Raw genomic sequence first — 70,667 nt, 5'->3', positions numbered from 1 at the left:
CTAATACTTCAACGATAAATCGATAATTGTGTAACTCCATTCAATTCGTTGGTGCGTTGGTTATATGATAGGTGATAGTTGCACAAGGAAAATTTTCCTAATAGTGTCTAAGTTGGCTCTAATACTTCAATGATAGTTGTGTAGCCCAATTCAACCAGTAGAAGGTGATTTTCAAAAGCTAAATAGAAGGTGATTAAAATGTCCCTAACCTTAAATCATTTATTCTCTTCAAGGAAGGAAACAGTGTTTAAGCGCTGCCACATGCACAAGCCATTAATTACGAAAAAGAAAATGCAACAATTGGAGCAACCGCAAAGAAAGAGCGAAAATTGCACAAGTTAAGGTTTAGCTTTAAAAGCAGAAAAAAAAAAAATTGTAAATTTATTCTCAAGGCAATGCAGCATTACTTGAACCGCCAGAAGGGGCATTAATTAAGCTTGCTCATTGAACTCAACGATATATATACACAGTGCATTTGGAAACAGATTGATAAAAAACCAACATTGAATCTGAAGCAAAGGGCCTGTTGGCTGTTGCTGGACACGTGGACCATCTGAAAATTAAACACTTAAGTCTCACAAGTTCCAATCCAAAAATTAGGAATATTTTTCTTTTAAACACAAGGCAGTTTTGAGTTTTCAGAAACACACAGGAATTTTATTTTATTTTGGCCGGGGAAACACACAGGACTTTAATCCTTCAATCATCCTTGGAAGTTGAAACAAAAATAAGTTGCTGGAAAAGAAGGGCAAATTTGAAAGCTTGTATGATTTCTTGGCTTGGGACAATCTTGGCGTAAAATCAACAGCCAAGATCTAATCAACCAGTCACACGATGCCACATTGATAAGTTGCGTCAACTACAAAGCAGATCCAAAACATGATTTTGATATGGCAGCTTAATTGCCATCGTTAAATTAAGAATCCTTCGGAGCCAACCAAGTGAGTTACATAAAGATGATTAGAAGTAAATAAAATTCACTAATTCACTATAAACAGCAAAAGTTTCTAGTGCTTTGACAAAAATTCTTTCTAAATCCAATTCAGGCACATCATACTAAAACAATAATATCACATTGGATCATTGTGAAACAATATTACACATCACCGAGCAGGGCAACAGCAGAGGAGGATCAACACTAGAACCGTCGGATATCTTTTGGGGGCCTGAAATTGAGAGGATGAGTTTCTGGAGTGGCATTTTCGTCTTGTTTCCACATTTTGATCGTCTTGTCAGCTTCACAACTAACAAGCCTTGTACCAGTGACATCATAGGAAAGGGCATAGATACCAGCTTCACTATCCAGTGAACCTGTAATTAAGCATCTCTATTGTTAGCCTCCCTCCTTGCTACAGAGCCAAGTCCCAAAGTAGGGAAAAGAAAAACACAAAAAAGATAAGGCTCAACAAATATACCAGGCTGTACAATTGTTTGTGATTGCTGAAAATTGTGACCGCTCTTCCAATCCCAAAACCACAAACTCCCATTGTCACCTTCAATAGGCAAGGGACAAAAGTTCAGAATTACCAAATTTCTATGAAAAGAAAAAAAAACAGTACTAATGTTGAGAGCTAATATGGTAATATGGTAAAAATTCATACCTCCAGTGGCCATAACTCCCTCCTCATTGACAGCCATCGCATTAATTATGGTTTTCTGCTGAGAGCTGCTCAAAAACAACAAATGATTTTGGAAATTATTAATAACAAAATTCACTAGAGAATTCATATAGTTTATTAATGGTATAACAAATAATGATATAAATAGGGAAAAAGAGCAAGTTGCAAATCCATAATTCCAGGAATCACATATCTAAAGATTCGGTTCATTCAAATACTCACAGCATGTTGTGCATAAATTCCCCTTTTGGAAGGTTGAATTTCTTAATGTTGTCAGCCGATGCAGATGCAAAACAATGCCTGGATAACAGAACACAATTAGAAACAATAGCAGAAAATATAATTTAAGGGAGCATAATAATCCAAACCAGAAGGATAAGTCATTATACATTACGTAACAAGTACATGTACTGGTACGTACTCTTTAGGATGTTGTGCCATTGCACGCACAGATTTCTTATGGTGTGTGAGAGTTGACATTGTTTTTCCTGCAAGGAGTGTAAATTGATATTTAAGGGAAAAGAAAGGAGATACCAACACCGAATTGAGATTCAATTGATTACAGAACAAAAATTACCATATCTAAGGTCCCAGAACTTGATGGTTGTATCATGAGAGCCAGTAACAACTTGTGGATCCTGGAAATATAAGAACGATGCCCATTTTAACCATAAAAAGCACATCCAGAAATAGATATCTAACTTTTAAAAAAAAAAATACACACACACATCCAGAAAAATGTAACCACCATGGTTGAATGTTTAGCATAAAAGTAGAAATTCAGAGTGCCAGTCAATTCAATTTTATGCTACTTGCATATTAGGTGTGCTATAGATAAGATATGAGATCCAAGGATAACTGGGTTCAAATTCTATAATAAATGATGCAAGACTGAAGGATGCCAGATGGGAGAAAGTAGAAATCCAGCCCAAAATTTTAAAAGGGAAAAAAATTGCCCTGAATCCAAATCATCTAACAATGACGTCAGAAGGAATATAAGTTACTACTATGAATTGTACGAACTTGTCTGCATGCATTCTCTGCACTAAAACCATAATACCATTAAGAAAACAGAACACACGACAGAAAAAGATGTTCATACCGTTGGTCGAGTAAAAACTGAGCAAACTGTGTTGTCATGCCCAGACAATGCATGAACTTGCATCTTGGTACGAATATCCCAAACCTGAAAATGTTATTACATCAAAACATAGGTATTACCACTCTGATGCAAATTACAAAAATCACTTTGCTCAGTCCCTAAGAGTACTTCATCCATATTATTGCAGGATGTGATTTCTACTAAACTGATAAATTACATACCCGGCATACAGAATCACGTCCCCCAGTAAGTAAAATATCAAGAGTGGGATGAAGAGCCAAGCAGTAAACACCACTTAGATGACCATGATATGAACGGATAACCTGCACAAGTTGTATGATCAAACAACCAGCATTACTTACAGGACTTAGGTAGAGCAATGATCTGAAACAGTTGATTTAATAGAAGTTCTAACCTTGTTCTGTTCAAGGTCCCAGCATTTAACTAGTTTGTCATCACCAGCAGAGAACATATAGGTATGCCTGCTGCTAACAGCAAGGCCTGCAAAAACCAAAGCACTTATTGTTACCAAAACAGTCATTAACCACGGAATGGTTAACCAAAAGCAAGCAATGCCACCAGCAATAATTCAAGAGAAACTAACCTCGTATTTGCTCAATATGTCCTGTCAGTGAAAGCTGTAGCGTCCCAGTTCCTACATCCCATATCTGATCAACCAAAATTTAAAACAATCACAACCCATTAAAAGACCAGAGAAAAAAAAATAACAAATGGGTCTAAGAAAAGTTCTTGAGAGAATAGAAAAATAAAACAGAAAAAGGGGGAAGGGGAAAACCTAAGTTTCTCCGACGACATAAAATCAACACATAAGGCAACTCAGACAAACCAACTTGGGCAAATGAAGCATAATGTTCAATACCTTGATTGTGCGATCTGCTGAGCCAGTACAAAACCATTTATTACTTGGATCAAAGGCAATAGATCGTACCCATCCCAAGTGGCCACTAATAACCTACACGATCAAATGGAACAATTTGATGATGGCATGTAAGCAACATTTAGCATAATAGTAAGTGCATGCAACTCAAGTTCATACAGCAAGAGGTGCAGGCCAGCCTTATCAACTTGTTAGACAAGAAACAACCAGACCACGACAATCAAAATAGAAACTAGGCCAGACAAGAAACAGCCAAACCAAGGACAATAAAAATGGAAACTAGCACTCGTGTAACATGAATTCCCATCTTGGTTCCCAAGCATTTCAATCTAATAAGAATTTCCAAGTTACTCAGACAATAAAACCCCACCCCACTTTCCCTACTGCACCTAATTGTCTAAAACAAACAACTACATTATTCTTACCCTGTAGATCTTCCATGGAGCATGCCAAACAGGACGAGGCCATCTGCTGGGAATTCTTTCCATAATAGCTGATGTTGATGAATTCCTATAGAAAGAAGAAGTAACAGATGAAGCGAAAATGGGACTATGTTTTCCTTGATAGTATTATCAAGATTTAAGAAAATGCAAGAATATGGTAGAGAGCTTCATGAAGTTTGTAATGTGTAGGATCTTCAATTGGCCTATAATATCTCAGCCAGATAAGCTAATAAAAACTTCAATCTTACAACACCTAGGAAGCACAGAATACAGTACCAAGACGAGTCTAACCCTACTCACTGTATAATGCATGCAGATGCCAGGCAATGCAATTAAAGTAAAATGATGGAAAAGTATTCAGCCAATTCAAAGGGATTGGAACCAATGAATTCAGATCAATGCCAAAACATCAAAATTACCACAGTAGCAAACACTGACTCTTCAATCATATCTAATGCTTTGATTTTTTTGGATTGGTGTTGTATATTGCTAACAAAAATTCCTAAGAAGATTTAAACCTGAACGTTATAGATATGCTTTTTTTCACAAAGAATATACAAACACTACTTATCCCAGGTGATGAAAGCTACTAAACATGAACTGTAGTCTGGAGTGAAAAATCCAACTGAAGAAAGCAAATCACTAGTTTAATTCATACATTATAAGGGCATAAAACAAATCAGAGGGCAAAGCTCAAACCTTTCAGATGACCCTGGAGCAGAAACAACTAAAGTGCCTCTCCCGGAAATTCCAATATCATTCCTGGCAATAAACAAGAACATGATTATCACAATTCACTCCAAATCAAAGATGTCCCCAGTACAATAAATCACAATAACCTATTTTCCATCCAGCAATGTTAGAACAAGGAGTCTTCCAAATTTCATAATTCCCTTATATAGTTCTCAAATATGATTCAAACCTTTAACCCAGCTGCTTTGATTCACATATATATGGGAAGCGGAACAAGTCAATATATGTACAAAAAAGATAAAATAAACACATGAGAAACCATTGCTGCCCCCATAGACCATCCACGAAGATAATAAAAGAATAGTAAACTGAGAAAGCAAGAAACTACTCACTGTGCCTTTGGGGCAGATGGACCGACAACCAAAGCATTTTGAGCTCCTTCCGTCTTTGAATCCCTAGAATCTTCATGACAAGGAAGATATTAGATGTATATCCAAGCAAACCTTTTTGGCATGTTACAATGTCAATAAAGAACACCCAAAATATATGTAATTTCTCCACAAGAATACACTGAATATTCCTACTTAAATTAGATTCAGAGTATATATTTACAGCCACAATAATAACAGAAAAACAAACAACAATAAAATCCAAATTTGCCGGAATCGTGAGAATCATAAAAAATTGTTGTTTCATCAAGTTATGCACAATTAACCGATGTCAATGCAATAGTAGTTTTCATAAAATGGATTATTATAGGGTTACAAGCAATACCTGGAAGGGCAAGGGCATTGGAAGGCCCGGAACCACGATTTGGTGCATCAGAATCATCCCGACGAGGGGGTTTTTGACTAGCCGTGGGTTCAATTCCTCCATACTCTACGCTTATCTAGGAATCCAATCAAAGTGTTCATTTTAATGCAATGTTTACTTCAATTTAATAATAATTTCACAGTTTATAAAAGAGCAAAAATAATAAAACAAAAATTCACTAACCTTGTGGCTCATGCGAATTCGTTTACTGCAAAATAAAAAATGAAATATAAATTAGCATATAAATTTTCAGGAGATTTTAAGAAAAATATAAATAAATCAATGGTGGTACCTCTCGGAGTCAGGAGGGGCGAGTTGGCCATGGACGGGAGAGAAGAGATCGAGAGTTCGCTTCAGGGATTTGAAACTGAGCTTTTTCAGTGACTGTGGCTCCACTGGCTCCATCTCTACGGTGGGCCCAGGCATCTTCTTCTTCTTCTTCTTCTTCTTCTTGTTGCTCTGAGAACGCAACGCTGCCTGGGTTTAAGGTCAGTAACGTCTCACTCCAAGCCCTAGTTGGAGGGTGAGCGAGAGAGAAGAGAGAGGGAGGATAAAATCATAGTCGAGGCAAGGGCCTAACTATTTGGGAATACGACGTCGTCTCTAGGACTAATAATGGCGCATTAATCCCACAAATACACTTAATGAATCATGATCGGTTCAACATTGATCTATGGCCCTCATGGCAAAAAAAAAAAAAAAAAAACTCTTATTTGCATACCTTTTTTTTTTGCACACTTTTTTTAAGAATAAAATTAAAAATTAAAAGAAAAAGTCCAACACACCCTTCCCTCCTTCCCTCACCCAACTCAGACCAACACACACCTCACCCTCCCTCACCTCGACCACTCCCCCCTTCACCTAACCCATCCAGCCCCTCCTCCCTTCACCCGACCCACCCAACCCACTTCTCACTCCACAAAATCACCAACTTTCAAAATACTAAATAAAAACAAACAATCTTATATGAGTTTTAAAGCCTATGAGGAAAGGAAGATAACCATACCAAAATTGTGGCCATTGGTGGCAGAAAACGACCGGAATTAGCGAAGAAAGCCGGTAGCAGCCGAAGCTTCTCGACTTCAATCCGGATTGTACGGCGTCTGGATGAAGGATTGGACCCCATTGGGAGGTCGGCGCCACCAAGACAAAGAGATCTCGATCGGTCTCGTGTTGAGAGGTGGCTAGACGGCGAAGATCTGGCTGGGTCGGGTCGCGGTTCGACTGGATTTGTGCGGGTTTGAAATTTGTTTGGAGTCTGATTGGGGTGTGTTAAGGAAGGAGGGGTGTGTTAGTCTTTTTTCATTGGTTTTTTTTTTTTTTTATTAAGAAGGGTGTGCAAAAAGAAAAAAAAAGGTGTGCAAATAGTAACCCTAAAAAAAAAACCATTGATCTATGGCTAATTACGTTATCATCATTAGTTTGGTCAAGTTTTATTTTGGTCACTATAGGTTTGACTGTGTTAATTATATTCTTATAATTTGAGGACACATATATAATTTTATCAATTTTGTCCGATAAAAATAATAGGTAAAACACGCCAAATAAGAGTATTTTAAGTTTTTGGGCTTTATTATTGCCATTAAAAATACCTTCAATCATGCATGAGTCATTAAATTGCAATTATTAGAAAACAAAAAAAATAAAATTGACATAATTGAAAATTACATAGATAAAATAAAACTTAACTCAAATTAGAAAGATCAATATTGGTATTCCTAGTATTAGTAAGAAACCTCCCCCAACTAGTATTAGTAAGAAACCCAATTTTACAGAAAGTAGAACTTTTTCCTCATTGAATTCCTTTGGTTCATTAACTTCCTTTTCTTGTTTTCAATACATTAATTCCCTAGTTTATTATAAAACAAAGAAACATATATAGAGAGGCTCTTTATTCAATAACTAGCTAGACGCTTTGTTTTAGTGATGGCCGAAGACGATTACATATTTGAATAATTGAATGCATATGAATTCCGCGGGATCTTTGGAATTAAAAAAGCGACAAATTAATCTCTAGTTTCTTGGAACGCCGCAGAGAGTGTGGCAATGCAGAGGCCTTGTACGGATATGGAGTAGGCGAATATTTCAATGAGACGACGAGGATTGAATCGGGACTCGAATGCTTGAAGAAAGCAGCCTTGAAAGGCCACATGGAAGCTAGCAACAAATGTTTATGGGGGCCTAGAGCTTCTGTCTTCTCTCAGAGGCTACATATCAAAAGGTTCAAGCATAAAACAATGCAGAGAGAGGATTAATAAGGACTATATAATGTGGGGCATCCGGGCATGTGGAATATGCAATAACTGTGGGAAATACACACAATAATTTCTTAGTTCAACCGGGGGTTCCAACACAATAACCACGATTATCGTGACAACTTTAGCTGTTGCAATTCTTGCAAGTCGCATCGGGAAATCATTTTATTTTGTGATACATTAGGAATAAATCGTTCTTATTAAATTGAGAAAAATCACTACATCCATAATTAATTTATATTATTAGGGATTTATATTCAGCTGTATTGATCACAATTTCCACCCTATTCTTTCAATTTTTTAATTTACTATCTAATGTTTTAACTTTAATACAATTTGGCATTGTTTACCTCATTGTTAATTAGACATTAAATGTTGACGTATTACATGCAGAGCCCACGTTTTGGCCAACCACAAATGTAAATATTATACACATGGCGTACATACCGGAAGTACAAGTTTCATTAGCAGGCTCTAGGATCTTATCAACTGAGGTAGCAACCCCACCACAAATTTCGTAGACCTCTCACATGCCCTAAACCTAAAGAGATGTTGGTCAACTTTACAAGTTGGCCTAAACATGGCCCCTATACATGATACGCAATATTTAACATTTGACTGACAATGATGCAAACGATAGTGCTAAATTGAAAAAAATGAAAAGATATGTTGCAAGTTATGAATCACCTCAAACCTGTGTAAGTTGTAATTTGCTCAATTTTTTATATTTGGCTTCCTTCTTACGGTATACATATGAGACTTACTTTTATATGATGGCACTCACATAGTGGCAATGTGTTTAATTTTAAATCTTTAATGGATGTTATTTTTCTAAATCTTGTTTTTGCACAACTAAAAGAGATTATTGTCACCAAGTATTTGAAATCTTTAATGGGTTTTGATGAGATTTGAGTCAGTTGACCGAAAGTCTGGTCATTCCAATTTGTGGCCATGGGCCCATGGCATTCATAACCTGGGTTTTAGTTTAGGCAAACTGAGATATATGTACATCTCTAACCATGGCTCTTTAGAGAAGAATAGATAGAAAAGTGGTTTCTGGGTTTAATTGATAAAGATTGGATTGATGTTCAGTTGTAACCATATCATAAATACTATACACATACAATCACATTATCAATTCTCTTCATTATGCTTTGTATACTAGCGTAGTAGACCAGTAGGTAGCTTTTTACAATATGCACTGTAAAATAATAATAAATACAATAATAAAAAGCGTGAACATTCTTCTTTGTTCTCACACCTGCCTGCTGGTTGATGAGGTGCTATAGGGGGATCCAGCCCTGTTTTAGTATGAAATTATAGGATAATTAGGACGAAATCCGTTCTAAGATTATAATGCAAGTGCTAAGCATAGTCGCGACTGTTTAATCTTTAACCCGGTTGGTTAAGTATGATTAATTTATGAACAAACTTTAGAACTAGACAAGTTTAATGTACACACCTTGATTAGGCCTGCCTCAGTACCACATAAGATAATGTCGTTGGCAGTTAGGAGGCTCGTAATTCTGCTTCCTGCTGAAATTCTGCCCACTTTCTGCTGTGTCCCTCTTAGCCATATCTGATTTCACAAAGTATATCCCAATTTTAATGGTATGTTTCTTTTTCATTTTCTTTCTTTTAATGTTAAAATGGTTGGAGAAATAAAAATGCATTTGAAAGATGTTGTAGTTTGTGTTCTCCAACAACAGTCTAACTATCTAAGTTAGTAAGTTACCTGAATGCTGTTTGTTGCTGAGCTGTAGTTGAGGTATATGAAGTCTTCCACTATTCCCATTGCCATCACATTTTCTCTTTTCCCAGTTCTTAGTGACATTTGGGGTTTGCCATGTCTTTTCCATTCCTGCATTTGCCCTTTAATCAGTGGAAGGCTCTCTCGTGCACATAGTGAGCTTCTAATTGTAATCCTTACCTTCAATTTTGAACCTTCCACTTTTGAACTTGCACTATAAAGCCAATCTTTATATGTGACAATCGCATTAATGGGCCTACGTTGCATCTTCCAAAATTTTGTTGCTGCTTTGATCTCTTGCACCCGATTGTTTGTTATAGAAAACTCCTAAAAACAGTGGAATGCTGTCACCTGCTATTGTTTTACTGAGTGCACAAGTTTCTTTAAGCAAGACCTATAAACTAACCTGTATGCTTGAATCCTTGCATCCTGCATAAACCTTCCCTTGAACCACTGCTATACACTTCACCTTTTTATTCTTGCAATTATCTTTTACCTTTCTTGATGCATCAAACACCTGGGAAAAGATAAGTCATTTCTAGCTGAACACTTATTTCAGTACTTAGTTGTCATGTGCTAAATTGTTAAAGTGTTTGTCCAAGGGACAACTGAAGCTTTTGACTTTCTCCATTGGAAGCTTCACTTCTAGAGTCTAGAAACTCTGCCTGTTTATGTATGCAATATGTGCATGTCCACAACAGATCAATGTTGAAACCATCAATTCAATATTGGAAGTAACATTATAATTACCTTAATCCCATGGCCATGGCTAGCTGCAAATATCGTTTGACCATTTGTATTTAGATGATGAATTGGTTCCTTGGTTGCTATTACTTCGATGCACTCCAGTTTCCTTTGAACCACTTGCCAGACCTGTAGAAAGAAGTTTCAGTTTGCAATTTAGTGTCTGTTTATCTATTACATATCCTGGTGAGGAAAGCGAAGTGTTCCTGCAGTAAAAGTTTACCATACCCTAATGGTTTTGTCCAGTGATCCACTTATAAGGCTGTCCCGTGGTTCAAAAAGCGAAAAGCATGTGACTGCCTTTTTGTGCTCCTTCATGTCCCATACAAGTGTGGCTGATTGCCCCTTGATGTTCCAGATCTATTGAAGCAAGAAACAAGAATATAGATACATTATTAAAGTACTTCAATAACCAAAAATAGTTACTTTGTGTCTGAAGCACATGATGATTAATCCCTTACCTTAATAGAACCATCTGAGTATCCACTGCAAAGAAATCCCTTGAAATAGATGAGGGCACATACAGCTCCACTGCAATTGATACCAACCTCAAGGATTTGGGTGTGAACACAAGAAATACGCTGCTTTACCATTAAGAAGAAATGAAAAATCACAGAAATGTGTTCTGTAGTAAATGAAAGGCATTTGCAATAGATAGATAGCTCTTGAGTAAATTCTGCAAAGTCAAGGTTGAGTTCTCACTGATCGGTTTGACAGAACATAATCAGCTACTTTATGTAATTCCTCTGCCATCCAGGTTACATTTGACAGGCGTCTTAGTGATTCTCGCACTCCTTCCGAGAAATGAACTAACTTTTTCATCCCTACATGAGTAACATGATGAAACGTACTGTTTAAGTTTGCATTGAATAGATTGAGTTCTCCACTGTTATGTTACTAATCTGAAAACTGGACATATGTTATTTGCTAAACGTTCACCTCACTATCTCACGGATTTTTATCTTGTTTTGTGTAAGTTTCAGTTACAATAAGGGCAATACCTTTACCAGAAGCATAGTTATATATGCATAGACATGCTAGAACTCTTTCTTCTAGCTCCAATCCCGGATGCAAAAATTGCTCAACTCCACTAAGTAAGATCTCGCAGGCCGAACATTTTATGCTATCCGGACTCCTTGCGATTTCAAATCCAAGCCATGCTATGGCTGTTAGACAGTCCCTAGAAACCCCCTTTATTGTGCTCTTTAGACCCTTCTCTAAAGCATGGAAGACAGGATTCCCCATGTTAATGATTCTCCTGGAAATTTTGCTGCACCATGAGTCTGTGCCAGCATCCTGTAAATTCGTGCAACATTCTTTGATTGGTACATTTTGCTAACACGCTCATAGATCGCAGTTCTATATATTACACCATATTTCATTAAATGCTCACCTCTAAGCAATCATCCAACCAAGAAATATTTTTTATCATATTCCGTTGATTTGCGGAAGTCAAACCTGCTTTTTTAACCAACCATGCTACTGTATATGGTTCCCCCGTCCAAGAATATGTTCCACCGAGATTTGATAAAATGAATGCAGATAAGAGCTGTGTAGCAGAACTTTCTTCAGATTCCACCAACTTGAGGAGGACCTGCATAGCTTCCTCTCTAAATACACTTCTACAAGAGGAGTTATCCTGCAGATATTCATTATGTATTTTAATAACAGCTTCTCCATGTTTGTCCAATGAATGGTTCATTCCTACCATAATTTCCAAAACTGAATACTTACTAGTGTATCTAAATGAAGCAACAAATTTGCTGCCAAAAGTTGGTATTGAGGCTGCAATTGTTGGACACAAACCATGAGTGTGTTCATAATATTGATGCTTCCTTCTTTTTGTAGCCTCTGCAACAAGGTAGTAGCTGATGACCTGACATAATGAGAATATGATGTTGGAGAGCCTCATAGGACTAGGATTACTGTGTAATAAGGCCCTAATTAACTGTACCATCTAATATTCCCATACAAAAGTGGATGCATAATAATATAATATGACCTAACTTTCTGAAAAAAGAATACAAAAGATTGATGCTGGGTCATTGATAAGATTATAGTTACATCTATAGGGTTAAACTATGTGTAGTTCTCATGTTATACTTGTGTAATCTCATGTGATATACTTTTAGTGACAATAAAACCTGAGATTTAAAATTTGCATGAAATAAGGAGTCCAACAGTATTTTGTCATCATAATTCATAAAAACTATCAAAATATTGGAATTTGAATCATTTTTCATACCGTGGCATGCAAAGAACTTCGTGAAAAAATTCCAGTGCTATGAACTTGGCATGCTTCTTTTTACTTTCTAGAAGACGAATAAATGGATCCATAGGAACTGATTTTGATATATATCTTCTGCAATGTCCATCATACTGTATGCATTTTACAAGAATAGTGGCCCAAGAGATCAATTCTTCAATGTTACTATCTCTTGCAATATCTAAGAGCCCGTGAAGAACACTGGGATAACTGATTTCAGCCAAGTGCATGTGATTTGTAGCATGGTCAAACGCAGTTACCAAAACTTCAATAATCATTAATGATGCTGTCAGAGGTGTTGGCAGTGATGATGACCTTCCCTTGTAACTGTTTCGAGTGCACACAATCCTCACCAGCGTCGGTAAAAGTTCTAAAGTCTTAACTTCTGTAGGAGATGGATTCAACAAAAAGAAAAGTATTGCTGCCTCATGCACATTTCTTTTTAGAGCACTTGCCAAATCAGACAACTGCAGACCTTTCTTCTTTATGTCTTCTATAACTGACTTATTTGCTGCAACAATAGTGGTTAGAATAGACACTGATGCCCTTATAACTGTGTCCTCCTTTGAAGTGGAAATACCTATTAGCAGGTGATCCAATATCATGTCTTTCAAGATAGCACATTTTTCTCCTTTTTTGTGGCCTAATATTTCATATATTGTTGTAACTTCTGCAGCATATTCGTCATCCCATTTTCCCAACCCTTCCAAGTAAAATAGTTTTGAAATTGCTTTTTCAGTGATACCCAGTAGTTCACTTTTGGAATCTTTTGTGGAATGTAGACAAACTTCAATAATGTTTTTTGGGCTATGCAAATTATGTTTTTTCCTCGCGACACTTCTTTGGCGATCCATATGGTCGATCCTACAGTTCCACTGAGATGCACACTCATTTTCTACATAACAATTCTGAAGGGTATTTGATTTTTTATCTCTATGTTCCAAGATAGTGGAACTGGTGAATCTGCTGGAAAGCAACATAGAGTTATTTACTTCAGGTGTTTCTTCAGGCATTGTATCCCGAAAGGCATGTGGAAAGCAAATTGCTTCACATTCTGAGTCTGATGTGGAGCTAGGAGCCTGCAGCTTCCTATACACTTAGTGCTTGTAAATTAGGATGATATATAAATTTCGGTTATTAATTTGTCTATAGTTGCAGATAAAAATTAAAAAAAGAAAGTTTTCTACAGTAGGTTTATGTCTACAAGAGAGAAAAAAAATTAAACAAAGGTATATAATTGTGACTGCAAAACCTACCTATCATAAACTTCTGACTTGGGAAAATCTGCACTTATTCTTGCAGTTCTAGTTGAGCAATCACCATCATCCATAACCTGCTTCACCAAGAGATGAGTGAACATTATGCAATTAGTTATTGAAACTAGAATTACTTGATTTATTTAAGATTAATATATCAAAAGGCAGAGAACCAGAAACTCAATAATTGGACTTGCATATCCTAGTCATTTTCGACAGCTAAATCCTTGTAAAGATAGTAATGTCTTTTGAAGAAACCTTCGACTCAATGTCATAATCAGAATAGTCAGAGCATGAATCCACAGAAGTTGGCATATCTGATTGGGAGTCATTCAGCATATCTTGGAGGTTTTTACTGCCAACATGAAGATTTGTTACTTGATTCAAATCTATTGTGCTTTTCCCATGTTCTTCAAATTCTGGGATGTAGATGGAAGTCTTCAGTGCATCTTTCATGCCACCAACCATATCTTCTTCAGGATCAAAAGGGTGCACTTTTTCATACTGCATCAAGTATCAAGCAAACAACTAAATGAAATATGGAAAAGGATTTTGTTAATGCAAACTATTTGTTAGACTAAAGGATGTGGATGACATATATATGTAACTTTGGAACTTATAGAAAAGTGCATAAGAGAAAATCTTCTTTTGAACTTAAATAGCAAATTGAAAATTTGAAATTGCACACTGGTATTAGAGGAGAAAATATAGGGCAAGGCTTACATTCCGGTGAGTGTGCAAGCTGTGCTTGTGCTCAATTGTATTTGAAGAGTTCGAGCTGGTGGATTTCCCTTGCCTGCTCACAAGAAGTGAATGATTTTCTGATATAGAAGTCAAATAACTATGCTTCCAAATTAATTCTTTGTGGGGTTTGTTAGCCTTGGCCTGGGGATTAAAGAATGCAATATGATTGGGTGATAGTTCTGTTCCTTAGAGTACACTCCCATAGCTTTACTATACAAAACATTTTCTTGGGTGGCTATTGCATAAAAATTGAATTTGCATGCTATCACCAAGTCTTTCATTCTTAAATTTTCTGCAGGGTAGGTGTTGAACTAAGTTTTTAGAATAATACATATACATGGGATTCATTTTAATATCATGTGAATATTATGACAGGCAGTATCTAAAAATACTTACATAGAATATTGTGACTCACTGTCGGGGGACAAAATTTCTCTGGTGTATCCACAGTGCCACTGATCAGGAGTCTCTCCATATAACATGACCTGATAATACATCAGCCAATCTCTATATACCCTTGCCATCTGCCTTATTGCTTCATCTTTGTCATCATATTTTGTGCATGATGGGAAAAGTGTTTGAGAAAGTTCTGGTGCAAATTCAGTTCGAACAAGTGTCGGGGAGACCAGAACTGCCTGCAGGAAATGCAGCGCAACCTGCCACTCATCCCCTTGAAGCTTCCTGACCACTGAGAGATAAAAGTATGAGCAGCACACCAAATACCAGTTCTGAATTCCTGCAGTGACTCCATGCTCATCGAGCAGCGCGGGAACCTGCAGCAGTTGCTCCGATTTCTTCAGCTTAGAGGCTTTCTCCTCCGGCCATTTCGCTTGAATTGCAGCCTCAATGCTGTCAATACCCCAGTAGAGATTTGATATGACAGACTGCTCCGAAAACTCGAAGAATTCTTGTTTTTGAGTACTAAGCTTGGAGGCACATCTCAGCCTTATGGAATTTCTAACTTTGGCATTTTCTATGAGTTTGAGAATGCACTGATTGACTGAAATGACAACTCCCCAAATGGATTTGATGTCTAATCTTTGAGAAGAAGAGGTAGCTTCCATTAAATCATCAACCATGTTGAATGTTTCATAAGGAAAAAGAGTGCTAATGATCTTGGAGATAAGAGAGAGAGAGATGGTGATGATGATGATAAGAGAGATTTATTAGTATTTGTAGTTTTACTAGTACTGCCTGTAGAGTCTTGGAGGTTTGGAGGTTTGGAGTGATTTCCCGTGACTGTGTCCAGCCATGGATGGACCCCTTTTGTTTGTTTGCTGCTACAGACAAAAAATTGACCGTTTGCCTCCATTGAAGGAGGGAAAATTAAAATGAGAAAGAAAATAACACATTCCAGTGCTCACCATCACATGCCTTTATCATAACACTTGTGTTCTTTCCTACATGTCATCACTTTCATCTTCATGTATCAAGAAATTTCTTACCATATATCTTGCACAAGCAAAGTACACATAATTTAGTATTGTTTGGTTACACATTATTTTGTGTCTCAAAAGAAAGGCATCACTTTTGACTTTTGAGTATAACTACATTCTAATCGCCGGTTGATTAGGTTTATAATTAGGCTGATTACTTGCAATTATTTCCTAGTTTTGTATGTTCGTATTATTTCTTTTTCAATCTAAAAATATTGAAGAATGATAGATTCGGACTTGATGGAGAATTTAAGTGTAGGGATAAAATTATTAACAGTTAAGAATTAAAAATACTTTCACCTAAATTTGTAGATTCAATCTTGGATAAATTCCTCCAAAATAAAAAGAAAACAAAAAAAACAGAGAAGAATCATTGTCTCGTTTTTTAACATAGTATTTACTTCTTCAAAAGCTATACTGTACTGTTTTTGAGCCTTTTATCTGGCACGTGACGTTGTGGTGACTAGCATGGATTAATACGATTGTTTTAATAATTATATTAGTACTTAGTTTTGGGGATTAATATCATTTTGCTCCCCAGACTATTACACTTGTATCAGTTTGCTCCTCAGACTTCTAATTTAGAAAATTAAGGACTCTGACTTTTTCAATTTTGCCAATTGAGATTTTTTTGTCAATTTACACATTTTTTATCCAAATCTTTGAGGGCAAAATGGTCCCTTCCAATTAGATCTTATCATTTTTTCCTCATGTATCATTTTTCCTCTTTTATTTCTTGCTAAATTTTGCTTGATGATCTCGACATTTTAGATGAAAAATGTATAAATTGACGGAATAACCTTAATTGGCAAAATTGAAAAAATCAGGGTCCTTAATTTTTCAAATTAGAAGTCTGAGGAACAAACTGATACATGTGTAATAATTTAGGATTTAGGAAACAAAATGACATTAATCCCCTTAGTTTTGGAAGATGGGAGTATTGGTACTTTGTGATAGCATGGTTTGACCTGCCAGAAGACAGAACAGGCCACGTCATATGAGCTGGACCATCTTTTTTGTTTTTTGGCCAAAGAGCTGGACCATCTGATTAAGTTATTAACAAACTTATTCATTTACCAGTGTACTAGATTTTCTGTAATGCTACAGATCGACTTGGATATTAATTTAAGATTGTTTTAGACCGTTAATCTTGGAAATTTTGAAGCTGTAGAAGGGTAAATTACTAAATTTGCGTGTATATATATAAATATGCAAATTAAAAACCCACAGAAGTTTGTGAGTTGTTAAATTAACATGCAACTGCATGCGTGGCAACCATGTTCGAGATGCATGTCGCCTACTATGTGGGTTATGACCAAATATTTCATCTTATTTTATTTTGTTTTGTGTGATGAAGGCCAGTGATGGTAGCATGCAAGCTGTCACGAAAGGGATAGGACTCAAAGCAGCTTCAGAGCCCCAACTATGAATCAGTGATAGTAGAACTAGAAGAACAAATAAAAAGTGACAGAGTAATGCTACATGCATGAATTGTATCTCTCACAAAGATTCGAAGATATATGATTAATAAAGCATCCGGATCCTCTGTTAATTCATTATATACTAATCTCATGCTAATCATTAAAACTAGGTCGTTTTGCCTCTTTTACATTAACTCTTTTTTAAGACAAATGGGTTTAACCTTTTTTTTTTTAACTAATGTCAATTGTTTTTTTGGTCAAAAGAAAATGGATGACCATGTCCTTAATTAACCTTCACCAATACATTTTTGGTCTTTTTTTGATCTTCCTGTTGAGAAACCCCACCAGATCAACTTGGAGCGATCATGCTTTGGCACTTCTGTGCACTTCCATTCTAAGCCCTTCATCTCATCTGGTTTGATAATGAGTAAAAAAGAACAACTAGCAACAAAACCAAAGAAAATACATGAATAGCAGATAATTTGAGATTGTTACGGCTAGCTCCGGCAGAGAAGCGCAACAAAGTCAAAGAAAATTACATGAATGGTTTGAACTTGACGTGTATTAATGAAATGATGGGAATATTGATGTTGAGTTGTTATTTTCTCACCTGATTTTTTTCTCTAGAAACTATAAGATAGTTTGAGATTGCTGCGGCAGAGAAAATATATATGGTTTCCAAAAAATTGACAACGGCCGGCTGAGAGAGACGATTGGAAGGGGGATTGAAAAAGAATAAACTCAAACCCTCTAGGCCTCTAGTTAAAAAAACAAAGTTAAACCATTTGTCTAAAAAAATTAATATAAAGGAGGCAAAATAACATAGTTTGATCGATGATTTAGTACACAATGGATTAGCAAAGAATCCGGATAAACGTTATAGACACGTGGCTCTCACATTTGTAAGAGATGTGATTAGATTAAAAAATGTGACAGTACAAATAGTATTATATATATAGAAACTTTGAATAATCTGTGTGTTTGGTGCATCACCTACAAACTTATATATGAATGTGAGTAGCATGAATTAGATCCTAAACAAAGATAATGAAGATTTAATTTGTCATGTGTCAGCCAAATACTGGACTAAAAATGAAGACCATGATTTATTTTCCTCTGGATAAAATATGAATCTGATTAATAAAATGGTGAAGAATCAAGATTGATATCTAGGGGAGGCCCCTAGTACAGATTGATTGGACCATTGTCTGTCACGGGCACAAAATTTTAGTTCCTAAAAAGTGTGTAGGTGTTTCAACGTTGAACGATCCAGAATCACATGCAATGCATTCCAACTTTAATTTATCTATAGAGAAGAAACAACATATAGGCATGTCACTACTCCATTCATAGTATAATGGCATCCATCTTTTTACAAAAATATAGGGATGTTAGCCAGGCTGGGAATCTGGGATGGGCTCTACCTTTTATTTGTTGGACCTTGACTGGACTATAATCATATTAGAATGACAGAATCCTCTGTGTTTACCATGGCCCACAAGAAAAAGTCGGTTGGGAGATGGGCCCATTGCTTTGCCACCCAAGTCCATTTTCACTTTTTCAGTCTCAAATGAGATTAACCAAGGTCATGTCAAGGGCCTGTTTGAGAGGAAAGAAAGCTACAGAGAGCCCACAAAGGGATTTCAGTTTTTGGGAAAATATTTTTTTATATTTCATTATGTCTAATTACAAGGCGACAAACCTAATTACTGTACATAAGAGATATTTATACAAGGCAACAAACCTAATTACTGTACATAAGAGATATTTATACAAGGCAACAAACCTAATTACTGTACATAAGATAAAAACAAATTACAATTGACGGCAATACTCTCTATTATTTACAATGTGGACCCACACGAACAGTCACATTGTGCTAATTTAATCAAAATCTCTGTGTCTTAAGCCTCCATGCTCAATTATACATAACCAGGCTAAAGGTTTTTCCATGTGCCAATGATCCCACTGTGTGCTTGGATCATCCATGCATGGGGTACTGGTAACTGGTAAGTGGTAGCACATGTTGTTTTTTTTTTGGTCAACGGTAGCACATGTTGTTAATTTCGATCAGTTTCATTAATTCCAAGGCTTCCAGGAATGATTGGAAGTTTGGAACCATTGTGGGACATGTGAGAGGGCATGTGCCTAAGGCCTTGTTTGGATCTTGATAGCAAGTGTGTGTCTGTCACTGTGTGGATATTAATTCAAAATGATCCCCGTCACAACTCTGCTTCTTGTTAATTTCGACTTTTGAGGGGCTTCCTGAACTAAATATATAGCTGCTGATGATGATCTTATAAACATATCATATACAAATTACAATACATGTGTGGTCATGGTGGGTGCTTAATCAATTATCAATATATGACATATGACATATATATATATATATATAAAGTGAGGCTATGCAGACCACCTTTAGTTGCTGAGTTGACCACTCTAATATATTGTTTTTAATTTTTTTCCTATTTTACCCTTTATTGCAAAAGCATGATGAAATCACTCAAATCCATTCGGTGGTCGTTTACCGAAACATCCACCAATGTTCGGCAGATAAGTGTCGAATAAATACAAATATTTCGACAGATAACTGTTATTCGCCTTTTTCATTTCCATTCGGTGGTTATTCACCGAATAATCCACCAATGTTCAGCAGATAACTGTCAAATAACCATAAATATTTCGGTAGATAACTGTCGAATGACCCGACGAACAAAATTGAAATTTTTTGTTTTAAGGGTAAAGTTAGAATTGTGAAATAGAGTGGTCAACTCAGCAATTTAAGGTGGTCGAAATAGAACTGGCCATATATATATATGGTCCTCTACTTCTCTTCTGTACGTTCTTGCTTGTTTTGAGGCCAACATGATCTTAACTGAGCAAAGGCAATGCACAGCAAGTATTATGGGCCCAATTTTAAGTTTCATAAGGCCATTTTTATGTTATACTTGGGCTATTTCCCATCTGGGCCTGAAAATCCAGTAGATCTTTTTGAGACCTTTGCAGCAAGGGTCCTCGTAGACTCGTAAATAAAGAGGCATTGTCATATAAGATGATACGTCCACAACTGTTCATGCCTTCTGCGCGACGCGTTAATAAGTTCAATATTCCACACACGGCTAGCCGTAAATGTAAACACTATTTTCACATTTATTGTGGTGGCAGTCTGTCAGATTCCCTTTCACATTTAAACAACATAATATATGCTCATTAGTCAGATATAATCTCTGACTAATGTTATCCCCATTTAAACTAGGACTAATTCAAAAGTTTAATTTAAATCATATTACAAGTTACACACCACCAGATAATTCTATCTTTGGAAATGCAATCCTTTAGTTTAAACTTTAATCTTTGAACGCATGTACATATTGTTACTTGTTTTTTTTTTTTAATTGCTTTTGATGAAAAGTTATTTGTTTGTTTCTTGCTTAAGATTGAAAGAATAGTGCTGAATTCAGGCACCGAGTTCGAGTCTTGATTCTTGGTGCCAGACAACAAGAAAAGTAAAATTTATTGTGAATCTCTTAAGTTCAGCGTGGATTACTTATCTTTGACACGCTAAAAAAATTAATCTGATATGTGAAAGTTAATACAGAATATTATAAGTTACAAAAAAAAAAAATTATTAGAATGAGCTAAATAGCACTTGGCCAACTAAAGTCAAAATGCAATTATTTGTGCTGTGAATTTTAGGCCACATAAAGCCTAAAAAAATCTCCCTTCAAATAATTGAAAGAAATGCATTTCTTTTGGAATAATTTTAAATGTATCAAATTTTTAATATCATGTTAGAAATTTAAGTGAGCTTCATTTGCATACGTGAACTTTAGTTTTATTAAAAATGTGGTATAAATAATTTGCATTTTTCATACATATACACGTAACTAGAACTATATAACAATAATACTATATAGACCAACTATTTTTTCAACTTTTAATTATCAATTTATGCGGCACTAGATCTTAAGAATGCAGACCCAAAGTCCTCTTAACATTTAAAAATAAAATTTAGTAGAAGCACACTCATGGAAAGCCCTTGGCCGGCTCTCTTTAGTAAATTTCCTCTCTTCTTTTTTTATTTTTCTAATAAAAGACAAACAGAAAAGCACCACTCCTTTTGAATTTTGATTGCTCCAGGCCTCCAGCAAACGCACAAATATAAATGTAAATAATTATAAACCCCCTACTTAGAGAAAAAATCTTTCATAACCTCCACCCAAAATCTACCTCTCCCATAACACCCAATCTTACACTTAATATTTTCCTAAACCCCCTAGTCAACTAATATCCAGCTAAGTTTGACTCCCTATCTTTTAATTTTCCAGTTTTACCCCTTTTATTTACTTTTAATTTTTATAAAATTTTAATTATGTTTTTTTGGTACCCGCTTCCTTCCCTTGCCCTTCACTTTCCACGAAACCCAACAACAGCAATAGCTTCCTCTGTCGGCGATCCAAGCTCCTCTGTCGGCGATCTCCATTTTTCGGTAGCGTCGCGGTCTAACTCTGGCACCAATAGCTTCCTCTCCTCGCGACGAACACGGTGGTGCCCACCGATCATCCAACCGACGCTCGACGGTGATGGAACGACGCCAAACAGCAGCGAAGCCTCCGCCGGCGATCTCCATTTTCCGGTAGCGTCGCGGTCTAACTCTGGCACCAATAGCTTCCTCTCCTCGCGACGAACACGGTGGTGCCCACCGATCATCCAACCGACCCTCGACGGCGATGGAACGACGCCAAACAGCAGCGAAGCCTCCGCCGGAGATCTCCATTTTCCGGTAGCGTCGCGGTCTAACTCTGGCACCAATAGCTTCCTCTCCTCGCGACGAACACGGTGGTGCCCACCGATCATCCAACCGACCCTAAAAGCTCAATTCGAGGTCCGAGAATATTTTTGGGTGAGTTCTGTAATTTTCTGTGTGTTGATTGGGGCTGGGCAGCCACCGTGTGTGGTGGTCACCGCCCGACTCGGCCGTTGAACGATCAATTTTATGAACCCTGTTTGATTTGTTGAACTGTCTGGTCTTAAACAGGTACCTCGGCGATTAAAAAGTGCAACTGAATTCAACAAATTCAGTTTCAGTTTCTAGCTTAATTAGTGTAACTGTGTAAATTCAGTTTCAGTTCTAGAAAATTTAGTTTCACTTTCTGAAAATTCAGTTTCACCCCAAATTCAGTTCTAGCTTAATTATGTTAATCGGATAGAAATGTGAGTTTTTTAATTGATTTATAAGTATATACAAATTTACTTAATTTATTGATTAAACAGTTTCAGTTCGTGAAACAGTTTCAGTTCTTGAAACAGTTTCAGTTCGTGAAACATGAGTTTTAAATGAAGTTTGAATGAAATTATGGTTCTGAAATATGATGAATCAAATTTGCAGGTAGAAACAGATCGAGGCAATGGCGACTGTCGTGTACTCGTCGCGTGTGAGGTGATCGGACGACGTTGTATTGTTGGCTACTCCTCTCATCTCAATGACTTGTTGTATTGTTGGTTTTTTTTTTTGATAAGGTTGCTGTGTTCTTTTTAGTGAAACGGAATTCAGTAAAGGTGTAACTGTTTTAGTGAAGTGTAATTGTTTTAGTAAAGGTGTAATTGTTTTTTAATTAAGGTGTAATTGCATTTTAGTCGAGGTGTAATTGTTTTATCACTTAATTCAGTTTCAGTAAGTGAATTCATAACTGAATTCTTCAATTTAGTGTATCTGAAATTCAGTTTCAGTGTAATTGAATTCTTGAAATTCAGTTTCAGTGTAACTGAATTTTTGAAATTCAGTTTCAGTGTAATTGAATTTTTGAAATTCAGTTTTAGTGTAATGAAATTCAATTTCAGTGTTTGATTTTAGTTTTAGTGAAATATTGAATTTTAGCAAAAACTTCAATTCAAAAAAAAAAAAAAAAACAGTTTCACCAAAATACAGTTACAGTGACGTCAGCATGCGTCAGCATGCGTCAGCGCGCGTCAGCATGCGTCAGAAGGGTAATTTAGGATTATAAGTTTTAGGGGGTTTTGAAAGAGTTTATAGATGGGTGGGGGTTTAGACAAATTTTTTTGGTGAGTAGGGTGTTTAAAATTAGGCACTACAAATATAAAACTCTCTTTATTTTTTTAACACTGGGGGTCACCCCAAATATCAAAACATATAATATACATCCCATCCAAATCGAAGTCGACTTTTACATCATCATCCCTCCAATTAATGCTTTAAAAAAAAAAAAAAAACTCTCTACCCTCAGCAGTCAGCAGAAAACGCGTCCCAAACACCTATTTAACTAAACACCACCACAAAGATCGTAGTCTTCACTTCACAAAAACTGTTGATACACATCACACACCCAAAATGTATCAAGAAAGACAAGGCGGCGGAGGGGGCGGCGGAAGTGCACCCCATGCGATCTTACTGGCGGTGGTGGTGGTCTTAGTGATCGTAGTCCCGTTCTTGCTCGGTGACCAAGGCGAGGCCATAACCGAGGCCATTTCCGAGCTTCTGAGCCCAGTGGGCCTCCTCCTCCTCCCCATCCTCCTCCTCCTCACGATTCAATTCCTGTCGTCCGATCGCGGCTCCTTCCTCTCCTCCCTGTTCTCCACCGGCGAGCCCGACACCATCCACCGGGTCAGCGGCTCCCCCGTCGGCGTTGCCTTGGTTCTCCTCCTCGTTCTCTTTCTTCTCTACAATCGGATATCGATCTTCGGCGGCGACGACGAGGGAGAATAACATGTAATTAAATGGTAACATCGATCTCACTCAACGATGTCACACTGTTAATTTCTGAATTCACTTAATTTAAAGCTCATTTATTTAGCAAAACGCGTATATCCCCGATCCAAAAATTTGAAATCTCTAGCCATTCGAGTTTCTATGATTGTGACTGTATTTTATAAATTTATAATTATACGGTACGTACTTCGTTTCATGGGGTTGGGGTGATTTGTAATTAGAGTACGTACTACAGGTGAGAAATGGCATTTTAGTTAAGGGTATTGTGGTAATTGAGACTGGTTAAGGGCATTAGTGTCATTTCTCTGTCGGTCATCTGAATTGGGATGGTAGATTGGTAGTGGAGTCGTTGACTGACTGGTGCCAATGTCGGTGACGGAGGCTTACTACCGCTTTGGCTCTTCAACTTTTCTCTTTTTGTCGTTTTCTGAGCTTCTCTTTGCGACTTGTCACTTACTTTGGTCTTTGAATCTTGATCCTTCAAGCACGCTTGCACGTGGAGGCTCCTTCTTCTTTAGTCTCTTTTAGTTTTAACCAATGATTTAAAAAATATGCAGGTATAAATTTATGGTTCGAAATTCGAATCATGTGCAAGGCGATATTTTTGTAATTTTTTTTATTTCTGCGATGAATATGAGATTTTGAGATACACCAAACAACAGAAATTCCACTATTAGCTCGATCTCAAGTTGTATGAGATGGGTGAGATGAGAGGATAGAGACTATAGGTTCAAGCAACGAGACCTCAAATATGCTTAAGTTTCATGGATTGGATTTGTATTATTTCATAGACATGATAGAAATAGGTTTACTTTCTGTAAATACAATAAACAACAACACCAACTACATAGTCTGATAAAAGAATTTGAAGAACATTAGGTAAAAACCTATTATTCATAAACAAATGCAATTGATACTAGTGCGTCTCCAAAAAATAATTTCGAAGAAGAAATGGGGTAGAAGACAAGACTTTAGGGTTGAGGTCCAAACACATCAATAAAAGTTCCAATATTTATTTTAGTGTGCGTTAATTTCAAAGTATTAACAAGCTAAAAATTTAACAAAAATTATTTTAACATACAAATTTAACTTGTAGGTAACCATTTAAAAGGCTCATGATAGGTGAGCCAACGAAAGGACAAAACACAGCACAACAAATATAACAAATACCAAGTGTGTCCCTACTGTACCACCTTCTTTAATTGCGAGTTGAGATAAAACAAATATCAAAATAAAAAGTTGAAACTAACACAATCCCAACCCACAAAAAATTTGCTTGAGCAAGCGCCAAACTAAAATTGTGTCAGAAAACTGAAACTATGACTGCATACATATTTGCACTACACTTTGGACAAGTATAAATTTTATATATCAAAAAAACTATAAGAATTTGAGAGAAGAAAATTCAAAATGAACAGAACTAAAAAAAATGAACTGAAACTAAATTAAATAAGTGAAGTGACCTATAAGTTACAAATATTAACGTATTGTTACATTTTAACAATAAATATACTAGAAGTTAAGTAGGATGGTTGTCATGCATCCTACACTAATTTATTCAAAAAAAATTGACATGCTTTAAAGGGGTTGGCGTCATTAAGTAGTTTATTGTGGAACAATATTTGGGTCACTCCCGATAAGTATTCCAAGGTCACCCCATCCCCCCAAATTTTGATTTCGGCAATGCCGGTGCATGATCGGAACCGTTCACTTTTTAGATAACTAATTAAAGATCATTTCTGTAAAAAATCAAATCAATCGGAAATCGTTTGGTTATATAACTGTTGTCAATTAAGTAGAAAAAATTGATAGTTTTCAATTAAAGAGTGATTTTTTTACCAAACTGTTGATTTTTTCTATTTAATCAGCAACATTTATATAACCAAACAATTTCCGATTGAGTTGATTTTTTTACAAAGATGATCTATAATAAGTGATCTAAAAAGTGAACAATTCTGATTATGCGCCGGCATTACCAAAATTACAATTTTGAAGAATGGGATGACCTTGCGTACCCCAAGAGTTGACCTAAGTAGTGTCCTTTATTGTGATTCCAAGTGATAATGATTCTCTTTACACAATATTGAGTAATTGGTAAAGTATTCAAACTGGTTGTGATTCCTTAGGGTGTTTAAGGCTTCTAAGATCAAGCTTATGCTTTATTTATTTCAAAGATTGAAAGGTCAATGACCAATTGGTTTAGTGAATGACACCAATCTCCTTTTTGTCAGGATAGTCCTAAGTTCAAATCTCTTTGTTTAATCTGAACTTATTCTTTTATATAAGAAATATTTGACATATTGACGTTAGTCTGAATTCAACACAATCACATATTCATGCAAAATGTACATTGGCCCCTCCAATAGAGTTAGATGATATTTGATTTAATTTACTAAGAATTCAAATTTAGAGAATCGAATAGAAGAGAAGACAAAATGTTTAAGTGATACATGTTCAACACATTGGTATACAAAGTAAATTGATATTTTTTAAAAGAGTTTGCAGGCCACGAGTCATGACCCCTCTTAGAATGAAATGAAATGGAAGCTCAAAGCTCCTAGAAAGAGTAAATCCAAGCACATAAAATGAATTGTACAAGGGGTTTTTCAGAGGAAGAAAAGGGGAGATTAACTCATAACACACATACACATACCAGCCAAGGGCCTTCATGTTTTCTTCCTAATAGACGACATTTAACAACATGGAGGCATATCGCCGTATTAGATGTCCAGTAAAACTACAATTTCAATCGACTAAACTAGATAAAGACGCTGTCCAGTAAAACTACATTTTCAATCGACTAAACTAGATAAAGACACGATTTGAAAAAGGGAGAGATACTTTGAAATTTACATGTGTTAGAGTGTGTTGGATTGATACAGAAATTATGGGAATGTAACAGGGAGATATAATAGACATACAGCAAAACTGCCCATGTTTACATATAGCAAAACTGCCCATGTTAAGTTGATAATTCAGCCAAAGCTGCCTTGAGACTAATCGAACATAAAGATGAGAATGAGGAAGAGAGAAGATATTTACAAGAGAAATTAAAAATTCAAATGCAAATAGGACAGTTTTCTCAAAAGATAAGTTATAATAAATATTTTTTTTTTTTTGGGTGCGATGGTCTACTGTTGGGGCGGCTTTTGGGGTTAGGGTTGGGGTTGGGGTTGGGGTCGAAACTCGAAAGCACATAAGAGTTCCAATATTTTTAGTTTTCACCAATATCTCAAAATATTTCCAAACAATCTCAATAATATCTAAAAATTAATTTTAAGACAAATATTTTGAGTATTGAAACAAATAGTATGAAATTGTTTTTGTGCACATTATATTAGCATGAATGATATGCCACATTCTGAGTGACAGTGTGACACTACACCCCAACACATATTCACAAGAATGTTGTGTATTTATTTAGATAACTACAATTAGAGTTTATTAATTATTGTCGGAATATTATGTTTTTACAAAACAATCAATAATAAAATCATAAACTTAAAGATAAATCTTAAGTCTCCTAATTATAAATTTTTTTTTTTTTTAGAATATATGACATAGTTTAGTTGATTAGATTAGAAGAATAAATTTTTGCATGGCCTAAGTTCATATAAATTAAGTTAAAATCACATCTGATTGTTACACACTTACACTTTAGTTACAATAATGAATTTTTAAATAGATTCACCTCTGTATTACTTTCTCACATATGTGGACACACAATTCACTTACTCGGAACTTATTCTTTTTTGTTAAGAAATATTTGACATTTTGACGTTAATCTGAATTTAACACAATCACATATTCATGCAAAATGTGCATTGGCCACTCCAAGAGTGGAGCCAAGAATTCGCTGTAGCAAGGGCCAAGCAAGCAGTAGAGTTAGATGGTATTTGATTTAATTTACTGAGAATTCCAATTTAAAGAATCTAGAAGAGAAGACAAACTGTTTAAGTGGCACATGCTCAACACATTGGTATACAAAGTAAATTGATATTTTTTAAAAGAGTTTGCAGGGCCATGGCCCCTCTCAGTCCCTTTTATGTTCCGCCGTTCCGCCCTTGAGAAAAAGGCAATCCTTAGTCACTTCCGAGGAACTCAGCTCCAACATTTACAATATCAGCCAGCTGTATTTTCGAGTCCAGGCTCCACATCGTAGTGGCATTAAAGCTACCTCAATTTCATAGCCCCTGTTTGATCAAAAAAATAAATTATAAATGTGGTTCAATTGATAATTTGAAACATCAACCCAACCAACAAAGAAACAGGGTACATGGCTTGGAATCAGTTCTTTTCTTTTTTGGTCAGGGGGCAGAGACATGCCCGTACTGTGAATCTTAAGCAAGACTGGGAAGCATCTAAATAAAATGAAAGCTCATAGCTCCCAGAAAGAGTAAATTCAAGCACAGAAAAAGGGAGATTAATTCATAACACCCACACACACACCAGCCAAGGGCCTTCATGTTTTCTTCCTAATAGACAACATTTAATAACATGGAGGCATACAACGTATTAACTGTCCAGTGAAACTACAATTTCAATCGACTAAACTAGATAAAAACACGGTTTGAAAAATGGAGAGATAGTTTGGAATTTACATGTGTTAGTGTGTGTTGGATTGATACAGGAATTATGTGGCTTGGATTGATACAGAAATTATGGGAATGTAAAAGGGAGATATAAGAGACATATAGCAAAACTGCCCATGTTAAGTTGATAATTCAACCAGTAGAACGACTTCACAAAAAGAGTTTTATGGCATGTAAAAACCTAGGTTATGACGGTGGAAGAAGAGTCCCTAATCAAGCACACAATGAACAGAAAGTGTTGGTACCATTACCACAGCCAAGACACCACACTTAACACCATAGATTTTTGTTCTTTTTTGAAAAATGAAATAACACAAACTTACCTTCATGCTACTCCGAGGGCATTCAACTTATTGCAGTGAGGAGTAGGAAGATTCCTACTCCATTGACGCCTCTGCAGCTCAACACGACAGTAGTGCATAAGCACATTTTTGTAATCCTTGATCACACTGTCCTCAATGTTAGCTCGAGCAGGACTTCCAAGTGGATAATTCTCATCAAACACTGGTGATTTAACATAAAATTCCACCCCGTGTTTCTCAGTCGTCTTGGGAATCTGGTAGTTGTAATTTTTGTGCAGAGAGTAGTTGGGCTCTGAAAAAGGCAGATATGCAAGCAATAAAATTACCAAGAATGGTAATATTTGAATAAGAAGCATTATATTAGGTCCCCCTCCCTGAAACTCCTCCCTCTGATGACCACCTGTTCCTCTAGCCCTATAAACATGACTTGACCGAAACATGTCCGATTGACCAAAGAATGCCCTGAATATCTCATCAGGGTCAAAATCATCATCAAACAAGTCATGCCCAGCTCTCCTCCGCCTTCTCCTCCTCACATTGTGCTGCTGGTTGTACTCAAATTCATCAACCAATCCAGTCTGATCATACTGCCTCCTCGAATCTTCATCACTCAAACACTTGAAAGCCTTGCTTACTACCTTAAATGCCTCTTCTGAACCAGGAGCCTTGTTCTTATCAGGATGGACTTTCAATGACAATTTCCTATAAGCCTTCCTAATGTCCTCAACTGAGCAAGTCTTTTCTACACCAAGAATGGCATAATAGTCTTTGTTTCTCTTAACCTGCCTAATCAATTGAACATGCTCTTCGGTATAACTCCGCTCCACATTCAAACCTTGGTCCAATTTCTCCCGACCAGGCTCGTTCTTAATCTCACTAACACCCTTTTCACCAATGGACGATGCAGGAGACCCCGAATCAAGCTCCTCACACGCAGCCAACAGTTCATTAACTTGCAAACTCTGATTAAGGCGTTGCGCTATTTTGATAAATTTCAGAGCACGCCCTTTGTTACCGGACGCAATTGCTTCTTCGGCAATGCGAACACATCTCAAAGCTTCATCCTTATTACTATCCATTATCAAGACCTACTTAATAATTCAACAAACCCAATTCCCAAAACTCAATTACAACAAGAAACGCTAGCATGGACAAACCAGTGATCGATTTGGGCAAGTACCAAACTCAATTACAACCACCAAATGAAAGTTTGAGGTTCCAATAATCCAATCCGTGAATTCAAAAGTCCTAAATCAAAGGAATGTGGATTAGATTTCGATGAATCAGTTCATGAATACATACCAAAACACACATATAAAATTCATATATATATGAATTAGCAAAGTAGAAATATTGTCGGTTGTATCTATATAAACTCAAACAAAATTAAGGTCTAAATTGTTGAAAAAGAACATGAATAAGAGAAGGTTACCTGAGAAATAGATCGAAACCCTCTAAACAGTGCGTGCTGTTGTGCGAAATAGAGAGACAAGGGTTTGGACACAAAGCACCGGACCCAACAGCAGAGAGTGGTGGGTAAAGGACTCAAGCACCATGAATCGTGATCCATCAAATTAGAGCCTGCCACGTCAACATGGTGTAAAGGACCAAAAATGCAATTTAACACGCAATCCAAAACTTGGAGGTCCTATTAGGCCCGTGAATAGTTTGGGTTCAGAATGCTCCATAACAAAGCCCGGCCCATTTACATAAGTGCCCAACTGCCCATGATATCTTGATATTTGGTTGTGGATAATGAACATGACAAAAACAAACAAACAAGGAACTGGAAGCAATACACAAGAAGGATCAGAGAGTAAAAGTTGATTGATTTACAGAACATGATTATGGGTTACATCACTTATTAGTAGGTACAGTCTGTTTACATTTACAATGAAGTATGAGGAAGACCAAAAAGAGTCTGCTCTCTGCTTGTGAGCCGTGAGCATCACTATGTCCATTGTGGGCATGGTAGTCATTCAGAACAAAAATTGCTTCTATAAAACTGTTATATCCTAGGAGATCGAGGTGCCTTGACTGAAAAACTAAACAAAAACAAAATCATGTAGAATGGTCAAAGCTCGATGAGAGAAATATAAACCAATTTCCCAACTGTAATACATGATAGCGAGAGGAAAAAACTTGTAACCTTTCAAAATGTTGCTAAAAAGAAAATTGGCAAGCTGCCTTATCTTTTCTGACTCATCAACAAGTGACAGAAGAAATCTAAGGAACAGAACTCCTCTCTACTTCACATAGTCCCTCTGAATATGACAATATAGTTTGAATATAGAATTAGTGATCTGCCTGGATTTTAATTATCAAAATAATTCAACTTTAATTCTTCATATTTTGTTTAAATATCAACGAGATTACTCAAATGTAGTTCACTTAAGGTAAAGTTTTACAGGTCTTACCAATCAACTAAAGCAGTACAGCGAACACAAAAATCTGCCATCACCAATACCAGATTGTTGCGAAGGGCTGCACAATCATTCTTCTCAAGTTCCTATAGAAATCTTGTAAGATTTGAAACTCAATCGGTATTTATACATGAGGCAAAAAATTTAAAGAATCAATTGAAAGATGCCAAGTGGATGATCGTTAAACAAAAAGAAGCACAAGTCGATGACCAAACCTGCACAAACAGAGGAATATAACTCTTTGCAATTTCTTCATCTGCAAGGCAAATCTTTCCCATAGTGTCAACCATGCTTGAATGTACAAAGAAGGGGCTGTCTGCTTTAGAGAGACTGTAGAGCCTGTTAATTTATTCACTTTTGGATCAGGATTCCCAGAAGTGATGATGGTGTATAGTAGTGGAATGACGGTGTTCATATCAGCAGATGGACAAATGATAACCGAAGACCCGATGGTATAAACTGCTGTGACTGCTTGTGACAATGAACTGGACATGACCATAGCTCTCTTGCTCTTTCTAGTCCCACTTCTAGGCGGCGTAAAGAAGCCTCCTTTTCTGTTTGCATCTGAATCCTCCGAAATATACTTCTCTAAAATCTGAGAAGCTTTTGAGATAAGCTTTTGTGCCGGAAAGGGCTTCGGCTTTTTTTTTTTTTGAAAGTGTTTCTTACTAAGACAACCATTGTGAGTTGAGTTTGTGCTCCAGGTGGTCGGAAAGTGAAGGACTAATCTTGGCATGGGAAGACGTTAACAGGGTGACTTTTTTTAAGTACAAGACAAGTGTCTAAAAGTATATATTGTCACAAATCTTTATTATTATAAAGTGAGAAGAAAGGTTTGGTGTTACAAGCTTCACCAAGAATGAAATTGTCTAAATTTTTCTTCATTCAACAACTAATCTCATAAAGAAAAACCTCATAAATGAGGGCATAATTGTAAAATACAACCATTAAAATAAATTTAAAAAAATAAAAATAAAAATAACCCACTACCTTACAATATGGAGATAGTTGTGAGTAGTTGTAAAACTAAGAACAAAATACAAAAAAAAAAAAAACACAGTAAAAATGTCAATTGACACGTGCAGAGCACATGCCAATAAGCTAGTATAAATAAATAGAATAGATGAGATTTGGGAGACTACACAAAGTATTACAAGGCAATTAGATACCAAAATCTCTAACTTTAGCTACACAATGCAAACCAATTAGAAACTTCAAACTTTAACTAAAACATCAGTTAGATGAAGAACAACCAGGTGAAAAAATTTACCACTGAAAGAGCTGAAATTGCCATTTTACGTATGCTAACAAGTGGATCAGAACAAGCCACGCCCATAGTCTTGACCAAGGCTCCATCAAAGCCACTGCCTAAAATGGCTATCAGCTTGGTAACCAAAAGAAGTGCAGCCTTCCTCACAGCGCGCTGCCTTCTCATCCATTACCTTTTCCTCAAAATTTCATTCATCCAACCCTCCGACCTTTGATCACTTGCATTGCCAAACCCCATAACTTCTTTCAACACAGCCTGGCTTGTATCATCACCCGACAAGAATCCCAAGTGAAGCAATCCAGGTTGACAATAGAGAAAGAAAGGATGATTGAATTCTTGCCTGCCAAAACAATCGATTCTTGTAAAGCCATTAGCGTAAAGTTCATCAGTAAGACTAATAGCAATTAATTCTGGGAACCATTGCATTGCAGCCTCCGAATCAACCACTACCACGCCATCGCCAAGGACATTCCAGTAAATGCCGCTGTAATTGAAATTGGCGAACGCATTAATTTCAAACATATTGCCATAGATATTGACGAAAGATTCAACTTCCAACATATCACCGCTGTGTATATTGCTGAGTAGCAAATATAATTTGAAAACGAATGGATTTGGATAGGACGGAGACTTAATGATGGTGCATAAAGAGAGCTCGTCGTCTTTTCAAGAAAGGGGGTTTAAAAGAAAGAAAAAGGTGCGGTTCATCTTTAATGCTGCCGTTTAGAGGATCTCTTTGTTGTCTATGGAAGTTTTGCAAGCAAATTGCGTTTAATTGAAGAGAAAAAGATCCTCTAAATGGCAGCGTTAAAATGAACCGCACCATTTTCTTTCTTTTAAACCCCCTTTCTTGAAAAGACGATGACCATCTCACAACTCTCTTCCTATGCCATTTTAAGTCTCCACCGTATCCAAATCCATTCATTTTCAAATTATATTTGCTACTCAGCAATATAGACAACAGTGTTATGCTGGAAGTTGAATCTTTTGATAATATGTTTGAAATTAACGCATTCGCCAATATCGATGACAGCGGCATTTACTGGAATGCCCTAGGCGATGGCGTGGTAGTGGTTGATTCAGAGCCTGCAATGCAATGGTTCCCATAATTAATTGATATTAGTCTTACTAATGAACTTTACGCTAATGGCTTTTCAAGAATCGATCGTTTTGGCAGGCAAGAATCTAGTCATCCTTTCTTTCTCCGCCATTTACTCGGATTGCTGCCCAATTGGGGTACCTAGAGGCGGAGATGGTTCCGGGTGCCTCCACCCGAACAGTAGACCATTGCAGCATCGCACCATGAAAAAAGATTATTTATTATAACTTATTTGAGAAAATTGTCCATCTGCGTTTGGATTTTTAAATTCTTTTGAAATATCTTCTCTTTTTCTCATTCTCATCTTTCTGTTCGATTAGTCTCAAGGCAGCTATGTTCCCTTCGATAATCAAGATAGTTCCTTCAAGGTAATCAATCGAGTTCTTCATCCATTATTTACAAAAATCACTTTTTGTTTCTCTGTGGATTTCAACAATTGGTTTCCTGCTATGCTAACATTTGTTAGAGTGATAAAGATCACGGCCTGTTTCATTGAGAATGTATGATGCAATGGCATGTTTCATTGAGAATGCATGATGCAATGTTCTGTCTACATGCCTCACTTCCATGACTAAATTCATGGAATTTAAGTTTTTTTTTTCTTTTGATATATTTATTTATATTTTATCATGCAAATAAAAAGTGTAAATTAACAAGTCTATTTTATTTTTTTATTTTGCATAAATTAATAAGTATTATTGTGCATTGTACTTACTTAACTATATAAATTATTATATATGAATGCACCTAAGATCTTAAACTTTTTTTAAGCAAAATAATAGATAATTGATTAAGTAAATATCCTTTCATGCAAAAGTCAAAATAACAGTATTTGCCACCACACATTATATTTATATTATATTACATATCAATTATGTAATTAGTTTATTCAATATTTTTTGTTAATGTAGTAGATAATTGATTAAATAAATATTTTCAAAAATTTTATTCAAAATTAATTTCCTTATTTCACTGTTTTTGTGTAATATTTACCGATTTTGGTATTTCATCAAAAAAATTAGGTATAAATTCAATTTAGACACATAATTATATATGCTATTTCAACGGGGTCCATAAACTTTCAAATATTTCAAATATACACCTGATTTATTATGTAAATTGAAAAATGAAATTCTGTCCATCAATTTATTGAGAGATCAGTTAAATATCAGCTTAACTTTTGCTAACGAGGATTAATTGGCGACGTGGCACCAACTCAGCATACATTTCCCGCCAAATGAGCAACACATGTCCACTTGACACGGGCCCACACATCCATCACCTCCTTCTCGCTCGTCGAACGCTCTCCTGACCATTTAGTCTCCAAAAAATATCACGTTTTCCCTCAAATTCGAATATAAATCTCTCACTTGTGTTCAACGAGCGAGAAAAAGATAATGAGTTTGTGGACCCGTGTCAGGGGTTAGGTGGACCTGTGTCACTCATTTGGCGGGAAATGAGCGACACGAGTCCACCTAACCCCTGACACGGGCCCACAAACTCTTACTTTCTCTATTATTATTAAATTGTGGGCCCGTGTCGCTCATTCGGCGGAAAATGTTTGCTGAGATAGCACCACGTCGTCAAGTAATCCCGGTCAGCAAAATCCAAGCTGTCATTTAACTGATCTCTCAACGAATCAATGGACAAAAATTCATTTTTCAATTTAGATAATAGATCGAGTGTATATTTGAAATATTTTAAAGTTCATGGAGCCCGTTGAAATAGCTTATATAGTTATGTGTCTAAATTAAATTTATGCCAAAAAATTATCGAAATCTCCATATTTGTGGACCATCAAAAATTTTCGTCAAAACTACAATTTAGGTCCTTGTTAGGCTTCATTATTGGGCCAGGCCATCTCATCTTTAAATAATGGGCTTGGGCTGGGCTTAATAGGCTTTTTGACATTTTTGGGCGGGGTTGATCTTGGGCACAACACACAAACCCAAGCCCACTCAATCCCGTCCTAGGAGGCCAGGCCTTATGACCTTAGCTGGTCAGGCTGGAAAAATTTCTGAATGTTATATATTTTATTATAGGATTATTTTCACTTTACAATTTAATAAAAAATTTGAATTAATGTAACATCTGAATTTAAAAAAATTTGCAATCTACAACCTCTGTTAACAATAGAACTAACATGAAAACACTAAAATGCCCTCATTTTTAATGAAAAAACTAACAGAATGTAACAGAGATTGTACATTGCAAATTTTTTTAAATTGAAATGTCATATTGATTCAATTTTTTTTAAGTGATGCAATGAAAAATGGGTTAAAATTTAAGTGAGTAAAATATATTAAGCAAACAGGGCTTTAAAGTGAATTTTTAAATACTCCAAAAATGCCCTCCCACTCAAGCTTAGCTCAATGCAATAGCGGGCCGGGCTAGGCTGGCTAGCTCACCCGATGACTTGTGCCGGAAAGGACTTTGGCTTTTTATTTTTTTTGGTAGAAGTCACCTTTACCCTTTAATAAATATAAATAAAAAATAAGTAAAGAAAACAGTAGAAATAAAACGGCCGGCCTCCAGAATCCAGATCGGAGCAGTATGAAATTTCACAGCACATGAGGTGGATTCAATGGGTAATTATATACTTTTACGATAGCTTAATTTCATGATTTACTTTCTGTTTTAATTGTATTGGGATTCCTAGTTGTATTGGGTTTCCTAGATAGTTAATGTCAGCTACTTGATTGACCTTACCTATTCAACTATTATATATACTTTTGCTCGTTTGGGGCAATTAAGAAGCCTAGTTTAGTTTAGTTTCAGGAACTCGATCATATTGGTCTGCAAGCCCGCCATGACAGGTAGTGCTACATTTGGAGCACCGGCCTCTCATATTCATCGATACTTTACACGGTCAAAAAGACATATTCATGAGTGCTGTAAAAGATCAAAAACATAATCGAAATCCAAGACTAACATTAATGATCTCCCTGAGACTCTATTGGTTGAAATCCTTTGTCGACTCCCTTGCAACAAATTGGTTTTTCAATGCAAGTGCGTGTCCAAGCGTTGGGGTACTCTCCTCTCTGAACCTTATTTTATTGGCCGCTTTCTACGTCTCCAGAGTGAGAAGCAATCCTCGATGCTACGCACTCACATAGACAAAAAAGCAAAGAAATTCCCTCCACCAGCATCAATGTCATCCGATGCAACATTAAGCTTCTCTCTGAGTTTCCTCCCTTTGAAAGAAGAGCCAATTGTGTTAGCCACATATAATGACTTACTTTTGTGCTGTGCAAGCAAGTTTTATCAACGTGATTACTATATATGCAACCCATACACCAAGCAATGGCTTGCTCTTCCTCCTGCTCCTCAATGCCACAGGAGAGTAGTTCCAGTGGGATTCATCTGCGATCCCTACTATAAGGACGAAGACGGTGATGATCATCAAAAAGTGGATAAACAACAGATTCGTATTAATGCTGACTATAGGTGCAGGGTTGTGAGGATTCTTCGTCCTGATAAAGTTGTAGGAGATGATTGGAAACGTTATCATATCAACTTCAAATTCAACGTGGAGATCTTCTCTTCTGAGACTGGTGAATGGAGAGAGTGTGTTGTATCAACCCCACGAGGCTTTTCTTGTCATTTTGATTGTTATGGGAGCTTTGCTTACAATGGAATGCTGTATTGGGAAAATCAGCTTAACTTTTTTATTGGGTTGGATCCGTTCATGATCACCAACAATGACACAACTACTAGTAGTAGTAGTACTAGTACCAACGGCGATGATGTTATTGATCATAATTATAAATGTCGTTTCATTGAATTTGATGAGCCAAGAAACTACCAATTTGCCCTTCAGTGCATGGGTGTGTGCCAGGGGCGTCTGCGGATGTGCCACTTCAACAGTACTTGCATGACTCTGTATGTATGGGATTTGAAAGAAGAACAAGATCAGATGGTCGTGGATGGAGCTGATGGCACGTTGAGTTTGAAACACTGGAAGGAGTATCGACTAGACAAAGTGCCGGTTCACGGTGATCCTTTGAGAGTTGATCTGCTAGCTCTTGACCCAAATAATGAGGATATCTTGTATCTAATTATGGGTGATGACATTGTCATGTGCCACATTCGTTCATTATGGTGGTCAAAGATATCTGGAAAGACTTTGACTAATGGCCATTTATTGTTCCCATTGGTTCTTCCATGGTGGCCAACGCCAGTTCCTAGGCTTCCACATGCACATGGTGGAGGAACTAGCACTAGTTATTAAATACTTGTATCTTTTTCTTTTTCTGAGGAATGGTGATTATATTGTTTTGTATGTGATGATCCTCTGTATATATTGACATGGGTTAAATGCCAAAGTATATTTGCATTATTCTCTCCTTTCTTTGCTCCTCCTATATTTGGTTGGGAGAATGAGAAACATTTTCCACTCCTTGTGCTCTTAAGCACAATACATATTGAGAAGGGAGTCCATTTTTGCTCACCACACAAAGCTGGTGGTAATGCTCACTGTAGTGAGCAAAAATGAATCCTTAAAAAGGTGTCAAAAGTTCGACTCCTCCCCTCCCAAACATTTTCCACCGACATTGTTTCGCCAATGGTTTCAGAAAGATAGTTGCTCGAGAATTCGAGATGGCATAGGTAGACCGACTCCAAAAATAAAATGTAAAACTAAATAATCACATAACGTCACAAGTCTCATGACTTGGAGTTGCTCCAAGACATGAATGGGCAGCAGGGAAAGTAACGGAGAGTGTTTTGCGGCATCCTTTCATACCATACTGATCAAGCACATAAAATTTGAATCAAGCAAAAAAAAAAAAAAAGTTGCATTCAGTGTTAGCATATTGTTAAGATTTAATTTAACAATTAACCAGTACTTTTTGCACAATCTGCCATCATTCAACTGTTTTTCAAATGCAACAACATCTGGGCCACCCTCTAGATCTTTCAACCTCTCATAGAGCATTTTTGCTTCATCAAGGCTCCTCACTTTATCAGGGATGTCAGGACTATGTGATTCAGTGCTTCAACTCTGATAGTTTCTGCAAATCCATTGATTAATGAACCATACACAAATTCGTTTGGTTTTGCTCCTGATTTTACTAGGTCTGTAAAATTTGATATTTTATCAAATAATTAACTCTGGAAAAAAATGGAGCTATTTGCAATACACCCTTCCACCCTTACAACACTATGGGAATTAAGGAGCGTGAAATGAATGATACTCAAAAGACAAACCTACTCTAACACCAGTCAAATTACCATCGGTTAACAACTATTTATTATCAACTGTTTACTCAAGTAGTGAGGGTTGAGTGGGGTAATGAGTTAGAATTAGAATAAGTTAAATAAGACTACACATTTAGATTTGGGTTGGGTAGGGTAATAATGAGTTTTCATTAAAATACATCTGGGATTTGATTTCCTCTTATGTAACCGAACTATAAGACATAACATATGAATGAAATATATATGTTCTAACACTATGTTGTAGTTGAAACATTCAAACCAAAACCATTTACTGTAAACTTTAATTAACTTCATCATCATTGGTGTGCAGTAGCAAGATGTTGCTACACTATAATCGTTTTGACACAAAATGACCAAGCAAATTGAATTTTTGCCATGCTTTATGAGTGACCTTGCCATTTGGCAGTTCAATCTCCTGAAAAATTCGTGAAGATGTATAACACTTACAGAATGGAATAGATTACATTTGAATATGTAGAAAACCAAGTTGGTAAGGCATCACAGATACCAGGGAAAAATGTTTCACTATCAATAATATTTGGGGACAAACAATTGGGTTGGCTCATTTATGCAGCACTGACACCATTGCACGAGTTAAAATAATAACAGAATGACCACAAAAGTATCGAACACCAAAAGCGGGCTCTTCACGTCCAACACTTTTTGTAGCTGATCTCATTGAGAAGTCTCTGTAAGAGCTTGGGATGTGAGTATTGGTGGTGTTAGTTTGGAACCTTGGACCATCATCTGCAGCCAGTGTACAACAAATGTATCTTCTTGGTTCCAGCAGTCACAACTAGTGCACCCTCATCTTTGATAATCTAATCATTAGGTCTTCTTTCACAATTCAGTCATTACTAGATCCGCTGCCACGAGGCTCTCTCCTTATCATGTCTAAATGTCTAATAGGTCCTGAACAACTTCAGACATCGGTGGCCTAAACTTTGGCTCTGGCTTTAAAATCCACTTGGGTGTTAGGAATATGGTTGCGAGGTAGAGTGAGTAAATAAAAATCAAACATAATCATGTAACATTAATATGGCAAATCAAACTTATGTTTTTTGGCATTTGAAGCATTGTATGATTTGTATCTTGACCAGACAGTGCTAGAGGCTAGGTTTACAGGCCCAAATGGTGCCCTTTTTTGAATATCATGTCACAAACTATAAAAAATAAAGTCTTAGTTAATTCAAAAATGGCATTGCTTACCTGAACACATCGAGATATAATGTCAGCAAAGTGTGATAAGGTTTTGTAGGATATTCTCCGTTTAGAGAAGGATCGACCATCCTTGATAAAGCATCAATGTCATGAAGCTGGTGAATGGCCCATCTAACCAGGAATTGCTCCCCTCGAACCCGTGTCCTATAAATTCAAATTTTAAATGTGGGTTGGGAGGGGGTCCTAGTTCAGTTCTCTTCATCAACGTCAAAATTTTGTCTTCTCCTCACGGATTCCAACACTTCTAAGCGAAGATCACCCCGAGAGCTACATCCTCCTTGGCATGTCTTGAGCTTAGGCGACCTCAAAGCGCTAAGAGGTGGTGTCTGTTTACCCTTGTTCACTTCCTTGAGCACTGACCGCGCTGTGGCTTCTGCAGCTGCATCTGCCATTGCTGAAGCCAATGGTGCGTCACCTTGCAATATGCTACTGGACTTGTTCTGGGCATGTCTTCCACTGGCAATGTTAGAAACGCCGGGGGAGTTAAAGATAATTGTTTTTTTGTTGTTGGCAACAGCCTCAGCGGCTGTTGATTTAACCTTTGCTGTTTCATACTTCTGTATATCATATATTAACTCTTTCTGGAGCTGCTTATCAGCGACCAATATGTCTTCGATCTCATTTTTGTAATCTTTAAGGATGATCCGGAGGCACTCCATGAGGGAGCCTATGAGGGGGCTGTTTTTGCTTTCCAATAGCCGTTTCAGCTCAATAAAAATGGGTACTGTGTTTTGGATGAGGCCCTTTCTGACTGCTTGAGTTATGGCCCTTCCCTTAGCAGATGCTCCACCATTATCACTACCTTCTTCATCGATGTCTCCAGTGTCAGAAGATGATCCGCGACCGGATGGGATTCGGATCTCTTTGCAGGCAAGAATTTGAAAAACATCCTGCTCCAGATATTTAGAAAGCATTTTTTTTTATGAAGGCAAGTAGCAAACCCAAACACATTAATAACTAGGCATTTTTAAAAGGGAGATAAATCAGAGAATCCAGAAACATTTTTACTATGGAACTCAGTAACAAGGCTGAAAAGAGATGAAAGGTATAGATATCTTAAAATAAGTTCAATTGGGTAAACAAATATTTCAATAAGTTATATATGTGAACATCATGAGGCAAATACCTGCAGAACAGATTGCCTGGTAATATCATCCATATTGAGCATACCATCAGATGCTGCAGCAAGAATCTCTGCACATAACTTTGCAAAGGTAGCCAATAAGTGCTCTGGAGCCATTTGTTTTAGCAAAGAAACGTAGATGTGCATTCTTTTGGACCTCGACCTTTCATCATTTCCCCTGGAAACAATAACATAAAGTAGATATAAAAGCTAATCTCATTTGCAAAACTATTGTACCTTTTGGTTGATTATGGACACACCTACCTGATGGAAAAGAGTCGGCTCTCTGCTCGTGAGCCATGAGCATCACTATGTCCATTGTGGGCATGGCAGTCATTCAGAACAAAAATTGCTTCTATAAAACTGTTATATCCTAGGAGAGGTGCCTTGACTGAAAAATAAACAAAAACGAAATCATGCAGAGTGGTCAAAGCTCAATGACAAAAATATAAACCAATTTCACAACTGCAATATGACAGCGAGAGGAAAACTGGTAACCTTTCAAGATGTTGCTAAAAAGAAAATTGGCAAGCTGCCTTATCTTTTCTGACTCATCAACAAGTGACAGAAGAAATCTAAGGAACAGAACTCCTCTCCACTTCACATAGTCCCTCTGAATATGACAATATAGTTTGAATATAGATTAGTTATCTGCCTGGGTTTTAATCATCAAAATGGAAATGTAAGGCATAACACCAACATATACCTGCAACAATCTTGAGAGCAGTATAAATGTCTGTCTTCTTACAAGTTCGCATGGATCCCGCAAACACTTTGTGATCCTTGGTATATAACTGTTGACTTCAAGAAAAACTATTTAGAAACTTAGAAAGCAAAAACAATAATTCATCTTTAATTCTTCATATTTTGTTTAAATATCAAAGAGATTATTTTAAATGTAGTTCATTTAAGGTAAAGTTTTACAGGTCTTACCAATCAACTAAAGCAGTATAGCGAACACAAAAATCTGCTATCACCACAACCAGATTGTTGCGAAGGGCTGCACAATCACTCTTCTCAAGTTCCTATAGAAATCTTGTAAGATTTGGAACTCAATAGGTATTTATACACGAGGAAATCAATTGAAAGATGCCAAGTGGATGATTGTTAAACAAAAAGATGCACAAGTCGATGACCAAACCTGCACAAACAGAGGAATATAACTCTTTGCAATTTTTCCATCTGCAAGGCAAATCTTCCCCATAGTCAACCATGCTTGAATATACAAAGAAGGGGCTGTCTGCTTTAGAGAGACTGTAGAGCCTGTTAATTTATTCACTTTTGGATCAGGATTCCCAGAAGTGATGATGGTGTATAGTAGTGGAATGACGGTGTTCATATCAGCAGATGGACAAATGATAACCAAAGACCCGATGGTATAAACTGCTGTGACTGCTTGTGACAATGACCTGGACATGGCCATAGCTCTCTTGCCCTTTCTAGTCCCACTTCTAGGCGGCGTAAAGAAGCCTCCTTTTCTGTTTGCATCTGAATCCTCCGAAATATACTTCTCTAAAATCTGAGAAGCTTTTGAGATAAGCTGGTGTACCCATTTCATAACAAGTGTATCGGCCTCCTTTGAATTTGAAGCCTTCCGCTTGCATAAAGTTCTGAGTGCTTTTACATGAGCATTAACCTGTCATCAAGAAAAGCAACTAATTAAAAAAGCACGTGTTAAATAAAAGAGAAAAGCACCCCTAGATTTTAACCAGTTGGAACTGACTATGCATGTGTCTCCACACACAGCTAATTTTATGGCCACAGTCTCATGGCTCATTGCACATCTCCCCACATATTGTCCCTAGTAGGCTCATAAAAGCAGCACTCAGTCTAAGCATAGGACAGTTCCATTTATCTCAATTATTTGTTCAACATTTTCACCAAAATTGTTTCCCAAGTGACTCTTCTGATACAATTCCTAAAGCGAAATGAAATTCTTATGAGAGACTATCTAATGGAGGCAATCTACTCGTTATTCTCTCTTCTTAATCACGCAAACAGGATGAACAGGAACAACTTTGCCTGGAGTGAAAAGCATGTTGTTTCCAGCTTCATTAAAAAAACAATCAAAGTTTGAAGAATTCAGTTCATTCAGCTGGAAATCAATCAATAAATGTAACAGGAACATCATGAGCAAGTTCAGTCTCTCTGTCCAGATAAGTCAAGCTTAAACAATGCAACTTGAATAAGTGCACTGGCATACTCCAGCCCTTAAGGCATACTAAAGGCAAAATAATGCACCAACCCATGAAGCATTGAAGAGGAGAAAATAAGAAAAAAAATTATAGGAACAGATATGTTGTGATATGAACTGATGAGTACCTCTGTTGAATGCATGTTGAACTTTTCAATTCTTTTAAGCAAGTTATGAGCTAAATCTGCTGCAAGTTCAGCGGGCAGCTCAACAGATACATTAGAGATTGTTTGTAAGAGAAAAACACGATCCCCAGCCCAAGCAACAGAATTGGATTCTATACCCTCTTCCTCTTCATGTGAACGTCCTTTCGCAAGTGGGCTCTGAGTCTCCCCTCCCACTCCATACTTGTCAAAGAGCTGCCAATGATGATGGAGAAACTCCCAGTCCACTGCTTTTGCAAGGTATGCTGATACCTCTGATAGAAGAAACCAAGAACCAGGCGGGGCTGTCCATTTCTCTATTGGCATGGATTGATTCAGCCAGAGAGACTCAGATGTCCGTATGATATTCTGAAGTGCAATAGCAAAACTGTGCTTCAGCCGTTTCTTCTTTCCCAGGTTTGTGCAAATCTTCTTCACCCAAGGTGTCACCTCTCCATTGCAAATCTCTTTCAAAAGACTCAAAACACCTTCAGGAAGCACTGAGTCAACATCCATTTCTGAACCTTTTGCTTTGAGATTTGTATTATGAAGCAAACTAACAGATCCAACTGTAGATACCCGTTCCAATACCAGTTCAAGAAACAAGTTCTCACATTCTTCTTGAATGCTAGACTCATTATCAGCTATTAAACGTGGAACAGAATGTAGCCACTCCGTAGCCACGCTTTCATCCAGGAATGTTCTAAAGGCCTACAAAGTCAGTGCAGATAACACATAAGATCGGGAATGGAACAAAGATAAATCCATACAGGCAAGCCAAAAGGAAAAAGAAAATTGATGAGGAGCAGAAACACCAACTCTACTGCAGGCATCCATATGGTAAATTAAAATAAAATAACTTTTCATTATATGGAAGCCCATATGTGGGAAAAAACTTGATCAAGTTTAAATTTTTTTTTGGTGATCCATCAAGTTTAAATTAGATTATATATATTGTTAAAACCAATAATATCTCAAAGTTTAGCCTAGTATGCTATCTTTCCATCAGCCAAAAGTATCAATACTAAAATTGATCCAAATTGTCAGCAAGTGCAGATGTACTTATACGCAATGTGGTGGACGGAAATGTATTTGAGATTTTTCTATAAAACATTATCAGTTTTCTGAAAGTGTTTCTTACTACGACAACCATTGTGAGTTGGGATTTTGTGCTCCAGGTGGTTGGAAAGTAAAGGGCTATTCTTGGCATGGGAAGACGTTAACAGGGCGACTTTTTTTAAGTACAAGATAAGTGTCTAAAAGTATATATTGTCACAAATATAAATAAATAGAATAGATGAGACTTGGGAGGCTACACAAAGTATTACAAGCCAATTAGATACCAAAATCTCTAACTTTAGCTACACAATGCAAACCAATTAGAAACTTCAAACTTTAACTAAAACATCAGTTAGATGAAGAATAACCAGATGGAACACAAGAAAATTTACCACTGAAAGAGCTGAAATTGCCGTTTTTCGTATGCTAACAAGTGGATCAGAACAAGCCACGCCCATAGTCTTGACCAAGGCTCCATCAAAGCCACTGCCTAAAATGGCTATCAGCTTGGTAACCAAAAGAAGTGCAGCCTTCCTCACAGCTGCCTTCTCATCCATGCACCTTTTCCTCAAAATTTCATTCATCCAACCCTCCGGCCTTTGATCACTTGCATTGCCAAACCCCATAACTTCTTTCAACACAGCCTGGCTCCTATCATTACCTGACAAGAAGCCCACCAGCTGTGACAAGTTTGACAAAGCACGGGCTCGAATTCCGGCAGTTGCATCCGAACAGCGCTGAATCAAAGCCTCCAAGCACTTCACACCCAATGAATTCTTCACTTCACTTTCTGAATTCAACCCCATTGTCTCTTTCAACGATGTCACTAGCACCAGAATAAGGTCAACAGCCAAGAGCCTCAAGCTAGCCTTCCCCTGCGTCATCTTCACTACATAATCCACAAACCCAATTTGGTCCCCAAATTCCATAACGCTTACAATCTCCATGATCGACTCCACAGCCAAAGCTCGAGGCTCAGACTTCTCCGGAGCCTTTTGGACCAAGTACCTCGGAAAATTCACCACTGCTTTCTTGACCCCATCAAGTTTCTTACTCACACTCATCATCCGACTTCTCACAAACCCCAACGCAAAAGTCCGAACTTGAGATTTATGCTGGAGAATCATTGGGGTCAATGACCTCAACACCTCGGCTGCAGTGCTTGCTTGGTCACCATGCTCGGGTAAAAACACTTTAAGCAAAATCCGCGAGCACAAATCAGTTAGTTTGTTATAACTACCTGAATTACCACATACCTCAACCGCCATTACTGGAATTTCAGCCACAGTTTGAACCAAAGACTTCAAGCTATCTGGAAATCGGTCCAAATGAATCAAACCCATTACAAGTTCCAACCTTTCAAGAACATGGAACAAGACCCTCACATCAAATTCACTCTCTTCGCCATCACAGTCCTCATTGTAAGAACTCTGGGCACAATTCCTCGAACCCTTCTTGGCGCGGCCCTTCCTCTTCCTATTAGCGGCAATGTGGGACCTCTGGCTGGGTCCCCCAGGACCCGATTCGCCTGACCGACGGCGCTTGAGGGACCGGCGAATGGACTGGAGGAGAGAGAGAAAAGCCACGGGAGTGAAGAGAGTGCAAACTGGGGAATTTGGGGAGAGAAGGAGAGAGAGGTAGACTTTGGAGGCTGAGAGGAAGAAGTGGGTAGGACCCAAATCCATGGCGGAGGCGATTGGATTGACGAGATAGGAAAGCGAGAGGGACTTGGAGGAGAGCTCGTCGCAGAGGCGGTCCATGAATTCGGGGTCATTGGCGCTGAAGGAGTCGTCTAAGAGGGTTTGGAGGTCGGAGAGGGTGGAATCGGAGATGGGTTGGGTTTGGGGGTTTTCGAAGTGGCGGAGTTCTTCGAGCTCTGTGACTATTCGGGTTATGGCTTCTTCCATGGCTGAATAACTTTGAGGTCACCGGTCACTGTGAATATGGATGGCTGCAGGAAAGCCTCTCTCTCTGCCCTTGGCCACTGCTTTCAAAAATTTTGTTTTCCCGCTTAACTGGATTTTATTATTTTCGAGGAAAAAAAATTTAAAAAAAAAGTTCCACTTTATTTTCACAATCTTTCCGAAATTTTTCATGAATAATACGAAGATGATGATGTTTAAGCCTTTGGAGTTTGGACTAACTCAAATGGAATGGTGAGAATTAGTGGAATAAGGGGTTAAAAATTATGATAGGTTCATGATTTGTTTCCCTTCAATGTCATAAAAAAATTTAGAAAAGATGTTTAAATGTGCATATTTATATTTCGTATTAATTTTACATTTTTTGTTCCGCATTTGTCGTAGTCTCGTAGATAAAGAACCAAAAATTTTCCCTAATGACCACGCCTCCTAAATTGTCAAGGTATTATTAGAAATTTACGGATTTGAAGCTTCATAATGGATATGAGATTTTATTCCTCTATCTAATAAACACATTTTTATAGTGTAATTATTTATTCTCATACGTGAAGTGAGTATGGTTATGACATTCCCATGAAATTCATTTGTGAACTAAACGTGACCTCATGGCAATCTACAATCTTTTACTACTTGCAAATTTATCTTTTATGTAATTTTAAAAGAGTTGTAATAGTCTTTTCAAAAAAGGATGGGAAAAAATAAGGACAATACTTAGGTTCATGGGTGCACCTCCAACTACACTCAAACCAATTATATACATACACCTGTATTTTTTAACCCACATAAAGGGTGAGTATTATAGATCTTGAAGAGACGAAGAGAATGAGACCAACCTTGTCTTAAATAGCAGCCAGAGTTGGCTGGAAAATGCAAAAATTCATCGGAAATAATAACTTTGGAGGCATGATTTGCCATGTATAGTGGTTATTTTGAAAAATGGTTGGCACATGGCTGTTGAGGGAAGAGAAGCAAAGAGATTGGTGGTGGTCTTGACCGGAGCCTTGCCGGTGGCATACCAGCAGAGGGAGGTGGTGGAGAGAGGACCTTCGGGAGGAAGATGGTCATTTGATGCATTGTTTGATAGTGCCACCCAAAAATAAATTCAATGAAATGTTCACATTGCCCAGACTAAGTAAATAAAATTCACAGTTAGCTCATATATGAACTAATAAAATATTGTCAAAATTTTAAGAGTTAGAACAATAATTGGTACCTTCTAGCACTCTTTCCTTACCATCATCCACGTTTGAGAGAGTTCATTAAGTAAAGCAGCAATAATCAAATCAATATACATCAGGTGCACTTGAAAAGTTGGCTAAAAGAAAAAAGATGCACTTGAAAAGTTGTTGAATTAGGATTAACAAGGCGATTATATTTCAACTCGGAAATCCAGATTCAAGAACAAGAAGATATTAAAGATTATTAAAGAACAAACTACAGAAGAAATGTTATTTTTCTTTCAAAAATTATAAACTTCAACCGGACCTTAAGAAAAAGAAGATTCAAAGGTTTCTTGCATATAATTTTGTCATTATTTGGGATGGGGAGGATTTGTCCATTTAATCAGCCTTGTAGTTATAGATTTAAAAGGTTAGTCACCAAATCGCAGTTTTTATCAACTATTTGATGACTATGGCTTAGCAGTTTAAAAGAAACTAGAAGTCAGTTCATTAGATTGTTCACTTGTGCTCCAATGCCAACAAGCTGGTAAAACTTGTAGAAGAAAGAATTCAGCTTTGGAGCCAAATGGCCCCAAGGGACCAGACCTAAGAATTCCTAAAGTATCGACTCTCTCGATGAAAGTCAAACCTTAGTCGTGGATATGAGAATAAGTGCTCTACATTTGAAAGCCCCACTTCAAGACTTGTATCATATTGGCAACAGATGCGAAACTTAAAATGTTTTTCATCCTTATAAAGAATTTCCATAAAACAAATGTCTTCCATACCAGATAATATCACATAACCAGCCACAGTTTAGGGCGGAAAATAAGCAACTAGGACAATAATGTGTATTTTTGCAGTTATGGTTTCTCATCAATGAATTTATGCTTCTCATAAAAAGAGCCATTTTACCTGCTGCATAGTTATTGAAGGGTAGAACGAAAACTCATATTTATGCCTCTGTAACAGACATTTCAGCCTGCTAATCATTTCTGCTGCTACCAGCATAGTCATGCATCCCCCGGAAAATTGAACCAAGGTCTTCTGGAAATAGTTGGAGACGTTCGCCCACAATTCCTTGCTGGACATGGTGATTAGCACAAGTTGTGGCTTCTGACAGGTTAGGGTTGACCAAGTTCACAGGCACTGAAAAGGAGTTCCCAGTCTGTTCAAGCCGTGGTGTCACGGGCTCACTTTTTACGCAGCGGAATTTGCCCGTGCGGCGCCAAGATTCCTCTGAATCAAGGCCAGTCATCCTTCCTCTATACTCTTTTCAAGATTTCGACCCATTCATGGCCTCCTTGAGGTTTGCCAACAAGAACTACTCATCTCGAGTCTCGCTCATAGCGACTATACGATTGCTTCCTTGTGTCAAGGTTCTCAGCCTAGACACTCGCCCGATCGATAGGTTCTTATGACGCTGGCATTCCATTCTCCCATGTTGGGTCTTACTTCATTCCCACATCTCATTTGTCCTGGCACTAAGGGCTAGCTCGCGCCAATAGTCCTTTCCTCAAGTTGAACATGCAAGCCAACTTGCATGCATGCCACCCGAGTGAGCAACTCTTCTCCGATGCCCCACTTTAGCTTTCTCTCTTTGGCACGGGGTCGCCCCTCCCGTGCCTGCAAGCATCATCTATTGTGCATGGCCGAACCCAAGTCGATGCCCTCGTTGAGTACTACATGGCCAATGTGCACCATGAAGTCTCCGGGAGTTCACATCTAGTTGGCATGATGTGTATACGGCGCGGCATAAGGAAATTCCCCTTGTAGCCTCGTGTGCGCGCGCCCAGCGCAATACAAGCACTCCCGCTCGCTTGTACTGTCCGTGGGACCTCCTGTCCCACGGAGACACATGACCGCCCTCCGGAAGTCATGTGCCCGCCCCCTAGGTCCCCTCCGGTTCCTAGAGTAGCTCGCTTAACGCTCCATGGGTGTGGGCGTCGGGGGTGGTGGAGAGCTTGACACCATGTCTCCCCCTAAAGAGCATTTTATGCTTTTCTTCACAAAACAGGAGGAAACATCAACATGCGCGAGGAGTCATAATTGGCCATAATTAATTCATCCGAACTCCGAATGACGAACCGTCAGTTGCGTTGGACTCGTTTCGACCTCCTGGATTTACCGGTATTTTTAGATTTCCAAAATTCCAACCGGAAGACCCCGAAACAGCCAAATTACGAAATTACCCTTCCACGCGCGCAACCCGGCCACACTTCGCCAAACGGATGCCATTCTCTTGGCATTTGGCCCTCCATACTTCATATTAATGTCACGGAAGCACAACTCTAAGTGCGGACCGTGACACGTGGTGCTGTGTGCTCTGCTGGAGTTAAGCCCCTCAATCTATTTGCACTCCTCATGCCAGACAGCATGGGAGGATACACCACTGCTGAAGGAGAATTGGCTGGTGGCTGCATCGATTGGAAGCTTTGAAGAAAAGGATCATTGCTTCCTTGATGAGCCAAACCAAATGGGGATTCAATAGTGGTTTGGGCAGGTACCCTACAAACAAGAGGTGCATGTAAGATATTTAAGATGCAATGTAAAATGTAAAACTAAGAAATATGAGGGACAATGAACAGAATGCAGGTTTGAAAAATGACATGGGAGAGATTTTAACAGCATAATGTATGTCTCATGACATTATCAAAGTACAACTAACCCCAACTCATCAGTGTTTCTCAGGTTTATTTAAAAAGTTAACTTATAATTATGAAGCCAATAACTAAAAGCACGAGCCATTACTTTCATGTATAGAAAGAGTTAATGTTAGATGGCATTAAGTAACCTTGGTGGAGATCCGCATTATCAATTCAATTAACTCAAGGGCAGTCACCATTAAACAACAAATGGGTAATGAGTATTGAGTTCATCAAAGCTTACCCATGATGATCAAGAAGTCGATTACCAAATTCGTCATTTATCAGCATGCCATTAGAACCAGTCCTAGCAATTCTCAAGTCATTTGATATACCATTAGAATCAGCCCTAGGAATTCTGAAGTCATTTGGTAAACCATTAGATTCAGCCCAAGGAGTTCTGAAGTCATTTGGTAGACCATTGGAATTAGCCCTAGTGTCAATTCTCAAGTTTGCAGATGGAACCAAAGCCCAATTAGCACCACCAGTATGGTCACTCGTTGTGAGATTAACGCAATGCTCGCAGGTTCCAAAGTAAGGATCAATGCTCCGGAGAACCTGGGAAGCAGATATCTCACTGGGTGTATGAGGGCCATTCCAATGACGATTGGTATTAGGATTATCAGCAAAGAGGGCATGGAGATCAATGACATTCCCATCTGCATAATCAAAATATTGTTGCAAGTCTGTTTCGAAACAAGCTTTCCATTAATTGTTCAGTTTAATTTAAAGTGCGTGCAAAAGAAAATGAACTTACTGCCCAGTGATGCCAACTCCCTTTCCCTGCAAGTTTCAAAACACCCACATGTAAGATAAAGACCAAACAACATAGCCATGAATTAAGTCTTTTCTAATTATTATCTCCAACCCTAAGTTACAGTATGCAGAAAATTTAATTGTCCTAGGTTTTCAAGAATCATGAAATTCACAACATTCAAAGATCAACAAGAAAAATATCTTTCTTTGTAGTCCTACACCCTGGAACCCTAATCTCTAGAGAAGAATCAGAATCTCATCAATCTAATTATTTCTTTTTCAGATAACAGCTATTAGTAATCTACATAATCACGTCAATGATTGGAATCAGTAGCAATTAAAAATGACTTAACAACACATTAAATTAACATTGAATTTGTTTCTTGTGATTTTACTCATATTTCCATAATTTTAGGGATAAAACTTCCATATGGAACATTAAGCAACTAAATGCACCAGAGCAATTCAACTTCTCTCTGTTATAGGAGCAATCTATTGCTAGAAATAATCAAGGACATTAAATAGTGATATCCTTGAGCCTCAAACTTACTTTTGGTATAGGCAGTCAGAAAACTGATGCAAATGAACAATATAGATTGGACAAAAGGAGAAGAAAAATGAGGGTTCATGCAGCAGGCAAAAATTATTCTGGACTAAAAAAGAAAATCCCAGCTAACTAATATGTAAGTTAAAATAATATAGAACAATTTCTATACGTCAATGATATATGAAATTGTAAAACACAAAATTTAACGTAAGAAGAAGGAAAATGAGCTTGCAAAGCAGAAATAATGCTTACCATCCAGGAAGATGACGCGAATAAGTTCCAAGTGGTTCCTGAAGCATCCACAAACGTATTAATACGTTTACATATTTACAGCCCATTCTCATTAATTATTGCATTTGGTTATGCAGGTGTGTGTATGTTGTATTGTTCGCATATCTTGGCCCATAATCATGCTTCACTAAAAAGTCTAAAATAATGGTATTTTATCATACTGAAGGAACGTGCAGGTTAGTTAAGTGTATATAAATGAAAACAAGTTTGTCATGCTAGCTAACAACTTTGGTTCACCGACTTTTGATGTTAGTTTGTCCTACTAACAGAATTTCTATTAGCAAAACAATCAGATATTGAGTTCAGCAACTTTATTTGTATCCATTCTGTTAGATATTTTGCTTCAGATAACCTAACTACAAATGTTGATACCAAAACGAACAATGATTTAAATATTTACAGTTCATAACATAATAACATAAGTGAATAACTTATACTGAAAAAAAAAACGCATAAGATTAATTCAAAAGTTACATTCGTAACTAGACTCTGTAACGACCAATAAATTTGCGTCCAATAGTTATTCTATGTTTTAGTGCCTCAGCCAGGTGATTGTTAGTTGTCACTTGCTCTCTTAATTGGCCTACATATGATACAGTCTCCCTGAGTGGATATTCCTACCAGTTTAGGAATAGCATTAACTCAATGAAAATCTCTATGCTCTTAAAAGTGTTCTCACATGTCTAGCACTGATCATTCCACTTTACAATTCCTGATACGCTCATCTAGGAAAGTAGGAATTAAAACTTATTAGCCCTCTATCTTAATGCTTTCACCACCTTCCTAATCAGACTCAACTAATAAATTGCTTAACAAGAAAAAGCATAGGAAAGTAAATTAGCTTGCCACGTCAAGGAGAGTTATTAGTCAAAAAACAACATATGGTGAGATGAAAAACAATGTATAACGAGATGACAAGACAAAAGAAAACAGGCTCAAATAACATACATGACTCTTGTATGCATCCATTATGATTCCCTAGGTGGGAATGATAATCAAATTATATATGCAGTCCTTTACCAATACAATACTTATACTCCTGAGCTCCAATGAATGCTACACATTACCCAATATGTTAAACATTCTCAAAAATTTGAAATACAGATATTTTCATATCATAATTAATTGTATCAGACCAAAAAAGAGATTGTATTAATCTATAATACACCTATCAGTAGCAACAAAGGGTAATTTTATAAACAAAAAATACTATATATAAGATTATATTTTTGTTCAGCTTCACAAACTTGTTTGAGCATTTCTATGCTCAAAAAAATCAGAAGTCGATTACGCCAGAAGCATGAAATGCCAAACATCAAGTTTTTGTACATTTAATCCTGAGACCACCCAAATTGGACTAATTCTATACTCAACAGCACTTGAACGCTCATAGAGAACCCTCTCTAATTTATGATTCTTCTTTTGGTTGACATGTTAAAGAGTGCCCTTATCCTCCACCCTAATATTTTTGACAGACAAGATACCATTTGGCCCAAAGGTTCAAATGATTTCATCACTCTATAAGTCTGCGTAATTAACACATATACAAATACCTACTTTCCTCCACAGGAAAAAAGTATTGTCCTCATGTTCTAAACCCATAAGTTTTCTATGTATGACATGGACCCTTTACTTCTCCCTGGCACTCCTGTCAATACGACATGATATTGGTAGGGTATAGCAACTGGACACTCCAAATACATGGGAAAAAAATCAGAAGTCGATTACGCCAGAAGCATGAAATTCCAAACATCAAGTTTTTGTACATTTAATCCCGAGACCACCCAAATTGGACTAATTCTATTCTCAACAGCACTTGAGTGCTCATAGCGAACCCTCTTTAATTTATTATTCTTCTTTTGGCTGACATGTTAAAGAGTGCCCTTATCCTCCACCCTAAGATTATTGACAGACACGATACCATTTGGCCCAAAGGTTCAAATTATTTCATCACTCTATAAGTCTGTGTAATTATCACATATACAAATACCTACTTTCCTTCACAGGAAAAAGGTATTGTCCTCATGTTCTAAACCCATAAGTTTTCTATGTATTTCATGGACCCTTTACTTCTCCCTGACACTCCTGTCAATACGACATGATATTGGTAGGGTACAGCAACTGGACACTCCAACTACATGGAAAATCCAACATATGAAAAGGTTCCCACATCCGACACCCACACCCAAGTCCCTGTAACATATTTTGTTCTTGAGTTTTAATACTATGATATAAGATATCATTTAGATGATATTCTTCCCTATTATTCTTATTCTGCTCCTAATGCCTATTAATTACCCCATTACTTGACTTGGCATAAATGTCTTATAGTCAAAAACACAAAAAGAAAATGTATGAATGGTAACAATGAAGAGTTTTATTGAATTAAACACCCAAGATACTATCTTGTTGGATTTATAGCAAAGAAAAGAAGCCTTTACTGAGCATAAATGGATCACTATCCTACCCATTGAACTAAATCAGGATTGTTAGAGGTTACTGATATTTTTTAGGAAGCAGAAACTCAAGGGCATTCATATCCTCTTAGATTCTTAAACTGAAAGGAAACTATTTAAGCCAATACCATAATTATCTTTTAACCTATAATATAATACAAACTAAGAAAACTATCACAGAATTATATGAGTAATCACTCGCTACTGTCATGTTATTGAATATGCATCAACCAACTCATATGACAAATCAAGCAATGCTTTAATTAAACCAAGCAAACTTACATTGAACTGTATACCAAATGTTGGATTGGAGTCATGTATAGATTATATAATATTAATTTACTAGAGGTTAGGTTGTAAATTGTAATAAAGTAGTGTCAAGTAAACATTTCATGACTAATATACACATTCCCTCTATAAAAGGGAAAATGAAAGTTAGAAACTAGACTTATAGCACTTAGAAACTAGACTTATAGATCACAAACATAATGGATTGGAACAAAAATATACATGTTTTGAGCAATCCCACATCACAAGCCCCTAAGGTTTTGCGCGTAAAGCTTGTTAAACAGGGACTAAGTTCAACTCATGAACCTTGGAAATTATCTAGTTTGTAGTAAGTTACGCTATTACATGCTTGGATACTGCATACACATGCATACTTAGATAATCCTATTAAAGCTGTTCCACGTGCACAGCCCTTGCATATTTTCTATTACATTTAGTGCTTCGTGGTGATTCAGGTTAATCTGAGACATACAGTTGGCATACATACCAATGGATGTGAGGAACTCTCATCTAGGTCCTAATGAGACAATCCAGATCAATGCATTGCGTAAAACTTAAAAAGCATAAAAAAAACATGTTGCAAAGATGATACTCTGTGTGTGTGTGTTTATGATGGAAAGTACAAATTTCTAGTGATGCAAAAGAATTAAGGAATATCAAACTGCATATAATCCACTTGAAGGAACAAAATCTGCAACCCATCACACACTTGATCATCCTTCGAGGAATAATCAAAATTAATAGCGTAAAATGACACTTAAGTGTCCTCAATTGGTTTTACAAATGATTCCCTTAACCAGTTCTGCTAACTCATTCCTCCCACTAAAGCATGTCAAAATGAGAAAGAAAATGAGAGTTTACAAACTCGATGAAACTGAAGTATTAATTGGTACAAAACATAAATTAAATTTTATAAATCCTGTGAAAAACTTGTTTAATTAGATAAAAAAATAATAGATAAATGTAATCCTTGCTTTTACCATGTCAATATACTCTACAGTCTCCTCATAATCCGTCCCCTCAAATAAGTCCTCTTCAGGGCTACCATTCTCAAAGCACCTCCACACGCCATTCTCAATATTGCGGCAGTTAGGGCATTCCATGACACCCTTTACATTGAATGCAGAACCAATGCAATCTGAAGAGAAAGGAAAGTGCAGGACATCAGACAAATATTAAAATTCCTTGAACAAACAAAATTAAGTAATATTTCATGATTTAAGAGGTTAATATTTTATATCAATTACTAGAGCTTATGCCCAAGGGTAGGCAGGGTTCCGCAGACTTATGCAGTCAAAAGAATTATGAGCTGAAAATCTACCAAACCTAGGAAATGCAAGACCTTCTACTATCATTCATGGATGTTTTTTTTGGACCTTTAGTCATGCCTTAATGCTTAGAAGCCATATATTAGCACCCGAAAGATAAGAATAAATTAACCAAACGATAATATTTTTTGAACTTCATTAGGAATTTCCATAGCTCATCCACATAGAAAAATAATGCCAATTATTATGTCCTAGCTCTAGTGTGTGTGTGTGTGTATAGACCATGATAGAAGTGTTCTTAAATGATAAATCCAATAAATATTATTTAAACACCCTTAAGTTATGATTTATATCCAAACTTTTCAAACCGCCAATTCATCGAACAGCTTAGGAACAAGAGTCACAAAACAAATTTTTGATAACCGGATTTCCCAAATATCCTCTTAACGTTTTCCTGATTCCCCATCACACAGCACATAGATTTTTCCCCTTTTTTCTTTTTGATGAATCACAACACATGGAATATTGAACTCATATAGTCACAATAAACCCATCAAAAACACCTTCAGGAGATAATAAAATAATAATAATAATCACAACAACAGCAATAATTATAATCATTCCTATAAACACATAAAAACTAAAAACACCTTGTAATCACCATTATAATAATTGTGGACAAACATTACTTCCATACTTATAAATATATATATAAACGAATATATATATATATATATATATACACACATATCAATCTATGTGTATGTAGATATAGAACAGCTACGTGCATATAGCAAATAACCATCTAGTAAATAAATAACAAAAAAAGTCGGCGAAGTCGCTGTGATTTACTCACCGATATGAAACTGGTGAGAGCATTGAAGCTTGACGACGGTACGGCCACAGCCATCGGACACGTCATCCATGCAGATGGAGCAGCACTCAGTTGACGAAGACGAAACGGCAGCCATTTTCGCCCAAACAAAAGCCACAGAGAGTCACTGAATGAAAGAGCAAAAGCAGAGAAGGAAGCAAGGAAAGCGAGGCGGACACATTTATAACGCCAGAGAATCATTTCTCCTCTCTCTCTCTCTCTCTCTTTTCTCTCAGAGTCTCAGGAAGAACCAAAATTGGTTGTCAGCAGCCACTTAGATGGTAACTTGTTTATGAGTCTGGCAATGTATATCTCAGCAAAGCAAATCAGGAGGGTGGGTTTTTCGTGCGGTCGAGTCCATCGAAGTGATTTCCAGTGGTGCTTGTACCGTAGACACGTGGAGGATTTTCCAAAATTGGTTGGTGATTGGACTGTTGATGTGTGGATGTGAGGCTTGGTTGTAGCCTGTAGGTTGTAATTTTTGGATATAATTCAAAATATTTTGGTTGCCTTTTGGGTGTGTGGGCTAGGAAAGAGCCGACGGTTAAGATTGAATCTTCGATACGTTATTTCGAATATATACTTTCTTAATATGTGGGTTATGCATGAGTTAATGGTTATGATTTAATCTTTCAAATGTTCAATGGTGTGTGAGCTAGGATAGAGCCAACAGTGAGGATTGAATCTTCGACACCTTATTTTGAATACCTTATTAATATGTGGGCTAAGGATGAATCAATGATTATGATTGAATATATAATATGTTCAACGGTGTGTGGGCAAAAGAAAAACCAAAGGTTAACATTGAATTTTCGATACATTATTCTGAATACCTTTTAGAATGTTACTATTCACACCCACCAATTTTATTTCCCCACCCATTTTTTGAAAAAAAAAAAAAAAATTAACTAAATTTAACTCTTAAGAAAAAAAAAAAAACAAAACAAAACTCAAGGTTTCATGGGATAGTCCATCTTCCATGGCAATTGATCAGCTCGGCACGGTACATTGATAAATCATCCACCTTATAGGAGCATTGGATTTAAGAATAATTATATTTTTAATGTTTTTTTTTTTAATTTGGTCGAAATCATATTTCTAATGTAATCATAATAAATCCCTTAATAAAAAATAATAGTCATGAAGATCCTTCTGTAGATCCGCAAGTGCAAATACATCAATTGTAGTCTGTAGAGGAGCTGCTGTAATTGCAGCAGCCATGGTTGGTTTCTTTCATTTTTCCTTTTCAATAGAGTGTGGGAGAAGGGGAAAGATGATGTGGAAGGGAAAAAGATAAGATAATTTCGGAAAAAAAAGGGGTGAAATAATTAGATTAATATTTTTTGAAAATTCATAAGGGGGTAGAAAATATGAATGGGGGTGGAAATATCACCGCTCTACCTTTTAAATTTTTAATATGTGGGTTAAGGATGAGTCAATTATTATGATTGCATCTTTAATACGTTCAATAGTGTGTGGATCAAACAAAAACCAACAATTAGGATTGAATCTTGGATACGTTTAAGGTATTGACTGTATTGTGTTTATTATTAATTTAACTTAAGATCCAGTATTTCATTATGTATCCAACACAATTATTATTACAATCCAACATATTACACTGTGTATATTGAACTGACAGTTGGCGTTAGGGTAATTAAAAAAACTTGAGTTATCCTCCTAGTATACGAATCAAAGATAAATCAACGGTTAAGATTAAATATTTGATGTGCTTAACATAATGTTCATCTTACATAATTAAATGAGATACTTTATTATTAGCCAAAAAAAATGAGATACTTTATTTCATGATGTATCTTATATAAGTTTTATATAAATTCAACGTATGAAGCGAATTATATTGATATTGAGAAGATGAGGATGAAATTTAACCTCTTAGTAAAATAGACATATATATATATATTTTTTTCAAATTTGTAATATTTTTTTGTTTTTTGTTTTTGGGAGGGGGACCAAACTTGAGTATAGAGGGGTAATTACATCGTCATTCCAATTGGACTACCCACTAACTGTTGTTTTATTTATTATATTGTAGTGTGGGCAATTTTAGATTTTAAATTTTTTTGACTAAACTCAAAGGTTTCGACAACTATAAATAAAAAATAAACAAATCGATTCAGTCCAGTCCAACAGTCCAATTAACCTATTAACCAGCCCAAACAAAATATGGGCCATAAATCGAGGCAAGAAGCCGTGGTTTTTTTCTTATGGACCGACTCAAACTAGCCCACCAAATTCACTGGGCCTCACTAGGCCGAAATCAGCACAAGTCTAGAGACTCTAGACCCAACAAAACTAGAACTTGACCGACCCGACTACCCGTTCATCAACCTTGTTTTATCATGATTCGGAAAGAAAAATCTGAAGGGCCTTTTGGGCATTTAGAGGAAAAACAGGTCCTTTCCCGTAATTATAGAGTTGTGTAGCTCCTTCGTGTTCTCGGCCAAACCCTCGCCTATAAATTCCAGTTGTCGAAGCCTCCCCCAAACCATCTCTCGCTCTCTCGTCGCTGCGTCGCTCTCTCCCTTACTCAAATCCCTAATAACCTTCTTGGGGCGATCCGAGGGACAGTCTCTGCTGCAAACATGCTGGTTTACCAAGACCTCCTCAGTGGTAAATTTCCCCAATCTTATTTGACCATCTGCTTGAATTAGGGTTGTTTTGCAGTAGTAGTTTTTAGGGAAATTACGAAGCTAGATCTTTGTTTATCTTCCAAATTTTAGGTTAGGGTGGGGATCTGGCGCCCGAATTTCTATCGTATTGTGTTTGTTTTTGATAGTTCTCAGGTTCTTTGATCTATTTATGCTCTATTTATTTCGTTTTTGTTGTTGGTGATTATGTGCATGTTTGATCTATCTATCTACTTTTATATAATTTGATACTGAATAATTTTTCATGATATGTATATTTCCTGCAGATACTGAACTATTAAGCTAGACTTGTTAAGAAAAAAAAACAGAATTCATAGTTTTAATCAGATTTTGATGTCTTTGTTGGTGATTATATGCATGTTTGAAGATATGAATATGTGAAGCTACTGAACTCTTAATTAAACAGAATTTGTAGTTTTAATCGGTTTTTAATATCTTGGTAACTCTGTTTGTTGTTATAGGCTGGCATAGTCATGTGATTGGTACAATTGTTTTTTATTTAATGTTGTGTACTTAATTTATTCCTTTTAACAAGGACGCAACTTTGAAACTTGCGATGTTGACCATTGAATTTAGCTACTCTTGTAAATCTGCTGTGAATTTTTTTTTTGGATTTGATTGTTTCTTGAGCTTATATTAGCTGTATTACTCTGTATAAGTTGTTGACCGAATTCATGCAATTATACTAGGTGATGAGCTTCTCTCGGACTCATTTCCATACCAGGAAATCCATAATGGAGTGTTGTGGGAAGTTGATGGAAAGGTAGGTTGGTCACTTTAAATTTTTTTTTTCCCACTGATTGAAATCTTTTATAGTATTTATTGAGCTAACTGCTCTTTATCACAAAGTTTTCAATTTATTTACAAAGTTAAAATCTTCTAGTAGAAAATAAAGTAGAAAGAATGATGTGTGTTTCTTCTGGGCGCCTCAAGTTCGTTGTTATTGAGCTTGTGGTTGTATGTTCTTTGTGCTGCTAGGTCATTTGGATAATAATGAAAGTCATTTGAATGATTTTGTTTGCAGTGGGTTGTTCAAGGAGCAGTTGATGTAGACATTGGTGCAAATCCTTCTGCTGAAGGTGGTGGGGATGATGAGGGTGTTGATGATCAAACTGTTAAGGTGGTTGACATTGTCGACACATTTAGGCTTCAGGTATGTGCCCACTGTATTGTTGGTTATAAATTTTTTTAAATATTCCGTGTAGGAATTGATTATCATCACCTGATGCTTGCAGGAGCAACCTCCGTTTGAAAAGAAGCAGTTTGTCACATGGGTGAAGAGGTACATCAAATTGTTGACACCTAAACTGGAGGGGGAAAACCAAGATGTATTTAAGAAGAACATTGAGGGGGCAACCAAGTTTCTGCTTTCAAAGCTTAGTGACCTCCAATTGTAAGTTGTGTTGATTTATTTATCCATAGTAATTTATCATATTAGTCATTCCCACAATAGATGCTTTGCTACCGTGGTGAATGTTTTACATCAATGGAATATTTAATGTCTGTTGCTTAAAGATATAAGCATTGATTCACATGTTCTTTTGCAGCTTTGTGGGGGAGAGCATGCATGATGATGGAGGTCTGGTTTTTGCTTACTACAAGGATGGTGCCACAGACCCAACATTTATCTACTTTGCACATGGTTTGAGGGAGGTCAAGTGCTAAGAATTGGCATGGCTGGCTTCAAGCAGATTGCTTGTTGTAATCCTAGTCTTAAATTATTGCTTTTTTTTTTTTGTTTGGTCTTTGTTGGGGCCAGGAGTCTATATTATTGGCTTGTTTTATTTAGAAGTTTCTGCATTGGGTGACTTGGGGCTTATGCCTTTACCGACTTGGTTTTAATGACATTTTCTAATTTCTACTTTTACATTTCTAATTTATTTGGTTCTATATTTTTGATTTGAGAAATAAAAGATTGTTCTGGATTTTGGCAGCTTGGAATCAATTTCTGATCCCATCTTTGTAGTGGTCATCTTTGTCCTTTAGAATGGTCTAGGTGGGAAAATATCGTGTCCATTATTATGATTTGAGTAAGTTAGCAAATGTCTGGTTTAGTAAGAAATTTAAATAACCATCTGGTTAGACTGCATTACATTGAGGACAACAACTTTACCTGATGGATTATACTCCCTCTGTTTTGTTACAACCAACCTTAACTAGGCTATAGAATTTATTAGAAAATAACTCAGGTAAAAGAAAAACTTTATAGATAAAAACAAGAAAGGGGCATTCTATATATATCCTACAATTTTTTTTTTACCCAACTAAAAATGTGAACATGAACTGACCATTTTATCCCATCATGAATTGACCATTTTGCCTCCGTGCCCAGCTCTTCTCTCTCTTCCCTTCTCTCTGACCCACCATGTGCCCAGCACCACCATCTTCTTTGCACACCACACCAACAGCACCACCACCTTCTCTCTCTCTTTCCACTTCGCACGCCACCAGTCACCTCAGACCTCCACGAGCAACACCTCTCTCTCTCTCTCTCTCTCTCTCTCTCTCTCTCTCTCTCTCTCTCTCTTCTCTCTCACATTCCCTTCTGATCGAGCCACCCCGTCACCTCCGACCTCCAACAATACTACCATTCTCTCTCTCTCTCTCATCCGAACACCACCCTCTCTCTCCCTCCTTCCCCTCCGACCCACCTTGTGCCCAGATTCTTTCTCTTTTTTTCCCTCCGATCGAACACGCACTTAAAAAAAAAAAAAACAAGTTCGGTGGATTAGTGCCGAACCTGAATTCTTTGTTCGGCAGGTATTTGCTAGAGAAAATATTCAAGTTCGGCACTAGTTCACCGAACTTGCACATTTTTTAAGTTGGTTTTTGGAGGTGGGTCGGAGGGGCTTGTTCGGTGGGCATCTGCCGAATAGAAGAAGCTTGTTCGGTGGGTAGCGGTCGAAAAAAACATTTAGGTTTGGCACTAATCTGCTGAACCTGCATTTTTTTTAAGTGCACGTTCTATCGGAGGGGAACACTACAAGAAAAAAGGGTTTGGGAGAGGAACGAAATTCGTCGCCCAAAGTAGAGTTTCGTCGCCCAAACGTTTGGGCGACGAAATGCGTTCGTCGAGCGTTTGGACGCCCAAAATGTGACGCCCAAGAGTTTGGGCGACGAACTTCTAAATTTCGTCGCCCAAAGACACCTGGGGCAACGGATTTTTTTCGTCTCCTAACACATAAAATTCGTCGCCCAAAGCATGTTTAGGCGACAGACAAATTTCGTCGCCCAAAGAGGGTTTGGGCGACGAACACATTTATTCCTCGCCCAAAGAATGTTTGGGCGACGAAATTATTCGTCGCCTAAACAAGATTTGGGAGAGGAATAACTAATTTCCTCGCTGGAACGTGCTTTGGGCGACGGAATTTTTCGTCGCCCCAAGAGGGTTTGGGCGACGAATAGCTTTTTTCGTCGCCCAAACACCCTTTGGGCGACGAAAAATTCTGTCGCCCAAACATTTTTTTTTTTAAAAAAAAATTGTTTTTTTTTATTTAAATTATATATTTAAATTTAATATTTAAAAAAAATTCTTTATTCAAAAACTATATAAAACAAAATTCATAAATTTATATATCAAAATATCCATACAAAGTAGTAATTAACCCTAATATATATAGTCAATCTATTCTAAACTAGTAGCATCATCATCATTCATATCTGACGGAGGTTGATGAGAAGATGGTGGCGGGACAAACCCAGGTATCGCCTTGGTCAATGCAGCATACAACGCCTCCTTCTCCGCTCTCTCAGCTCGTAAGTCCTCCTGCAACTTCTTCACTTGAGCGGACAACCCTGCGACGACTGCAGATGGCTGAGACGAAGATGAAGACGAAGACGAGGATCGAACATCACGAATCCGCCCATATCCCATTCCGCGTATTTCCTTACCGGGCCTAACACCCAGTGAGTCTATCATAATACGAAGTCCGACATCGGGATCGGGTACTAGAATCGACTCCAACGGAGTACCCGGAGGGTGCTGCTCGGCCAAGCTCTCCAAATATATTCTCGAGTTGGCCACCATCTCATCCTTCAAAATGTTATATATACAAGTAATCAATTAGAAAAATAAATATAAAAAATTGTGAAAAAAATTAAAATATAAAAAACTAACATGTTTTGCCTTGGCCGCATCACAACCGGGATGAACATAGATATCTCCGAAAGTATCTATCTCCGGGAATTGCGACCCACGCTGAAAAAGAAAATAATTTTGTCAAAGACCCAACCAATATTAAAGAATATATGTATGTATTAAATTAAATAATGACGTACCCGACGTCGCGACTCCACTCGATATGAGATGGGCGTCGGACCACTATGATGGTTAAACGGCTTCTCTTTCCGGTTTCTGGCATTGGCGACCGACTTCTTCTGTTAAATATTAAGCAAATTATAAATGTGTTAGTGTATGCATACAATAATAAAATAACAAAACAATAATCGATTTTTTAAAGATCGCACAAAAAATGATAAAACGTATCAAAAACGACGGACTCATGAAATGATCGCACAAAAAATGCCACTGGTCAGACCGCTCTACCAACTCCATACGGGGGTTCGCCAATGCCTCAACTGCTGACGAAAATCCCTTGAAATACACGTGTAGTTCATGCTTCCACTGCCTGTAGGACTTGATGAGTAAATCTGTCATGTACGTGACGGTGAGCGGATCATCCATCTGAATGTCAAAGTTAACCTAAAAAAACATTAGATTGTTATGAATGATCAAATTTATCGTTCTGAATTAATTATTGAGCTATATACTCACTGAGATTGAGCGGATCACTTTGTGTTGAATCTCTGCCGGCAATTTTTTCCAAGTGGTTGCAACCATGGCGCACTCGGCACGGATAATAGCCCCCACATCGTGCGAGAACAAACTGTCAACGTTAGGATCTAACGGTCGTCGGCCGTTTTGCACACACATGACTGGAATCCGCGCCCCAGTACTGCGCACGATCCTAAAACAAAACATATAAAACATATAAAACAAACTAATTTTATATGAAAACTAATTTGTTATCTAGCATAAGAAAATATCAGCAAACTAATTTCCCTAAGAACAATGATCAGGATTAAACTAATTTATTCAACACTAATAAACAAATTTAAGAACAAAAAATTAAAAACACTAGCCAAATAACATTAAAGCAGCGATTGAGTCATAAGTCTGACCTGAAAAATTTTTCTGGGTATTACGATTCCCCTGGCCACCTGCACTTGATCCCCTGAAAAAGAAAAAAAGCCAAAGCTAATGAGCAGAAAACACAGAAAACAAAAAAACACCCAAAAAAACAAAAAACACCCAAAAAATCAAAACCCACATAACACATAAAACAAAAAAACAAAAAACACCCAAAAAAACAAAAACACCCAAAAAAAAAAAACCCACAATCGGTGTGCCTGGGGTGGGGATCGGCGAGGACGGCGGGGCTGGGGCTGGGCGGGGATCGGAGGGGACGGAGGGAGCGGGTGGTTGAGTCTGGGTTGAAGCAGCGGATGGGTTTCGGGGAGCGGGTGGGGTGGGTTTCGGGGAGCGGGTGGGGTTGGGTTTCGGTGGGTGGGGTGGGTTTCGGTGGGGAGGGCGGCGGTCAGGGAGGAAGATGGGTGGTCGGGGAGGGAGATGGGTGGGTAGGGCTGGGGCTGGGCGGGGATCTGCAGTCAGGGAGGGAGCGGGTGGTTGGGTCTGGGTTGGGTTTCGGGGAGCCGGTGGGGTGGGTTTCGGTGGGGAGGGCGGCGATCAGGGAGGGAGATGGGTGGTCGGGGAGGGAGATGGGTTGAACCAGGGGAGAGGAAGAAGAGATGGCAGGGGAGAGAAGGAAGAAGAGAAAAAAAGAAGAAGAAGAAAAAAAGCAGATCTGGGGTATAATGGAAACTCTTTAGGCGACGAACTCATATTCGTCGCCTAAATCTGTTAAATTTTTTGCGCAAAAATGCCCCGCCAATTTTTTGAGTAAAATTCGCACGTAAAAAAGAAATTAGACTTTGGGCGAGGAATATACATATTCGTCGCCCAAAGGGACTTTAGGCGAGGAATTTACAAATTCGTCGCCTAAAGTGACTTTAAGCGAGGAATAACTTTGTCGCCTAAAGTATTTTTAGGTGACGAATTTATAAATTCGTCACCCAAAGTCCAATTTATTTTTTATAGCCCTTATTTCATTTTTTGCAAATTTATAATTTATATTTAATATTACCAAAATATATATATAATAAATCATTATAATAATATTGTATACTTAATAATATATGATAAGATTCTAAATTTTAACTTAATTACTAAATTATATTTATAATTTTAAATATATACAAATATAAAATAACTTAACGATGTTATATAATCACGATTTTATCAATTCTTTCATTGAAACCTTGTCATTTCAATAATTGTGAAAAACGATCAGAGCCGTTCATTTTCTATGTTCATACTCAAAGATCATTTCTGCAAAAAATCAGCTAAATCAGAATTCAGCTAGTTGTTGAATTATCATTATAAAACTCACGATCGTTCTTTTATTTGATCACCGTTACCTAATTTCTACATCTTCAATTGAGCTAAATTTTTGCATGGATGATCTTTGAGTAGGGAACTAAAAAATGAACGGTTACGATCGTTGTAAACACGATCAAGATATGCCCATCTACATATAAATGAACAGTTTCAACACTTGATGAGTATAATTCTATTAATTCTTTCGTTGAAACTTTGTCGTTTCAATAATTGTGAAGACCAAAATGTGATTTCAACGATCAGAGCCGTTCATTTTCTATCTTCATACTCAAAGATCATCCCTGCAAAAAATCAGCCAAATCGGAATTCAGCTAGTCGTTGAATTATCATTATAAAACCCACGATCGTTCTTTAATTTGACCACTGTTACCTCATTTCTACATCTTCAATTGAGCTAAATTTTTGCAGGGATAATCTTTGAGTATGGAACTAAAAAATGAACGGTTCTGATCGTTGTAAACACGATCAAGATATGCCCATCTACATATAAATGAACGGTTTCAACACTTGATTAGTATAATTCTATTAATTCTTTTGTTGAAACCTTGTTGTTTCAATAATTGTGAAGACCACAATGTGATTTCAATGATCAGAGTAGTTCATTTTCTATGTTCATACTCAAAGATCATCCCTGCAAAAAATCAGCCAAATCAGAATTCAGCTAGTTGTTGAATTATCATTATTAAACCGACGATCGTTCATTAATTTGAGCACCGTTACCTAACTTCTACATCTTCAATTGAGCTAAATTTTTATAAGGATGATCATTGAGTAGGGAACTAAAAAATGAAAGGTTCAGATCGTTGAAAATACGATTACATCGTATTCTTATACCTAAATATAAATGCACATATAAAAGGAACTGGACTTTGGGCGAGGAATCTATAGATTCGTCTCCCAAAGTGACTTTGGGCGAGGAATATATGCATTCGTCTCCCAAAGTGACTTTGGGCGAGGAATATAAATTCGTCTCCCAAAGTCACTTTGGGCGAGGAATATATAGATTCGTCTCCCAAAATCACTTTGGGCGATGAATATATAGCTTCGTCGCCCAAAGTATGGCCCTAATTAATTACCTTTTTTTGCTAATTGATAATTTATATTTTAGTATTTAAATATATATATAATAAATTATTATAATAAGATTGTATACTTAACAATATATAATACGATTCTAAATTTTAACTTAATTACTAAATTATATTTATAATTTTAAATATATACAAATATAAAATAATTTCACCGTTACCTAACTTTTACATCTCCGATTAAGCTAAATTTTTGCACGGATAATCTTTGAGTAGGGAACTAAAAAATGAACGGTTCGGATTGTTGAAAACACAATCAAGATATGCCCATCTACATATAAATGAACGGTTTCAACACTTAAATAATATAATTTTATTAACTCTTTCGTTGAAACCTTGTCGTTTCAATAATTGTGAAGACCACAACGTGATTTCAACAATCAGAGTTGTTCGTTTTCTATGTTCATACTCAAAGATCATCTCTGCAAAAAATCAGCTAAATCGGAATTCAGCTAGCCATTGAATTATCATTAAAAAACCCACGATCGTTCATCAATTCGACCACCGTTACCTAACTTATACATCTTCGATTGAGTTAAATTTTTGTAGGGATGATCTTTGAGTAGGAAACTAAAATATGAACGGTTCAGATCGTTGAAAACACGATCATATCGTATTCTTATACCTAAATATAAATGCACATAAAAAATGAACTGGACTTTGGGAGACGAATCTATAGATTCCTCGCCCAAAGTCTCTTTAGGCGAGGAATAATTTCGTCGCCAAAACGGACTTTGGGCGACGAATATATAGATTCGTCGCCCAAAATGTGGGCCAAGAGTATTTTGGCGCGTAATTTTAGGCGACGAACACCGCATTCGTCGCCCAAAAGTTCTTTAGGCGATGAACATCATATTCTTCGCCCAAAGTCAGTTTGAGCGATGAAATTATTCCTCGCACAAACCTTTATTGGTGTAGGCGACAAATATTTGAATTCGTCGCCCAAAACCTCTTTGGGTGACAAATTTGAGTTCGTCTCCCAAAGTTTTGTCGCCCAAATACCTTTTTTTTGTAGTGGAAGGAAGAGAAAGGAGCTGGGCACGAGGTGGCTCGGAGGGGAAGGAGAGAGAGAGAGAGAGAGAGAGAGTGGTGGTGTTGTTGATGGTGCTTGCGTTGTGGAGGTTCGAGCTAGGTGATGGGGTGGGTCAGAGAGAGAGAGGAGATGGTGGTGATGTACGTTGGTGGCATGTGAAGAAAAGTGAGGAGAGAGAGAAGGTGGTGATGAATTGTTGGGGTGGGTAAGGGTAGGGTAGTAAGTTGGGTTGAGTAAAATGAGAAAATATGAATTTCAAAAAGTGATAATTAGGTAAATTGAAAAGTTGGGTAAAAAAAAAAAATTGTAGGGTATGTATAAAATTCCCCAAACAAAAAATGCATTGTTTGAAATTCTTTTCTAGGGAGAATTTTACAAAATACAGTTATTTGTACTTTAAATGTTAATATATGACATCAGTGGTTATACTATAGATCGATGTCCCGATTTTGTAGTCAATCTTGTGAATGTGTGTGCAAGAGTGTGCAGTTGTATCATCATTGTGGAAGTGTGGAAGCTTTGGTTGGCTGTACAGTTGTCCTTGTTGTCAAACCAAATGGTTGGGGTTGGGTTTGGGTACTTGGGTTGTATGCTTGTACGGAAATGTTCGGAAATTTCCAAGGATAACGGTCAGACTATCACAGCGACACAGCATGTTTCTCGCAAGTGAGGGACAGAGGCACAGAGCTCGCTAGCTCACCGTCTCGATTATCTTCAAGGGATGAAGTTGGGTTGTTGGCCCAGTGTCAACATTCGTTATCTTAGCCCAATTTTGAAATGGGCTCACTCTGAGGCCTCAAAGGTTAGACATCTCATGTTCTATTACAAAGGCTTATATTGATCCAAGGTGTTAAATTTTGAAATTTTCGGTGAAATTTTGCCGAAAATTTCGATTTTTTTGGGTGTCGAAATCAAAACCCTTTTTTGTTAAATTTTCGAGATAATTTCGGCGAAATTGTCGAAATTTTCGGCGGTGAGACTGAGATCTGGTTTTGGAAGGTTGAGTTTTTGGAGAAAAATGGAAACCTTAGCAGGGGGAAGCTGGGCGACAGGCGGTGAGACTGAGATCTCCCCCACCAGATCTGGGCGACAGGCGGTGAGACTGAGATCTGGGTTTTTGGATGGCGGGGGGGCGACGGGTTTTTGGACGGCAGGGGGACGACAGAGGGAGAGAGAGAGAGAGAGAGAGAGAGAGAGAGAGAGAGAGGATGAAGAAAAAGAAAAAACAGTAGTTGCTGAACTGGACACTCGGGGGGAGAAGAAAGGAAAGGAAAGGAAGGAAAGAAAAAGAAGAAAAAACAAAAAGAAAGGAAAGAAAAAAAAAAAGGAAAAAAGGAAAAAAAAAATTTAAAAGGTTTAGGATTGATTGGGGTTTGGGGCCTTTGGGCAATTGTAAAGAAAAAAAATGGTTTGAAGTTTTATTTGGCCGTTTTGGAGTTTCGTTTAGTTGTTTTTAAACCATAAACTAGTAAACTATAATATATTTCTATATAAAAAATAATTTAAAATATCCTAAAAGGCCTAAACCCTAATATCATATACCATATCTTAAACAATATAGATTATAGATTATAAAATACATAGAGTTTAGTGTACAGATTATGGAGTATAAATAATATACTAATTTTATTTAACAGTATTTGTCTCCAGCGTGCATTATATTCATCTTATATCACATAAAACCTACTATATAATTTGGTTTCTTCAATGTTTTTTATCAATTTAGTAGATAATATATTAAATAAACATATGATAAAGTTTTATTTAAAATTTTCGTCATTTCCGTCTAATTTTTGTCAAAATTAAAAATCTTCGAAATTTCCGTCGAAATTTCCTCGAAACCCGAAATTTTATTCCTTGTATTGATCTCCAATTATCCAAACAAAGCAGTAGAATGTGAAGCAATCGCACAAGGATTCATGCACACGACGATAAACTCTTCTCAAAATAGTATAAACTCATTTTCTACTCATGTTATAATATATGGATTAATAACACCGTGTTATGGTCATATCAAAAAATTACTCCTCTAAACTAAAGTACTTATCTCTTGCATCAACGACAACTATCTTTCCCATCTTTCCCTTCTCATTAACTAAAAGAAAGAAAAATTTACATCAAAATAATAATGTTAGAGGTACTATATTGTATTTTAACTTATTAATTTTAAGTAATGTGACAGATGATATGTCGATTTCTTATTTGTTGTAAATAAATAAATTTTAAAATTAACACAAAAATAAATAAATAAATAAATAAATTCCATGTTGATTGAGATTCATAAAGTTAAAATATAAGATGATGCTTCTCGCTGCCAAAAAAATTAACCCGATG

The 70,667-nt window shown here is 37.0% G+C and overlaps 7 protein-coding genes across 9 annotated transcripts; 2 read left to right on the top strand and 5 right to left on the bottom strand.

Moving 5' to 3' along the window:
• Positions 1-871: 871 nt before the first annotated feature.
• PRL1 (pleiotropic regulatory locus 1) lies at positions 872-6,144 on the bottom strand. The gene is made up of 17 exons (XM_086231643.1): positions 5,861-6,144; positions 5,752-5,776; positions 5,530-5,644; positions 5,148-5,217; positions 4,762-4,824; positions 4,045-4,129; positions 3,602-3,694; positions 3,326-3,389; positions 3,137-3,222; positions 2,943-3,044; positions 2,722-2,805; positions 2,197-2,257; positions 2,041-2,107; positions 1,842-1,919; positions 1,602-1,666; positions 1,416-1,493; positions 872-1,311 (listed from the first exon to the last, which is right to left on the bottom strand). Exons 1-17 carry the CDS (start codon positions 5,992-5,994, stop codon positions 1,139-1,141), a joined length of 1,443 nt encoding a protein of 480 aa, XP_086087769.1. The 5' UTR covers positions 5,995-6,144; the 3' UTR covers positions 872-1,138.
• Positions 6,145-8,904: 2,760 nt separating this feature from the next.
• Positions 8,905-15,731, bottom strand: LOC147294318 (Transducin/WD40 repeat-like superfamily protein). 3 transcript variants are annotated; one of them, XM_086234052.1, is made up of 17 exons: positions 14,980-15,731; positions 14,563-14,635; positions 14,098-14,343; positions 13,840-13,916; positions 12,563-13,672; positions 12,052-12,193; positions 11,711-11,956; positions 11,319-11,613; positions 11,020-11,141; positions 10,779-10,901; positions 10,546-10,677; positions 10,324-10,446; positions 9,980-10,090; positions 9,754-9,900; positions 9,559-9,684; positions 9,286-9,402; positions 8,905-9,124 (listed from the first exon to the last, which is right to left on the bottom strand). In XM_086234052.1, the coding sequence occupies exons 1-17, from the start codon at positions 15,660-15,662 to the stop codon at positions 9,107-9,109; spliced, it is 3,891 nt and encodes a 1,296-aa protein (XP_086090178.1). In that variant the 5' UTR covers positions 15,663-15,731; the 3' UTR covers positions 8,905-9,106. The 3 variants fall into 3 exon arrangements, with proteins under 3 accessions (XP_086090178.1, XP_086090179.1, XP_086090180.1); XM_086234053.1 differs by having other exon boundaries at positions 10,779-10,898; XM_086234054.1 differs by having other exon boundaries at positions 12,563-13,546.
• Positions 15,732-23,688: 7,957 nt separating this feature from the next.
• LOC147294317 (uncharacterized) lies at positions 23,689-24,266 on the top strand. The gene has a single exon (XM_086233642.1). The coding sequence runs from the start codon at positions 23,793-23,795 to the stop codon at positions 24,165-24,167; it is 375 nt and encodes a 124-aa protein (XP_086089768.1). The 5' UTR covers positions 23,689-23,792; the 3' UTR covers positions 24,168-24,266.
• A 3,799-nt stretch (positions 24,267-28,065) lies between these two features.
• LOC147294316 (DnaJ heat shock amino-terminal domain protein (DUF1977)) lies at positions 28,066-30,585 on the bottom strand. Its single transcript, XM_086233088.1, has 3 exons — positions 30,497-30,585; positions 29,086-30,312; positions 28,066-28,363 (listed from the first exon to the last, which is right to left on the bottom strand). Exon 2 carries the CDS (start codon positions 30,141-30,143, stop codon positions 29,088-29,090), a length of 1,056 nt encoding a protein of 351 aa, XP_086089214.1. The 5' UTR covers positions 30,144-30,312; positions 30,497-30,585; the 3' UTR covers positions 28,066-28,363; positions 29,086-29,087.
• Positions 30,586-40,485: 9,900 nt separating this feature from the next.
• Positions 40,486-46,723, bottom strand: LOC147294315 (binding protein). Its single transcript, XM_086234040.1, has 9 exons — positions 45,209-46,723; positions 43,743-44,468; positions 42,562-43,056; positions 42,354-42,445; positions 42,127-42,214; positions 41,919-42,033; positions 41,685-41,811; positions 41,424-41,598; positions 40,486-41,187 (listed from the first exon to the last, which is right to left on the bottom strand). The coding sequence occupies exons 1-9, from the start codon at positions 46,721-46,723 to the stop codon at positions 40,486-40,488; spliced, it is 4,035 nt and encodes a 1,344-aa protein (XP_086090166.1).
• A 2,458-nt stretch (positions 46,724-49,181) lies between these two features.
• On the bottom strand, positions 49,182-57,253 carry LOC147294314 (uncharacterized). The gene is made up of 6 exons (XM_086232644.1): positions 57,006-57,253; positions 55,862-56,019; positions 52,099-52,136; positions 51,301-51,326; positions 50,788-51,202; positions 49,182-50,406 (listed from the first exon to the last, which is right to left on the bottom strand). Exons 1-6 carry the CDS (start codon positions 57,118-57,120, stop codon positions 50,190-50,192), a joined length of 969 nt encoding a protein of 322 aa, XP_086088770.1. The 5' UTR covers positions 57,121-57,253; the 3' UTR covers positions 49,182-50,189.
• Positions 57,254-59,499: 2,246 nt separating this feature from the next.
• Positions 59,500-61,620, top strand: LOC147294313 (translationally-controlled tumor protein homolog). The gene is made up of 5 exons (XM_086230613.1): positions 59,500-59,657; positions 60,385-60,458; positions 60,720-60,848; positions 60,931-61,088; positions 61,243-61,620. Exons 1-5 carry the CDS (start codon positions 59,630-59,632, stop codon positions 61,358-61,360), a joined length of 507 nt encoding a protein of 168 aa, XP_086086739.1. The 5' UTR covers positions 59,500-59,629; the 3' UTR covers positions 61,361-61,620.
• Positions 61,621-70,667: the final 9,047 nt, after the last annotated feature.

The sequence above is a fragment of the Dryas octopetala genome, chromosome 2, assembly GCF_963921425.1.
Source record: "Dryas octopetala chromosome 2, drDryOcto1.1, whole genome shotgun sequence".
In the NCBI taxonomy this organism is placed as follows: domain Eukaryota; kingdom Viridiplantae; phylum Streptophyta; class Magnoliopsida; order Rosales; family Rosaceae; genus Dryas; species Dryas octopetala.
This window is presented reverse-complemented; position numbering and strand designations above follow the sequence as displayed.

Excerpts from the sequence above, each read along its gene's own strand:
- LOC147294313 (XM_086230613.1), top strand. The coding sequence starts at position 59,630 with ATGCTGGTTTACCAAGACCTCCTCAGTG. Across the intron at positions 60,849-60,930 it reads TCGACACATTTAGGCTTCAG|GAGCAACCTCCGTTTGAAAA; the intron begins GTATGTGCCCAC and ends TGATGCTTGCAG. Across the intron at positions 61,089-61,242 it reads AAGCTTAGTGACCTCCAATT|CTTTGTGGGGGAGAGCATGC; the intron begins GTAAGTTGTGTT and ends GTTCTTTTGCAG.
- PRL1 (XM_086231643.1), bottom strand. The coding sequence starts at position 5,994 with ATGCCTGGGCCCACCGTAGAGATGGAGCCAGTGGAGCCACAGTCACTG. Across the intron at positions 3,390-3,601 it reads CAGCAGATCGCACAATCAAG|ATATGGGATGTAGGAACTGG; the intron begins GTATTGAACATT and ends TTGGTTGATCAG. Across the intron at positions 1,494-1,601 it reads GGGAGTTATGGCCACTGGAG|GTGACAATGGGAGTTTGTGG; the intron begins GTATGAATTTTT and ends TGCCTATTGAAG.
- LOC147294315 (XM_086234040.1), bottom strand. The coding sequence starts at position 46,723 with ATGGAAGAAGCCATAACCCGAATAGTCACAGAGCTCGAAGAACTCCGC. Across the intron at positions 43,057-43,742 it reads TCAACATGCATTCAACAGAG|GTTAATGCTCATGTAAAAGC; the intron begins GTACTCATCAGT and ends TCTTGATGACAG. Across the intron at positions 42,215-42,353 it reads TATACTGCTTTAGTTGATTG|TTATATACCAAGGATCACAA; the intron begins GTAAGACCTGTA and ends TGAAGTCAACAG.
- LOC147294318 (XM_086234052.1), bottom strand. The coding sequence starts at position 15,662 with ATGGTTGATGATTTAATGGAAGCTACCTCTTCTTCTCAAAGATTAGAC. Across the intron at positions 11,614-11,710 it reads GGTTGGATGATTGCTTAGAG|GATGCTGGCACAGACTCATG; the intron begins GTGAGCATTTAA and ends ACGAATTTACAG. Across the intron at positions 9,685-9,753 it reads TGGAAGGTTCAAAATTGAAG|GAATGGAAAAGACATGGCAA; the intron begins GTAAGGATTACA and ends GGGCAAATGCAG.
- LOC147294317 (XM_086233642.1), top strand. The coding sequence starts at position 23,793 with ATGTATCAAGAAAGACAAGGCGGCGGAGGGGGCGGCGGAAGTGCACCC.
- LOC147294316 (XM_086233088.1), bottom strand. The coding sequence starts at position 30,143 with ATGGATAGTAATAAGGATGAAGCTTTGAGATGTGTTCGCATTGCCGAA.
- LOC147294314 (XM_086232644.1), bottom strand. The coding sequence starts at position 57,120 with ATGGCTGCCGTTTCGTCTTCGTCAACTGAGTGCTGCTCCATCTGCATG. Across the intron at positions 52,137-55,861 it reads CTGTAGAGTATATTGACATG|GAACCACTTGGAACTTATTC; the intron begins GTAAAAGCAAGG and ends TGGATGCTTCAG. Across the intron at positions 51,203-51,300 it reads GGAGTTGGCATCACTGGGCA|ATGGGAATGTCATTGATCTC; the intron begins GTAAGTTCATTT and ends TTGATTATGCAG.